Source organism: Hyla sarda, unplaced genomic scaffold, assembly GCF_029499605.1.
Source record: "Hyla sarda isolate aHylSar1 unplaced genomic scaffold, aHylSar1.hap1 scaffold_1447, whole genome shotgun sequence".
In the NCBI taxonomy this organism is placed as follows: domain Eukaryota; kingdom Metazoa; phylum Chordata; class Amphibia; order Anura; family Hylidae; genus Hyla; species Hyla sarda.
The window spans coordinates 9,840-81,928 of NW_026608076.1; the positions used below are offsets into that span (position 1 = coordinate 9,840).

The 72,089-nt window shown below is 47.7% G+C and overlaps 1 pseudogene; it reads left to right on the forward strand.

Annotated features, from left to right (window-relative positions):
* The first annotated feature begins 35,298 nt into the window (after nt 1-35,298).
* LOC130307922 (fragile X messenger ribonucleoprotein 1 homolog) lies at nt 35,299-51,924 on the forward strand (annotated as a pseudogene).
* Nucleotides 51,925-72,089: the final 20,165 nt, after the last annotated feature.

The following is a 72,089-nucleotide window of genomic DNA, read 5'->3' on the forward strand; positions in this document are numbered from 1 at the left end:
GCCTCCTCATAAGACGCCTAGGGATTTAGCAATCCTGTTGGCAGCTTTTGAGCAACTAGCGGTACCTGTGGCACCCAATAAAGTAGAGGGCCCTACACAAGTTATCACTTTTCTTGGAGTTGTGCTCGATTCACAAAAAATGGAGGCAAGATTACCAGCAGACAAGTTACAGAGAGTCAGAGAAGCAATTGTCAAGCTAAAAAACAGTCCTCATATACTCAAAGTCGAGCTACAATCAATTCTAGGTATGTTGAATTTTGCGATGCGCATAATTCCACAAGGTCGCACGTTTATTTCCAGGTTGCTTGAACTTCTTCCCACGGCCCCTGAACAAAACAGCATCATTCAGCTAAATCAGCAAGCGGCAGCCGATTTGAGGATGTGGGAACTGTTTTTTCTTAACTGGAATGGGATTTCCTTCTTCATCCCTGAAATTTCTGATCAATCCCCCATAGTGTTTTCAGATGCGTCCGCCATCTTGGGTTATGCTGCTATTTGGGGTAAGAGGTGGCTGGCGAGTCCGTGGCCTCCCGAAGTAGGCCAGATGCCTGGTTTCCAGCGTAATTCTGCCCTGTTCGAATTATACCCTATAGTAGCAGCAGCCCAGGTTTGGGGTCGTTACTGGGAGAAGTCTACTGTACTCTTTGTATCAGATAATGCAGCTATAGTGGAAGTACTCATGAAGGGTAGGTCCAGAAGCCCCCACATCATGTCCTTCGCTAGGAAACTAGTATGGTTATCATTGTATCATAAATTCAATTTCTCCTGTGTGCACATAAATGGTGTTGAAAACATAGCAGCCGATGCTCTTTCTAGAAGGAACTTTTCGCTTTTTTCACAGGTAATGCCAGAAGCAGAGCCAGAAGGGGCCCAGATCCCGCCGTGGCATTCACTGATCCTAGACTAGTAAAGCATTGGCTGACAGCTAAACAGCTTGTGGTTAATTCTTTGTCTCCTAATACTCAGAAGATTTATGATGCTGCATGGAAAGTGTTTCAGAGATTCTGTCTGGATTTTCCAGAAGGAGATGTGAAATCTGTAGAATTTATTCTAGCTTTTATCGGGTTTTGCCATACTAATTTACATTGCTAAAACAGAGCCACCCAAAGTAGCCGTCAGGCAGCCGATTTCAGGAGAGCTGTTCCGGCAGCTTTCGGATGCATTAGATGGTGCCCCATTCGGTCAGCATGACAGTCACGTCGTAAAGGCGGCTATGTATCTTGGATACTATGGTTTTCTCAGACCAGGAGAGTTCACCAGTAGTAACAGTCGCAGCTTGTTTCTTAAGGTGGGTCAATTAGAACGCAAGTCAGATTATTTTGAGTTGTTGTTGAACAGCACTAAGACTACGTTACCGGGGCATGTAGTAGCCATTCGGTATTTCGCCACGACTCATAAGTGGTGTCCAGTTAAAGTATTGGATTCATTATTGGCCCGAGGTCATTACAGTCAGCCTGATGCTCCTCTATTATTGTTTAAAAATTCCCCATTAACGACTTCAGTGTTCATAAAACATTTACGCATTCTGGTCAGGTCCGTAGGTGGCGATCCGGCTGCGATTTCTGGTCATTCATTTCGTATTGGTGCTGCCACTGCCGCGTCACGCAATGGGGTACCTGCGCACATTATAAAGAAGTTAGGTCGCTGGAAATCTGGCAGTTTCACGCGTTACATTCCTAATCCTCGCAGAGAAATGGCGGAGGCATTCCAGTCTCTAGTGATGTGAACTGTGATTGTTAATAAAGAGATTTGGTTATATTAATGAGTTTTGCCCTCTTTTATACAGGTGTACTCTGCACGCAGCAGTAATGGCACACATCAGACTGCATAGTTAGATACGAAGTGGTTAGGTAGGATAAGAATAGGTAGGGACGTTCTTCTCACGATAAGATCCGACCACAAATATATATATACCGCGTGTGATGTACCCGCCCCCATGTATATATATATATACCGCGTGTGATGTACCCTCCCTCCATGTATATATATATACCGCGTGTGATGTACCCGCACTCCATGTATATATATATATACCGCGTGTGATGTACCCGCCCCCATGTATATATATATATACCGCGTGTGATGTACCCGCCCCCCATGTATATATATATACCGCGTGTGATGTACCCGCCCCCATGTATATATATATATACCGCGTGTGATGTACCCGCCCCCATGTATATATATATATACCGCGTGTGATGTACCCGCCCTCCATGTATATATATATACCACGTGTGATGTACCCGCCCTCCATGTATATATATATATATACCGTGTGTGATGTACCCGCCCTCCATGTATATATATATACCGCGTGTGATGTACCCGCCCTCCATGTATATATATATACCGCGTGTGATGTACCCGCCTCCATGTATATATATATACCGCGTGTGATGTACCCGCCCTCCATGTATATATATATACCGCGTGTGATGTACCCGCCCTCATGTATATATATATATACCGCGTGTGATGTACCCGCCTCCATGTATATATATATACCGCGTGTGATGTACCCGCCCTCCATGTATATATATATACCGCGTGTGATGTACCCGCCCTCATGTATATATATATATACCGCGTGTGATGTACCCGCCCTCCATGTATATATATATATATACCGCGTGTGATGTACCCGCACTCCATGTATATATATATATATACCGCGTGTGATGTACCCGCCTCCATGTATATATATATATACCGCGTGTGATGTACCCGCCCTCCATGTATATATATATATACCGCGTGTGATGTACCTGCCCCCATGTATATATATATACCGCGTGTGATGTACCCGCCCTCCATGTATATATATATATACCGCGTGTGATGTACCAGCCCTCCATGTATATATATATACCGCGTGTGATGTACCCGCACTCCATGTATATATATATATATACCGCGTGTGATGTACCCGCCCTCCATGTATATATATATATATACCGCGTGTGATGTACCCGCCCTCCATATATATATATATACCGCGTGTGATGTACCCGCCCCCATGTATATATATATACCGCGTGTGATGTACCCCCCCCATGTATATATATATACCGCGTGTGATGTACCCGCCCCCATGTATATATATATATATACCGCGTGTGATGTACCCGCCTCCATGTATATATATATATATACCGCGTGTGATGTACCCGCCCTCCATGTATATATATATATACCGCGTGTGATGTACCGGCCCCCATGTATATATATATACCGCGTGTGATGTACCCGCCCTCCATGTATATATATATACCGCGTGTGATGTACCCGCCCCCATGTATATATATATACCGCGTGTGATGTACCCGCCCCCATGTATATATATATATACCGCGTGTGATGTACCCTCCCCCCATGTATATATATATATATACCGCGTGTGATGTACCCTCCCCCCATGTATATATATATATATATACCGCGTGTGATGTACCCGCCCTCTATGTATATATATATACCGCGTGTGATGTACCCGCCCTCCATGTATATATATATATATACCGCGTGTGATGTACCCGCCCTCCATGTATATATATATATATACCGCGTGTGATGTACCCGCACTCCATGTATATATATATATATACCGCGTGTGATGTACCCGCCTCCATGTATATATATATATACCGCGTGTGATGTACCCGCCCTCCATGTATATATATATACCGCGTGTGATGTACCCACCCCCATGTATATATATATATACCGCGTGTGATGTACCGGCCCCCATGTATATATATATACCGCGTGTGATGTACCCGCCCTCCATGTATATATATATACCGCGTGTGATGTACCCGCCCCCATGTATATATATATACCGCGTGTGATGTACCCGCCCCCATGTATATATATATATACCCGCGTGTGATGTACCCTCCCCCCATGTATATATATATATATACCGCGTGTGATGTACCCTCCCCCCATGTATATATATATATATACCGCGTGTGATGTAACCCGCCCTCCATGTATATATATATACCGCGTGTGACGTACCGGCCCCCCATGTATATATATATATATATACCGCGTGTGATGTACCCGCCCTCCATGTATATATATATATACCGCGTGTGATGTACCCGCCCCCCATGTATATATATATATACCGCGTGTGATGTACCCGCCCCCATGTATATATATATACCGCGTGTGATGTACCCGCCCTCCATGTATATATATATATACCGCGTGTGATGTACCCCGCCCTCCATGTATATATATATATACCGCATGTGATGTACCCGCCCCCATGTATATATATATATATACCGCGTGTGATGTACCCGCCTCCATGTGTATATATATATATACCGCGTGTGATGTACCCGCCCTCCATGTATATATATATACCGCGTGTGATGTACCCGCCCTCCATGTATATATATATATATACCACGTGTGATGTACCCGCCCCCATGTATATATATATATACCGCGTGTGATGTACCCCGCCCCCATGTATATATATATATACCGCGTGTGATGTACCCCGCCCTCCATGTATATATATATATACCACGTGTGATGTACCCGCCCTCCATGTATATATATATATACCACGTGTGATGTACCCGCCCTCCATGTATATATATATATACCACGTGTGATGTACCCGCCCTCCATGTATATATATATATACCGCGTGTGATGTACCCGCCCTCCATGTATATATATATACCGCGTGTGATGAACCCGCCCCCATGTATATATATATATACCGCGTGTGATGTACCCGCCCTCCATGTATATATATATACCACGTGTGATGTACCCGCCCCCATGTATATATATATACCGCGTGTGATGTACCCCGCCCCCATGTATATATATATATATACCGCGTGTGATGTACCCGCCCCCATGTATATATATATATATATACCGCGTGTGATGTACCCGCCTCCATGTATATATATATATACCACGTGTGATGTACCCGCCCTCCATGTATATATATATATACCGCGTGTGATGTACCCGCCCTCCATGTATATATATATACCGCGTGTGATGTACCCGCCCTCCATGTATATATATACCGCGTGTGATGTACCCGCCCCCATGTATATATATATATATATATACCGCGTGTGATGTACCCTCCCCCCATGTATATATATATATATACCGCGTGTGATGTACCCTCCCCCCATGTATATATATATATATACCGCGTGTGATGTACCCGCCCTCTATGTATATATATATATATACCGCGTGTGATGTACCCGCCCCCATGTATATATATATATACCGCGTGTGATGTACCCTCCCCCCATGTATATATATATATATACCGCGTGTGATGTACCCGCCCCCCATGTATATATATATACCGCGTGTGATGTACCCGCCCCCATGTATATATATATATACCGCGTGTGATGTACCCGCCCCCATGTATATATATATATACCGCGTGTGATGTACCCGCCCCCATGTATATATATATACCGCGTGTGATGTACCCGCCTCCATGTGTATATATATATATACCGCGTGTGATGTACCCGCCCTCCATGTATATATATATACCGCGTGTGATGAACCCGCCCCCATGTATATATATATATGACCGCGTGTGATGTACCCCGCCCTCCATGTATATATATATACCGCGTGTGATGTACCCGCCCCCCCATGTATATATATATATACCGCGTGTGATGTACCCGCCCCCATGTATATATATATATACCGCGTGTGATGTACCCGCCCTCATGTATATATATACCGCGTGTGATGTACCCGCCCCTCCATGTATATATATATACCGCGTGTGATGTACCCGCCCTCCATGTATATATATATATACCGCGTGTGATGTACCCGCCCTCCATGTATATATATATACCGCGTGTGATGTACCCGCCCTCCATGTATATATATATACCGCGTGTGATGTACCCGCCCTCCATGTATATATATATACCGCGTGTGATGTACCCGCCCCCCATGTATATATATACCCGCGTGTGATGTACCCGCCCTCCATGTATATATATATATACCGTGTGTGATGTACCCGCCCTCCATGTATATATATATATACCGCGTGTGATGTACCCGCCCCCATATATATATATATATACCCGCGTGTGATGTACCCCGCCCTCCATGTATATATATATATATACCGCGTGTGATGTACCCGCACTCCATGTATATATATATATACCGCGTGTGATGTACCCGCCTCCATGTATATATATATATACCGCGTGTGATGTACCCGCCCTCCATGTATATATATATACCACGTGTGATGTACCCGCCCTCCATGTATATATATATATATACCGTGTGTGATGTACCCGCCCTCCATGTATATATATATACCGCGTGTGATGTACCCCGCCCTCCATGTATATATATATACCGCGTGTGATGTACCCGCCTCCATGTATATATATATACCGCGTGTGATGTACCCGCCCTCCATGTATATATATATACCGCGTGTGATGTACCCGCCCTCATGTATATATATATATACCGCGTGTGATGTACCCGCCTCCATGTATATATATATACCGCGTGTGATGTACCCGCCCTCCATGTATATATATATATACCGCGTGTGATGTACCCGCCCTCATGTATATATATATATACCGCGTGTGATGTACCCGCCCTCCATGTATATATATATATATACCGCGTGTGATGTACCCGCACTCCATGTATATATATATATATACCGCGTGTGATGTACCCGCCTCCATGTATATATATATACCGCGTGTGATGTACCCCGCCCTCCATGTATATATATATATACCGCGTGTGATGTACCCGCCCCCATGTATATATATATACCGCGTGTGATGTACCCGCCCCTCCATGTATATATATATATACCTCGTGTGATGTACCAGCCCTCCATGTATATATATATATACCACGTGTGATGTACCCGCCCTCCATGTATATATATATATATACAGCGTGTGATGTACCCGCACTCCATGTATATATATATATATACCGCGTGTGATGTACCCGCCTCCATGTATATATATATACCGCGTGTGATGTACCCCGCCCTCCATGTATATATATATATACCGCGTGTGATGTACCCGCCCCCATGTATATATATATACCGCGTGTGATGTACCCGCCCTCCATGTATATATATATATACCTCGTGTGATGTACCAGCCCTCCATGTATATATATATATACCACGTGTGATGTACCCGCCCCTCCATGTATATATATATATACAGCGTGTGATGTACCCGCCCCCATGTATATATATATATACCGCGTGTGATGTACCGGCCCCCATGTATATATATATACCGCGTGTGATGTACCCGCCCTCCATGTATATATATATACCGCGTGTGATGTACCCGCCCCCATGTATATATATATACCGCGTGTGATGTACCCGCCCCCATGTATATATATATATACCGCGTGTGATGTACCCTCCCCCCATGTATATATATATATATACCGCGTGTGATGTACCCTCCCCCCATGTATATATATATATATATACCGCGTGTGATGTACCGCCCTCTATGTATATATATATACCGCGTGTGATGTACCCGCCCTCCATGTATATATATATATATACCGCGTGTGATGTACCCGCCCTCCATGTATATATATATATATACCGCGTGTGATGTACCCGCCTCCATGTATATATATATATACCGCGTGTGATGTACCCGCCCTCCATGTATATATATATATATACCGCGTGTGATGTACCCGCCCTCCATGTATATATATATATACCGCGTGTGATGTACCCGCCCTCCATGTATATATATATACCGCGTGTGATGTACCCACCCCCATGTATATATATATATACCGCGTGTGATGTACCGGCCCCCATGTATATATATATACCGCGTGTGATGTACCCGCCCTCCATGTATATATATATACCGCGTGTGATGTACCCGCCCCCATGTATATATATATACCGCGTGTGATGTACCCGCCCCCATGTATATATATATATACCGCGTGTGATGTACCCTCCCCCCATGTATATATATATATATACCGCGTGTGATGTACCCTCCCCCCATGTATATATATATATATACCGCGTGTGATGTACCCGCCCTCCATGTATATATATATACCGCGTGTGACGTACCGGCCCCCATGTATATATATATATATACCGCGTGTGATGTACCCGCCCTCCATGTATATATATATATACCGCGTGTGATGTACCCGCCCCCATGTATATATATATATACCGCGTGTGATGTACCCGCCCCCATGTATATATATACACCGCGTGTGATGTACCCGCCCTCCATGTATATATATATACCGCGTGTGATGTACCCGCCCCCATGTATATATATATATACCGCGTGTGATGTACCCCGCCCTCCATGTATATATATATATACCGCATGTGATGTACCCCGCCCCCATGTATATATATATATATACCGCGTGTGATGTACCCGCCTCCATGTGTATATATATATATACCGCGTGTGATGTACCCGCCCTCCATGTATATATATATATATACCGCGTGTGATGAACCCGCCCCCATGTATATATATATATACCGCGTGTGATGTACCCGCCCTCCATGTATATATATATACCACGTGTGATGTACCCCGCCCCCATGTATATATATATACCGCGTGTGATGTACCCGCCCCCATGTATATATATATATATACTGCGTGTGATGTACCCGCCCCCATGTATATATATATATATATACCGCGTGTGATGTACCCGCCTCCATGTATATATATATATACCACGTGTGATGTACCCGCCCTCCATGTATATATATATATACCGCGTGTGATGTACCCGCCCTCCATGTATATATATATACCGCGTGTGATGTACCCGCCCTCCATGTATATATATACCGCGTGTGATGTACCCGCCCCCATGTATATATATATATATATACCGCGTGTGATGTACCCTCCCCCCATGTATATATATATATATACCGCGTGTGATGTACCCTCCCCCCATGTATATATATATATATACCGCGTGTGATGTACCCGCCCTCTATGTATATATATATATATACCGCGTGTGATGTACCCGCCCCCATGTATATATATATATACCGCGTGTGATGTACCCTCCCCCCATGTATATATATATATATACCGCGTGTGATGTACCCTCCCCCCATGTATATATATATATATACCGCGTGTGATGTACCCGCCCCCCATGTATATATATATACCGCGTGTGATGTACCCGCCCCCATGTATATATATATATACCGCGTGTGATGTACCCGCCCCCATGTATATATATATATACCGCGTGTGATGTACCCGCCCCCATGTATATATATATACCGCGTGTGATGTACCCGCCTCCATGTGTATATATATATATACCGCGTGTGATGTACCCGCCCTCCATGTATATATATATACCGCGTGTGATGAACCCGCCCCCATGTATATATATATATACCGCGTGTGATGTACCCGCCCTCCATGTATATATATATATACCGCGTGTGATGTACCCGCCCCCCATGTATATATATATATACCGCGTGTGATGTACCCGCCCCCATGTATATATATATATACCGCGTGTGATGTACCCGCCCTCATGTATATATATACCGCGTGTGATGTACCCGCCCCTCCATGTATATATATATACCGCGTGTGATGTACCCGCCCTCCATGTATATATATATATACCGCGTGTGATGTACCCGCCCTCATGTATATATATACCGCGTGTGATGTACCCGCCCTCCATGTATATATATATACCGCGTGTGATGTACCCGCCCTCCATGTATATATATATACCGCGTGTGATGTACCCGCCCCCCCATGTATATATATACCGCGTGTGATGTACCCCGCCCTCCATGTATATATATATATACCGTGTGTGATGTACCCGCCCTCCATGTATATATATATATACCGCGTGTGATGTACCCGCCCCCCATATATATATATATATACCGCGTGTGATGTACCCGCCCCCATGTATATATATATACCGCGTGTGATGTACCCGCCCCCCCAAGTATATATATATACCGCGTGTGATGTACCCGCCCTCCATGTATATATATATACCGCGTGTGATGTACCCGCCCCCCATGTATATATATATACCGCGTGTGATGTACCGGCCCTCCATGTATATATATATATACCACGTGTGATGTACCCGCCCTCCATGTATATATATATACCGCGTGTGATGTACCCGCCCTCCATGTATATATATATACCGCGTGTGATGTACCCGCCCTCCATGTATATATATATACCGCGTGTGATGTACCCGCCCCCCATGTATATATATATACCGCGTGTGATGTACCCGCCCTTCATGTATATATATATACCGCGTGTGATGTACCCGCCCTCCATGTATATATATATACCGCGTGTGATGTACCCGCCCCCCATGTATATATATATACCGCGTGTGACGTACCCGCCCTTCATGTATATATATATACCGCGTGTGATGTACCCGCCCCCCATGTATATATATATACCACGTGTGATGTACCCGCCCCCCATGTATATATATATACCGCGTGTGACGTACCCGCCCTTCATGTATATATATATACCGCGTGTGATGTACCCGCCCCCCATGTATATATATATACCGCGTGTGATGTACCCGCCTCCATGTGTATATATATATATACCGCGTGTGATGTACCCCGCCCTCCATGTATATATATATATATATACCGCGTGTGATGAACCCGCCCCCATGTATATATATATATACCGCGTGTGATGTACCCGCCCTCCATGTATATATATATACCACGTGTGATGTACCCGCCCCCATGTATATATATATACCGCGTGTGATGTACCCGCCCCCATGTATATATATATATATACCGCGTGTGATGTACCCCGCCCCCATGTATATATATATATATATACCGCGTGTGATGTACCCGCCTCCATGTATATATATATATACCACGTGTGATGTACCCCGCCCTCCATGTATATATATATATACCGCGTGTGATGTACCCGCCCTCCATGTATATATATATACCGCGTGTGATGTACCCGCCCTCCATGTATATATATACCGCGTGTGATGTACCCGCCCCCATGTATATATATATATATATACCGCGTGTGATGTACCCTCCCCCCATGTATATATATATATATACCGCGTGTGATGTACCCTCCCCCCATGTATATATATATATATACCGCGTGTGATGTACCCGCCCTCTATGTATATATATATATATACCGCGTGTGATGTACCCGCCCCCATGTATATATATATATACCGCGTGTGATGTACCCTCCCCCCATGTATATATATATATATACCGCGTGTGATGTACCCTCCCCCCATGTATATATATATATATACCGCGTGTGATGTACCCGCCCCCCATGTATATATATATACCGCGTGTGATGTACCCGCCCCCATGTATATATATATACCGCGTGTGATGTACCCGCCCCCATGTATATATATATATACCGCGTGTGATGTACCCGCCCCCATGTATATATATATACCGCGTGTGATGTACCCGCCCTCCATGTGTATATATATATATACCGCGTGTGATGTACCCGCCCTCCATGTATATATATATACCGCGTGTGATGAACCCGCCCCCATGTATATATATATATACCGCGTGTGATGTACCCGCCCTCCATGTATATATATATACCGCGTGTGATGTACCCCGCCCCCCATGTATATATATATATACCGCGTGTGATGTACCCGCCCCCATGTATATATATATATACCGCGTGTGATGTACCCGCCCTCATGTATATATATACCGCGTGTGATGTACCCCGCCCTCCATGTATATATATATACCGCGTGTGATGTACCCGCCCTCCATGTATATATATATATACCGCGTGTGATGTACCCGCCCTCATGTATATATATACCGCGTGTGATGTACCCGCCCTCCATGTATATATATATACCGCGTGTGATGTACCCGCCCTCCATGTATATATATATACCGCGTGTGATGTACCCGCCCCCCATGTATATATATACCGCGTGTGATGTACCCGCCCTCCATGTATATATATATATACCGTGTGTGATGTACCCGCCCTCCATGTATATATATATATACCGCGTGTGATGTACCCGCCCCCATATATATATATATATACCGCGTGTGATGTACCCGCCCCCATGTATATATATATACCGCGTGTGATGTACCCGCCCCCCAAGTATATATATATACCGCGTGTGATGTACCCGCCCTCCATGTATATATATATACCGCGTGTGATGTACCCGCCCCCCATGTATATATATATACCGCGTGTGATGTACCGGCCCTCCATGTATATATATATATACCACGTGTGATGTACCCGCCCTCCATGTATATATATATACCGCGTGTGATGTACCCGTCCTCCATGTATATATATATACCACGTGTGATGTACCCGCCCTCCATGTATATATATATACCGCGTGTGATGTACCCGCCCCCCATGTATATATATATACCGCGTGTGATGTACCCGCCCTTCATGTATATATATATACCGCGTGTGATGTACCCTCCCCCCATGTATATATATATATATATACCGCGTGTGATGTACCCGCCCTCCATGTATATATATATACCGCGTGTGATGTACCCGCCCTCCATGTATATATATATACCGCGTGTGATGTACCCGCCCCCCATGTATATATATATACCGCGTGTGATGTACCCGCCCTTCATGTATATATATATACCGCGTGTGATGTACCCCGCCCTCCATGTATATATATATACCGCGTGTGATGTACCCGCCCCCCATGTATATATATATACCGCGTGTGACGTACCCGCCCTTCATGTATATATATATACCGCGTGTGATGTACCCGCCCCCCATGTATATATATATACCACGTGTGATGTACCCGCCCCCCATGTATATATATATACCGCGTGTGACGTACCCGCCCTTCATGTATATATATATACCGCGTGTGATGTACCCGCCCCCCATGTATATATATATACCGCGTGTGATGTACCCGCCCCCCATGTATATATATATACCGCGTGTGATGTACCCGCCCTCCATGTATATATATATACCGCGTGTGATGTACCCGCCCCCCATGTATATATATATACCACGTGTGATGTACCCCGCCCTCCATGTATATATATATACCGCGTGTGATGTACCCGCCCTCCATGTATATATATATATATACCACGTGTGATGTACCCGCCCTCCATGTATATATATATATATACCGCGTGTGATGTACCCGCCCCCCATGTATATATATATACCGCGTGTGATGTACCCGCCCTCCATGTATATATATATACCGCGTGTGATGTACCCGCCCCCCATGTATATATAAACCGCGTGTGATGTACCCGCCCTCTATGTATATATATATACCGCGTGTGATGTACCCGCCCTCCATGTATATATATATACCGCGTGTGATGTACCCGCCCCCCATGTATATATAAACCGCGTGTGATGTACCCGCCCTCTATGTATATATATATACCGCGTGTGATGTACCCGCCCTCTATGTATATATGTATACCGCGTGTGATGTACCGCCCCCCATGTATATATATATACCGCGTGTGATGTACCCGCCCTCCATGTATATATATATATACCGTGTGTGATGTACCCGCCCTCCATGTATATATATATACCGCGTGTGATGTACCCGCCCTCCATGTATATATATATACCGCGTGTGACGTACCCGCCCTCCATGTATATATATATATATCGCGTGTGATGTACCCGCCCCATGTATATATATACCGCGTGTGATGTACCCGCCCCCATATGTATATATAAACCGCGTGTGATGTACCCCGCCCTCCATGTATATATATATATATATCGCGTGTGATGTACCCGCCCTCCATGTATATATATATATCGCGTGTGATGTACCCGCCCTCCATGTATTATATATATATACCGCGTGTGATGTACCCGCCCTCCATGTATATACATATATACCGCGTGTGATGTACCCGCCCTCCATGTATATATATATACCGCGTGTGATGTACCCGCCCTCCATGTATATAATATATATACCGCGTGTGATGTACCCACCCCCATGTATATATATATACCGCGTGTGATGTACCCGCCCTCCATGTATATATATATACCGCGTGTGATGTACCCGCCCCCATGTATATATATATACCGCGTGTGATGTACCCGCCCCCCATGTATATATATATACCGCATGTGATGTACCCGCCCTCCATGTATATATATACACCGCGTGTGATGTACCCGCCCCCATGTATATATATATACCGCATGTGATGTACCCGCCCTCCATGTATATATATACACCGCGTGTGATGTACCCGCCCTCCATGTATATATATATACCGCGTGTGATGTACCCGCCCTCCATGTATATATATATATACCGCGTGTGATGTACCCGCCCTACATGTATATATATATATATATCGCGTGTGATGTACCCGCCCCCCATGTATATATATATATCGCGTGTGATGTACCCGCCCTCCATGTATATATATATACCGCGTGTGATGTACCCGCCCTCCATGTATATATATATACCGCGTGTGATGTACCCGCCCTCTATGTATATATATATATATATACCGCGTGTGATGTACCCGCCCTCCATGTATATATATATATACCGTGTGTGATGTACCCGCCCCCATGTATATATATATATACCGTGTGTGATGTACCCGCCCCCCATATATATATATACCGCGTGTGATGTACCCGCCCCCATGTATATATATACACCGCGTGTGATGTACCCGCCCTCCATGTATATATATATATATACCGCGTGTGATGTACCCGCCCCATGTATAGATATATATATACCGCGTGTGATGTACCCGCCCCCATGTATATATATATACCGCGCGTGATGTACCCGCCCTCCATGTATATATATATATATATACCGCGTGTGATGTACCCGCCCTCCATGTATATATATATATACCGCGTGTGATGTACCCGCCCTCATGTATATATATATACCGCGTGTGATGTACCCGCCCTCCATGTAAATATATATATACCGCGTGTGATGTACCCACCCCCCATGTATATATATATACCGCGTGTGATGTACCGCCCCCATGTATATATATATACCGTGTGTGATGTACCCGCCCCCCATGTATATATATATATACCGCGTGTGATGTACCCGCCCCCCATGTTTATATATATATACCGCGTGTGATGTACCCGCCCCCATGTATATATATATATATATATACCGCGTGTGATGTACCCGCCCCCCATGAATATATATATACCGCGTGTGATGTACCCGCCCTCCATGTATATATATATACCGCGTGTGATGTACCCGCCCTCCATGTATATATATATATACCGCGTGTGATGTACCCGCCCTCCATGAATATATATATACCGTGTGTGATGTACCCGCCCTCCATGTATATATATATACCGCGTGTGATGTACCCGCCCTCCATGTATATATATATACACCGCGTGTGATGTACCCGCCCTCCATGTATATATATATACCGCGTGTGATGTACCCGCCCCCATGTATATATATATACCGTGTGTGATGTACCCGCCCTCCATGTATATATATATACCGCGTGTGATGTACCCGCCCTCCATGTATATATATATACCGCGTGTGATGTACCCGCCTCCATGTATATATATATACCGCGTGTGATGTACCCGCCTCCATGTATATATATATATACCGCGTGTGATGTACCCGCCCTCCATGTATATATATACACCGCGTGTGATGTACCCGCCCTCCATGTATATATATATATACCGCGTGTGATGTACCCGCCCTCCATGTATATATATATACCGCGTGTGATGTACCCGCCCCCATGTATATATATATATACCGCGTGTGATGTACCCGCCCTCCATGTATATATATATATACCGCGTGTGATGTACCCGCCCTCCATGTATATATATATACCGCGTGTGATGTACCCGCCCTCCATGTATATATATATATACCGCGTGTGATGTATCCGCCCTCCATGTATATATATACACCGCGTGTGATGTACCCGCCCTCCATGTATATATATATACCGCGTGTGATGTACCCGCCCCCATGTATATATATATACCGTGTGTGATGTACCCGCCCTCCATGTATATATATATATATATATACCGCGTGTGATGTACCCGCCTCCATGTATATATATATATACCGCGTGTGACGTACCCGCCCCCATGTATATATATATACCGTGTGTGATGTACCCGCCCTCCATGTATATATATATATATATACCGCGTGTGATGTACCCGCCCTCCATGTATATATATATATATACCGCGTGTGATGTACCATCCCTCCATGTATATATATATACCGCGTGTGATGTACCCGCCCCCATGTATATATATATATACCGCGTGTGATGTACCCGCCCTCCATGTATATATATATATACCGCGTGTGATGTACCCACCCCCAATGTATATATATATATATATATATACCGCGTGTGATGTACCCGCCCCCCATGTATATATATATACCGCGTGTGATGTACCCACCCTCCATGTATATATATATATACCACGTGTGATGTACCCGCCCTCCATGTATATATATATATACCGCGTGTGATGTACCCGCCCTCCATGTATATATATATACATACCGAGTGTGATGTACCCGCCCTCTATGTATATATATATATACCGTGTGTGATGTACCCGCCCCCATGTATATATATATATACCGCGTATGATGTACCCGCCCTCCATGTATATATATATACCGCGTGTGATGTACCCGCCCTCCATGTTTATATATATACCGCGTGTGATGTACCCGCCCTACATGTATATATATATATACCGCGTGTGATGTACCCGCCCTCCATGTATATATATATATCGTGTGTGATGTACCCGCCCTCCATGTATATATTTATACCGCGTGTGATGTACCCGCCCCCATGTATATATATATACCGCGTGTGACGTACCCGCCCCCCATGTATATATATATATATACCGCGTGTGATGTACCCGCCCCCATGTATATATATATATACCGCGTGTGATGTACCCGCCCCCATGTATATATATATATACCGCGTGTGATGTACCCGCCCTCCATGTATATATATATACCGCGTGTGATGTACCCGCCCTCCATGTATATATATATACCGCGTGTGATGTACCCGCCCTCCATGTATATATATATACCGCGTGTGATGTACCCGCCCCCATGTATATATATATATATATACCGCGTGTGATGTACCCGCCTCCATGTATATATATATATACCGCGTGTGATGTACCCGCCCCCATATATATATATATACCGCGTGTGATGTACCCGCCCCCCATGTATCTATATATACCGCGTGTGATGTACCCGCCCCCATGTATATATATATACCGCGTGTGATGTACCCGCCCTCCATGTATATATATATATACCGCGTGTGATGTACCCGCCCCCATATAGATATATATATATACCGCGTGTGATGTACCCGCCCTCCATGTATATATATATATATACCACGTGTGATGTACCCGCCCCCATGTATATATATATACCGCGTGTGATGTACCCGCCCCCATGTATATATATATACCGCGTGTGATGTACCCGCCCTCCATGTATATATATATATATACCGCGTGTGATGTACCCGCCCTCCATGTATATATATATATATACCACGTGTGATGTACCCGCCCTCCATGTATATATATATATATATATATACCGCGTGTGATGTACCCGCCCTCCATGTATATATATATATACCGCGTGTGATGTACCCGCCCTCCATGTATATATATATATACCGCGTGTGATGTACCCGCCCCCCATGTATATATATATATATATACCGCGTGTGATGTACCCGCCCTCCATGTATATATATATATATATATACCGAGTGTGATGTACCCGCCCTCCATGTATATATATATATACTGCGTGTGATGTACCCGCCCTCCATGTATATATATATATATATATACCGCGTGTGATGTACCCGCCCTCCATGTATATATATATATACCGCGTGTGATGTACCCGCCCTCCATGTATATATATATATACCGCGTGTGATGTACCCGCCCTCCATGTATATTTTTATATACTGCGTGTGATGTACCCGCCCTCCATGTATATATATATATATATATACCGTGTGTGATGTACCCGCCCCCCATGTATATATATATATGTACCGCGTGTGATGTACCCGCCCTCCATGTATATATATATACCGCGTGTGATGTACCCGCCCTCCATGTATATATATATATACCGAGTGTGATGTACCCGCCCCCCATGTATATATATATATATATATACCGCGTGTGATTTACCCGCCCTCCATGTATATATATATATACCGAGTGTGATGTACCCGCCCCCCATGTATATATATATACCGCGTGTGATGTACCCGCCCTCCATGTATATATATATACCGCGTGTGATGTACCCGCCCTCCATGTATATATATATACCACGTGTGATGTACCCGCCCTCCATGTATATATATATATACCGCGTGTGATGTACCCGCCCTCCATGTATATATATATATATATATACCGCGTGTGATATACCCGCCCTCCATGTATATATATATACCGCGTGTGATGTACCCGCCCTCCATGTATATATATATATATACCGCGTGTGATGTACCCGCCCTCCATGTATATATATATATACCGCGTGTGATGTACCAGCCCTCCATATATATATATATATACCACGTGTGATGTACCCGCCCTCCATGTATATATATATATATCGCGTGTGATGTACCCGCCCCCATGTATATATATATATATCGCGTGTGATGTACCCGCCGCCCATGTATATATATATATACCGCGTGTGATGTACCCGCCCTCCATGTATATATATATACCGCGTGTGATGTACCCGCCCTCCATGTATATATATATATATATATACCGCGTGTGATGTACCCGCCCTCCATGTATATATATATACCGCGTGTGATGTACCCGCCCTCCATGTATATATATATATACCGCGTGTGATGTACCCGCCCCCCATGTATATATATATATACCGCGTGTGATGTACCCGCCCTCCATGTATATATATATACCGTGTGTGATGTACCCACCCCCATGTATATATATATATACCGCGTGTGACGTACCCGCCCTCCATGTATATATATATATACCGCGTGTGATGTACCGGCCCTCCAGATGTATATATATATATATATATATATATACCGCGTGTGATGTACCCGCCCTCCATGTATATATATATATACCGCGTGTGATGTACCCGCCCCCCATGTATATATATATATATATACCACGTGTGATGTACCCTCCCCCCATGTATATATATATATATATATATACCGCGTGTGATGTACCCGCCCCCATGTATATATATATATACCGCGTGTGATGTACCCGCCCCATGTATATATATATATATATATATATACCACGTGTGATGTACCCGCCCCCATACATATATATACCGCGTGTGATGTACCCGCCCCCATATATATATATATATATACACCGCGTGTGATGTACCCGCCCCATGTATATATATACTGTGTGTGATGTACCCGCCCCCATATATATATATACCGCGTGTGATGTACCCGCCCCCCATGTATATACATATATATATACCGCGTGTGATGTACCAGCCCTCCATGTATATATATATACCGCGTGTGATGTACCCGCCCCATGTATATATATATATATATATACCGCGTGTGATGTACCCGCCCCCATATATATATATATATATACCACGTGTGATGTACCCGCCCCCATACATATATATACCGCGTGTGATGTACCCGCCCCCATATATATATATATATATATATACACCGCGTGTGATGTACCCGCCCCATGTATATATATACTGTGTGTGATGTACCCACCCCCATATATATATATATATATATACCGCGTGTGATGTACCAGCCATCCATGTATATATATATACCGTGTGTGATGTACCCGCCCCCCATGTATATATATATATATATATACCGCGTGTGATGTACCAGCCCTCCATGTATATATATATATATACCGCGTGTGATGTACCCGCCCCCATGTATATATATATACCGCGTGTGATGTACCCGCCCTCCATGTATATATATACACCGCGTGTGATGTACCCACCCCCATGTATATATATACCGCGTGTGATGTACCCGCCCCCCATGTATATATATATATATATATGTACCGCGTTTGATGTACCCGCCCCCCATGTATATACTGCATGTGACGTACCACTTGTTAGGATTCAGCATGCTGAATGTGGATCCTCTGTGTCAGTGAGGGATTAGCGTGGACCGTACCGGTTGACCGGGTCTAAGCTGCTACTGGTATTCACCAGAGCCCGCCACAAAGCGGGATGGTCTTGCTGCAGCGGTAGCAACCAGGTCGTATCCACCGGTAACGGCTCAACCTCTCTGACTGCTGAGAAGACGTGGGACAGAAGGACTAGGCAGAGGTGAGGTCAGACGTAGCAGAAGGTCAGGGCAGGCGGCAAGGTTCATAGTCAATGGTAACAGCAGAAGGTCTGGAAACACTGGTAAGGCAATCACAGGAAACGCTTTCACTAGGCACAAGGGCAACAAGATCCGGCAATGCTGGGAAGGGGAAGTGAGTTTATAAAGGCGTGGAGCAGGTGGGAGCTAATGACACTGATTGGGCCAGGCACCAATCATTGGTGCACTGGCCCTTTAAATCTTAGAGAGCTGGCGCGCACGCGCCCTAGGGAGCGGAGCCGCGCGCGCCAGGACGTGACAGCTGGGGAACGGGACAGGTAAGTGGATTGGGATGTGATCCGCGAGCGGGCGCGTCCCGCTATGCGAATCACATCCCCGTCGGCAGTATCAGTGCAGCGCTTCCGGTCAGCAGGTCTGACCGGGGCGCTGCAGAGAGGGGAACGCCGCGAGCGCTCCGGGGAGGAGCAGGGACCCGGAGCGCTCGGCGTAACACTACTCCTTCTACTCGTGAGATGTTCCCTGTACAACTGGCTGCATAACAACCCCAAAGCATGATTGATCCACCCCCCATGCTTAACAGTTAGACAGAGGTTATTTTCATTACATTCTGTTCCCCTTCTTCTCCAAACGTACCAGCAAAAAAGTTCAATTTTAACATCATCGGTCCACAGAACTTGTTTCCAAAATGCATCAGACTTGCCTATATGTTCATTTGCAAAGTTCAGACGCTGATTTTTGTGGTGAGAACGTAGAAGAGGTTTTCTTCTGATGACTCTTCCATGAAGACCATATTTGTACAAGTATCTCTTTATAGTGGAATAGTGTACCACAACTCCAGTGTCTGCCAGATCTTTCTGGAGGGATTGTGCAGTCAAACCTGGGTTTGAATTGTTTTTCTCACAATCCTGCGAGCTGTTCTGTCTGATATTTATCTTGGTCTTCCAGATCTTGCTTTAACTTCCACTGTTCCTGATGACTGCCATTTCTTAATTACATTCCGAACAAAGGATATTTATGTGGTAGCCTGAGGTTGTAGGGTATATGGGGTGTAGCTGTGCGGTTACTAAAGGGTGCTTGCTTAACCCTTTCTATTTGTGATGCAAGGGTGGGGGCTATTCTCTGTATGCTTGTCCTACCACCACCCATCCCAAGAGCGATAGGAAGATAGGAAATAATTGATTGTCCACAACCGGAGATTTGCAGAAACTTGTCGGAACATTTACTGAAGATTTTATGCAATAATGAACAGGAACAGTCCATATAACAAAGTCTATTAGAGCTTGACAAGTGGTTGGGACCTCGTGAGTCTATTGAGCTTAGGAAGGTAATTGTTGCGCTGTTCCACTGGATTTAGGGGTTTAGATTCTGTCCAGTAATCACGCTAGCTTTAGCGTGATTGAGATTTTAACTCACGGTTTAGTTTCAGGCTGAGGCCAGCAGGCTTCTGGCCTAGCTTGTCTTTGTAAGTTGAGCAGATCCGTCCTAATAGTCCGGCATCCACGAGAGCAGCAACCCAAGAGAGTGATCATTGGCTACAGCTCCCTTATATGGGCAGGGGCTATACTTAAGCTCACTGGTCCATACAACTGTCAATCTTCTGGTCAAAGAGTTATGGGTAAACATGTGACCCAAGGACCTCCAAAGGTCCTCCAACATACCATAGAGGAATCAACATGAATCGCAGGACTTAATCAAGGTAATTAACATTTATATACATTTTATACATATAACACATCAAATTTAAAGGTAAAGAGGCGACTGGGGACTTACTCAGCAGGCGGACCCCATCCCTTACTAGGAACTCTGACTTTGGGGACCACCACACAAGGTACAGTATACCATACGGTACCGGGACACCACAAACCCCCTTACTGAAGATAAGTCGGCCTCGACGTCTGTCCCCTAAGGTAGAGGGACGTAGTGCAACTTTGTTTTTAACAGTCCTGGGCATAGTCTTTCAAATGTCCATTATTCAGGCTGTAGGAACGTAATAAGAGAGTCTTTGCATATAATGAGAGTCCTTAAAAGCTCTGAAGAAATTTTTTTTTTACTTACTTTGTTACTTAATTTGATGTACATACATGAGTACGGATAAACTCACAAACAGGATTGCATTGTTCATGAATTTAGTAACGGGATGACATTATAAGCATTATATACATACTAAACACTTTTACTTACTGTATTTTCTATTGACTGACTAGAAACATTATATAACATATTATAAATCTCACTTGACATTGTTATTACCATATTTGTTACCTGTATAGTACACTGAAGTTATATTGGCTTCCCTGGGGCTATCTACCAATAACTAGCTACTAGGGTCCATTGGCTACAAGCACTTATCCCTAGAACTCAACAGATAAACCTTACCTAGGTTACCTTTATGAATACGTGTATATACTTAGGCTTACAGGAGCGCCTTCTGGCCAGGAAGAGTATCCTGAACACGGAGAGAACAAAGTTAGTGTACACAACAGTGGCAGGAATTGAAGAATGACATAGGATACAATCCCTTAAAGTTTTGTTTCTTTGTTTACTTAGAATGTGAGATATATTTTTTTTTGAGTTAGTGTACTAAGTTATAGTGAGGTAGTTACACTAAAGTGATTATTTGATGTACTATGTGTACATGAATTATGTGAAGAGTCAGTCTTGGTATCTTAAGGGTAGGTTACCTTTGAGAAGGTGTTAGTGATGGGTGACAGGAATGTTACTCTCAGTGGAGCTGAGAGAGTCTCCTACTTACAACTACTACAACACCTGTTATCTTATGTACACGTGTACAGAGTGAAATCTTCCGTGTACAAGAACCATTTACATTTGGTTCAACCTGAAAATAACATTTATTAGAAGTACAACAGGGTTCAGGTGCATTCACCTGATAATCATGCCATGACTAAAGACCAAGTGTAGGTCCGAAACGCGTCGGCTATGCTGTCTTGTCTGATTATCACCCAATAAAAAAGAAGCTGCTTTTACCTGCAATCCAGTGCTGGACGGTTTCCTTTCTTGTGCACACACTAGATCAGGGGCGCTGCTGACCAGGCCCGTGCACAGGTGCAGAGAGGGGGAGGAGAGCTGTCGTTTTTGGTTCATTCACCTGATAAGTGCAATTTAGGCAAGGGAAATAATATATTACTGTTGGATAATGTACAATTAAATAGACGTGCAAGGATCATCAGTCCACCTGCACTAGGGGTCCTGTTAGGAATCGGCAGGCTGGATGTGGATCCTCTGTGTCAGCGAGGGATTGGCGTGGACCGTGTCGGTGGACCAGTTCGAGGTTGCTACTGGTATTCACCAGAGCCCGCCGCAAAGCGGGATGGTCTTGCTGCGGCGGTAGCAACCAGGTCGTATCCATCGGCAACGGCTCAACCTCGCTGACTGCTGAGAAGGCGTGGGACAGAAGAACTAGACAGAGGCAAGGTCAGACGTAGCAGAAGGTCGGGGCAGGTGGCAAGGTTCGTAGTCAATGGAGATAGCAAGAGGTCAGGAACACTGGTAAGGCAAACACTGTAACGCTTTCTCTGGCACAAGGCGACAAGATCCGGCAAGGAAGGGAAGGGGAAGTGAGGTTATATAGACAGGTGCACAGGTGGAAGCTAATCAGACTGATTGGGCCAGGCACCAATCATTGGTGCACTGGCCCTTTAAATCTTAGAGAGCTGGCACGCGCGCGCCCTAAGGAGCGGAGCCGCACGCGCCAGGATGTGACAGCCGGGGACCGGGACAGGTGAGTGACTTGGGATGCGATTCGCGAACGGACGCGTCCTGCTATGCGAATCGCATCCCCGCCAGCAGTGTCAGTGCAGCGCTCCCGGTCAGCGGGTCTGACCGGGGCGCTGCAGAGAGAGGAACGCCGCGAGCGCTCCGGGGAGGAGCAGGGACCCGGAGCACTCGGCGTAACAGGTCCATATAACACGGCTACCACATTTAGCCGGGCACACACTTACGAATCTCCTACTGGCTAGGAGTCTCTTGACCCAAGGGTCAGGCACAAGTTTGGTGGTTACAGGAACAACTTGAACTGTCTTAGCAAAGTTCTGCTAGGTGCCTCCTTAAGCAATTCCAACAGTCTGTAAAGACAAAACTAAGACAAAATCAGGATCACAGTAGGATCAAGCAGGAAGGTTAACCCTTCAGAAGAAGCTCTTTCGAAGTCGTCCAGCTCCTCTTGCAGAACCCCTGCCCCTCTTGACTTCAGAATTGGGCAGGGGATTGACGTTGGTGTCCCACACCACATTTGAGAAGGTAGAGTGGGTCACTGTAGGGTTGACATTGACCCTATAATTAATGGCCGATGCTGAAGATGCCATTGATAAAAGGGTTGGTGCCGGTTGGTCCGGCCAAACCTCCTCAGTAGGAGTAGGCCGCAGCACTGTCGTTGGTACCCTCAGTTTAGGCCTCACCTTCTTGGCAGGAGTAGGCCTGGGCACTCCCGTTGGTTCCCGCAGTTTAGGCCAAACCTCCTCAGTAGGATTAGGCCTGTGTACATCACTGAAGATAGAAGCATCCGGCTGCTGCTGTAGAATTTCCTTCTCTGTAGGCTCATCAGTAGAAGCAGGCCATTTCGGCCTTAGCTGAAAGGGGTCCTCCTCCCAATCTTCAGAAGGGAAGTACTGAAATGGAAGCTGGGTTGGAGCTGCTGGTCTGGTGACTGCAGCTGCCCACTCTCCTCGCAGGCCCTGCACAGGTGTATATTCTACTATCTCACCCACCTCTAGGGAATGGAACTTCTTGTCAATGTAAGGCCTCTGTACAGCTCGCCAGTTTATGAGGATGGTATAGCCGGTGTGGCAATCAATGAGGGTACCATAACCTCTGACCTTGTTGAACTTGGCCACTGTTGCTCTGCGATGTTCCAATGGCTTCTCCCCTTCTTGGGGATAGTCCCACATACGGATAGAGTGCTTCCAATTTTTTGGTGTTTCGCGCGTAGCGAATCCTTTCTTCATAAGGCAAATGAACATGCTTGGGGGCATAAAGTTCTCTGTGTAGGGCCTTTAATTTCTCCATCAATTTGGCCATTTCGGCATCTCGACGGGCCCTTTCCCTCTGCACTGTAGGGATCGGTGGGAGTGGCTTCCCAGGCAGGGGTTGAAGAACATCATGCATAAATTGAATCAATTCTGGTTCATCCCCGAATGTCCATTTAGGCAAACGTGGCGAGCGCGGTCGTGCACTCAGCAAATTTAAATCGCACAGGGGTACTTCTGGTTCTGGGCTGGAGGAGGAAGAAAAGGCAGCTTCTGGTGGGGTACTTACAGAAGACTCCTCCGTCGGGATCTCAGCCCACAAACCCCATGTCCGGTGGGGAGGGGACAATCTCACCGGTGAAGATGCTCCAGGTGTCTCAGCAAATTCTCCTGGAGGGGTGTCCGGCCAGTCATCGTCATCGTCGGGCAGCGGGGAAAGATTGCAGGCCCCCTCCACATCCAACGACAAGGTCTTGGAATAATTGATCTGCGACCGCCACAACTTTCCTCTGTTTCGGCGCCATCTTGGAACTCTCACCGCGTGGAACGCTGCTGTCTGCCATGTCTGTACACTCCATCTCTTCCTCGTGCAGACTGAAGAGTTCGCTGTGCAGGGCTCCTTTTATAATGGGCTTCTCCAAAATGGCCGCCGGCCGGAAGGACATCATCAGTGCAGCCCCGACTTCCGGTCCCCCGGGAAACAACAGGAGTGAATCTAAGTTCCCTTTTGGCTGCGACACATTTACTTGGTAGCCACGCCCAGGGGTGGGTCGTGGCGCAGCGTGGGCTTTTTTCACGCGCTTCTCCGGCAGCGAGTTAACTCTTGCAGCGCTGACCGGACAAGAGGATGGTAGCATGTATTCACCTCTTACTTTACACGTGGTATATACAAGGGGGCGGGTACGTCAAACGCGGTATATATATACACAGGTAGAGGACGGCAGAGCACACAGGTAGAGGGCAACAGAGCACACAGGTAGAGGGTGGCAGAGCACACAGGTAGAGGGTGGCCCAATGCACAGGTAGAGGGTGGCAGAGTACACAGGTAGAGAGCGGCAGTGTACACAGCTAGAGAGCGGCAGAGTACACAGGTAGAGGACGGAACATTACACAGGTAGAGGGCGGAACAGTACACAGGTAGAGGGTTGAACAGTACACAGGTAGAGGGCGGCACAGTACACAGGGAGAGGGCGGAACAGGACACAGGTAGAGGGCGGCACATTACACTGGGAGAGGGCGGCACAGTACACAGGTAGAGGGCGGAACAGCACACAGGTAGAGGGCGGAACAGTACACAGGTAGAGGGCGGCACAGTACACAGGGAGAGGGCAGAACAGGACACAGGTAGAGGGCGGCAGACCACACAGGTAGAGGGCGGCAGAGCAAACAGGTAGAGGGCGGCACAGTACACAGGGAGAGGGCAGAACAGGACACAGGTAGAGGGCGGCAGAGCAAATAGGTGGGGACAGCACAGCACACAGGTAGAGGGTGGTAGAATACACAGGTAGAGGGTGGACAGTACACAGGTAGAGGGCGGGACAGTACACAGGTAGAGGGTGGCAGAGTGTACAGGTAGAGGGCAAAACAGTACACATGTAGAGGGCAGCACAGTACACAGTAAGAGGGTGGAACAGTACCCAGGTAGAGGGCGGAACAGTACACAGATAGAGGGGGGCACAGTACACAGGGAGAGGGCGGAACAGGACAGAGGTAGAGGGTGGCAGACCACACAGTTAGAGGGCGGCAGAGCAAATAGGTAGGGGACAGCACAGCACACAAGTAGAGGGCGGAACAGTACTCAGGTAGAGGGCGGCAGAATAAACAGGTAGAGGGCTGGACAGTACACAGGTAGAGGGCTGGACAGTACACAGGTAGAGGGTGGAATAGTACACAGGTAGAGGGCAGCACAGTACACAGTAAGAGGGCGGCAGAGCACACAGGTAGAGGGCGGAACAGTACACAGGTAGGGGGCGGCAGAGCACACAGATAAAGGGTGGAACGGTACACAGGTAGAGGGCGGAACAGTACAAAGGTAAAGGGCAGAACAGTACACAGTAAGAGGGCAGCAGAGTACACAGGTAGAGGGCGGAACAGTACACAGGTAGAGGGCAGCAAAGTACACAGCTTGAGGGCGGCAGAGCACACAGATAAAGGGTGGAACGGTACACAGGTAGAGGGCGGAACAGTACATAGGTAGAGGGCGGAACAGTACACAGGTAGAGGGCGGCAGAATACACAGGTAGAGGGTGGATAGTACACAGGTAGAGGGCGGGACAGTACACAGGTAGAGGGCGGCAGAGTGTACAGGTAGAGGGCGGAACAGTACACAGGTAGAGGGCAGCACAGTACACAGTTAGAGGGCAGCACAGCACACAGTTAGAAGGCAGCAGAGTACACAGATAAAGCGTGGAACGGTACACAGGTAGAGGGCGGAACAGTACACAGGTAGAAGGTGGCAGAATACACAGGTAGAGGGCGGCACAGTACACCGTAAGAGGGAGGCAGAGTACACAGGTAGAGGGCGGCAGAGCACACAGAAAAAGGGTGGAAGGGTACAGAAGTAGAGGGCGGAACAGTACACAGGTAGAGGGCAGAACACTACACAGTAGTACACCTTCCTTTGTTAAAGACACGACGGACGTCCTGGGGAGGATTGATGGGATCTCTGTGGACACGGATATGATCCTGGTGACAGCCGATGTTGAGGGATTATACACATGTATAGCCCATGAACATGGACTTAGGGCAGTTGAGTTCTATTTGGGAGCCAGTAGTTTGGGAGCCGACCTCTGCCACTTGATTTTGATTTTGTTGAGATTTATTCTCACTCATAATTTTTTTACATTTAAAGATTCTTTTTATTTACAGAAACACGGCACTGCGATGGGGGCAGCCTGTGCCCCGTCGTACGCAAACCTCTTTCTTGGGTATTGGGAGGTTTTGCAGTGCGGCGGGGCCGTCGACCTGGTGCAGTGCCAGTTACGTTATATTGACGATGTTTTGTTTTTGTGGCAGGGGTCGGCAACCGAACTAGAGAGGTTCATTGAGGAACTCAACTGCAATGACATGAGCATAAAACTTACATACAGGTATAGTCCTAATAAGATAGATTTTTTGGATATTCAGATTCAAAGAGAACTAAATGGTCTGGTGTCAACAGATGTGTATAGAAAATCAACTTCAACAAATTCCCTATTATTGGCAACATCGGCACACCAAAAATCAACAATCAAAGCGGTACCAGTAGGACAGTTCTTAAGAATGAAGAGGATCTGTTCCCCTAATGAGAAGTTTGAAAAACAAAGTCGAGATCTAACACAACGTTTTTTGGAAAGAGGATATAGCAAAAGGTCAGTAAAACAAGCATATCACAGAGCAAAATATACATCTAGAACAGATTTACTGAGGAGTAAAAAGAGGGAAGGAAGACGGGAACAAAATATTACGAGATTCATTACCCCATTTAACTGCCAGTGGGACCGCATGCGATCAGCTATCCAGGAACACTGGAATGTATTGCAAGTAGATCCAATAGTTTCTAAATTTATTACAGACCGAGTCCCAATGACAGCTAAAAGGGGGAAGAATCTAAAAGATTCCCTTGTACGAAGCCACTATGTGGCTAAGATTAAAAATCCATTTGGAGTAGGACCACCTAGGACAGGATTTTTCCCTTGTGGAGAGTGCAGAGGATGTGAAAACATGGAGAGAGCCAGGGAATTTACATCTGCAGATGGTATTAAAAGATTCAATATATAACAGTATATTACATGCAGTAGCACACATGTGGTATATTACGCCACGTGTGGTTGCCAAAAAATCTATGTGGGTTTAACCTCACGAGAATTAAAAATCATGACAAGAGAACATGTAAGTGATATTCTATTGGCTAAGGACATTCATGATAACCATCTACTCAAAACATTACCCCATCATTTTAAACAGGTACATGGGTGCGATCCAAGATCATTACGCATTAGAGGGATTGAGTGGCAAGTGGCATCAGGGGAGGCAATGTGAAGCAAATTTTGGCCCAGAAGGAGACTAAGTGGATTGTCACTTTAGGTACGATGGCTCCAACTGGGCTAAATGAACAATTGAGCTTTGTATCGTTTTTGTGATTGCATCCACAATAATTTTAATTTGTTTTCTTTTTTTTCATGTTTTTAATTAGTTTTAGGTTATATTCATATGCACCTTAATACATCCATAATACCTTGGAGGATATTGATGCTGACATCGTGACAAGGAATATAAAAACTGGGATGTGCAATATTTAGCTGGAGGGGGACGCAAATCTATGTTAGAAATTTTTGTCATTATTATAATCATAAAAATCAAGAACAACATATTTCATATGCAATATATTTATTAATTAAAGTACAACACTGTAATCGTGTAGCAACTGGTGTGGGCCAGTATTGTTTTACAAACACAAAATTAGATAGTATACTTAGGATCGAGCATGAGTAAGGCGTGACTAGTATGTCCCTATCTATTAGCCCTGCCTGGCGATACTGTAAGTCCCCTGTCCTAGTGACCTGGGCCTACACCGGAACCTCCTATTGGCCCTAGGCTGTAAAGGGGATATTGAAACAATATTGCGGCGTCGCCAAGAAACAGTTGAACGAGGCTATTAGCCCGACAGATCCAATATACAGTATTTGATCTTAAATATCACGCTTTAAGGTGTTTAGAGGTGTAACATACATGTGGTAAAAATAATACAATATCAGGACCCGAGGAAGGTAGCCAGGGGTATGTAGTAGTATTCACGTTTAAAAATTCACAATTGTATGTGTTGTATAGATAGAGATATACATATGCATTACACAGAGATTGCATTAACCCAACGCATTTCGCTCATCCGTGTGAGTACAGATAGCTCCTCAGGGATTCTCGTGGAGAATACTTGCAGAAATAAGGTCATGGGAGACCGTACATATAGTAGCAATGCATCATCACATGTAGATTGAAGAAGCGTACATTAGATATACTTGTATGGTAATATGATGAAAGTGACACACTGATCTGGACAGCTGCGTATGAATATCAGTCTTAGGTCCGGGTGCTTGGTGACTCCTCCTAGTAGGATGCTGAAAAAGAATCTCCACTCAGACGTAGATGAAGTCGAGTAGGTATAGATACTGGTCCCTCGGCGTCCGGGTAGTGAGGCTGTCCGTGCTAATAGATAGGGACATACTAGTCACGCCTTACTCATGCTCGATCCTAAGTATACTATCTAATTTTGTGTTTGTAAAACAATACTGGCCCACACCAGTTGCTACACGATTACAGTGTTGTACTTTAATTAATAAATATATTGCATATGAAATATGTTGTTCTTGATTTTTGTGATGTTACATTAACATATTTCCTCTTACCCCAGACAAGTAACGTCTATACAAGTTACGTCTATGCGCCTCATTATTATAATCATGAAGGGGTCTAACTTTCTATTGTCTTTTTTATACACATTCACTTCGCACTGCGCACTTTTTTCACTATTAATTTTGCACCTGTGGTATGAATTTTCATTATTTGTATTTTATTTATTTTTTATATAAAAACTTTTTTCAGTGCGGGATAAAGATGTATATTTAATAATCTGTATCAATATATTGGTCATAATTTACAATGTAATCACTATGGGTAATTTCATGTATTATAACATAATAAAAGGTTCACGGTTTTAAAATTACATAGTTTATAGATAATAACACTTGAATACATACACTTGCATATGTAAAAAAATTACAATGAAGAGAGACAATAGATAAATATAGTTAAGGTAAAAAGATTATTCAGATCTAATGTTTATTTAAGTGATAGAAATACATAGCATTGTATAGTCACTTCACATATGTGGTGGATGAAGGAAGAGCTGTTTCTCATGATGTCCGTGGATTCAGTGCAATTGTCCAAAGGAGGGTGAGGGCAGGACATGCGCACTGACTCCATGAAGCTGAATGAGGACGGCAGGACTCCCGATCTTCCCCACACGCATGCGTGAAAAAAACGGAAGTGGAATTTGCGTTCCACATGCGTTCCGGAAGCACAATTCAATCTATTCCCCTTTCTGCGATGAGCGCAGATGCCAGAGGACCGGAAGCCGGATTGGCGTTCCGGAAGTAAAGCGAGGTAGGGTGTATTTAAGGAGTGTGACAGTGTGGCAAGGAAAGGGTGCATTTCCCACACTGATCCTGCAGAAATCTCCACCTGTGGACTAATCAATGAGGCAGCAGAAAGGGGAAGGGTCCTTAAAAGCAAGAGAAACAGAATAATCTGGGCTCTCCCCTAGACAGAAGTGGCTGTTAGAGGGGGGAGACACCGTGTCCAGTGCCAGGTGGGCACAGCAAGGGCTGCTGAGGACACAAGCGTGGACTCCCGGAGTGAGAGACGCGGCACCTGTAACATATAGCAGGTGGCTGTACGAATGGGACTTTATGTTCAAATGTGAACTGTGTCTTATAAGGCTGCAGGACTTATTGTGTTTAAACTGACAGGGAAAAGCCCATCAGTTATTAGTCAGGGCATGCTACATGTGTAGTGAGTGGCTAGACGGCCTAGGAGTTATTTCTATATTTAGTTTATCCTGCATCCCGTTTAATAAACCTGGCGAGGAGCCAGAATTGCAGAAAGGACTCATTGTTTGACGGTTTATTGTGGAAAAACGTGTCCTTTGGCTACGGCCAGTGGTCAAGTTGCAGTGGAGTTGTTGCCGGGAGCAACCAACTGTGCATGTTACAAGTGGAGCAGGACTGAGCCTGTGGTGAAGGCATTGCTAGGGGCAACGGATCGCAACACGTTGGAATTGTTGCTAGGGGCAACGATCCTGCCGACAAGTGACTGTTGGTACAGCAGGAGTGTCTGACAAGTGTGTCAAAGCAGCAGTGAGCTGTGCAAGATTTTGTGCAAAGATGGGTCGACGTCGCAAGGCCGTTGCTAGGAGCAACCGACAAGGACGGCAACCGGATATCGCCAAGAGGCATGGAGTGGTGAGCACCTTAAAGAGATCAGCGGCAGCTCAGCAAGAAGATGTCTTCACACCTGATAAGTCTCTGGCCAGGAGGTCAGAAAAGATGGACGTGAGGACTCGTGAGATGATAGTAGGTGGTATCCCGCTGTTTGTGGAACTGGATTGTCGCCAGGCTGTATCCAGAGTCATGCCGGACATACTACCCTTTTTGAAGACCCGACCAGAGACTGGTAAGACTGTTCTGATTGACTTTGAAACTTGTTATGGGACAGTAAGCCATGTTATGGAGGTGTGTGCAGATATTAATGTGGAGTTTATACTGGGCAGAGACTTCCGATATTTTTGGCCTTTGTGGAATGGGGAGAATGTGCCAGAGAAATCGCACACAAAGGTTCCTGAGGTAAAGGTTGGCGTTGTCTCGCTAGATGACTGTGTGAACTCTGTCCAAGATGTCTCCAACCTGTGTCTAAGTGCAAAATCATGTGAGGGTGGAGCGCCCCTCATGAAGGCTGATGAAACTGTTCACACTCTGCAGGTTGGACTAAAAAAGTCTAGTGAACAGAAAAGGTTGAATGCAGGACTGGGAGAAAATATTACAAAAGGCAATTTGCATGAGTTACGTCCTATAGATATGAACTGTCCTGTCAATTCTGAACATGTGCAATGTGATATTGTATTGTGTGAAACATGCATGCCTATGTCTTCTGAAGTAATGTGTACTGCTACCAACTCAGACAGGACAAAAGAAAACTTGTGTGAGTTGGTTGTAGATGGTAAAAAGGTGGCGGCTATTCTAGACCCAAGAATGGCAATAAGTCTGGTAAAGACCAGTAGCAGAAAGCCAGATCCTGACATAATGTCTATACAGGCTGATTTTTGGGGTTATAAAACTGTTGATGTCTGTTTTTCTACTCCCTATGGTACAGTGAGTCACAAGGTTGCAATAGCGCCCTCCTTGGAGAATGATGTAGTACTGGGGGCAAATTTTCAATTTTTCCAGCAATTATGGGAAGACTGTCAGGTGACTAGAGCAGGTACACCTGATAGGCCCACAACACTTGACTTGCATCACACACTAGTTGAGAGTCACTCAGCAGAGGCTGAGGACGGGGAGTATCAGCAGTCACTAGACACATGTCAGGTAGGGGTCTGCCAGATTGCTGGGAGAGCTGAAGAACAGACTGTGAGTCATGTCCAAGAGGATCCGGAGACTCATGTGAAGAGTGTGCCTCTGACTGAAACAGAGTCTTCAGTAAAACCAGAAACGGAGCAGGTTCTGGAACATAGGTTCCATCCTCAAGTTAAAGATGAGCCAAAAGGGGGGCTGAAATTGCATGGTCATCTAGAAGGGAAGATGGTGGCCGAAAAGGAAGCTACAGTGATGGCTGTGGATAAAGCAAAAGTGCAGAAGAAAGTACATGTGGAGCCGGGTGCTGCGCTTACTGTCACTAACAGAGTCCTGAGTGAAGGAAATGTGACATCTGAACCAGAGATGGATCCTGACTGGGAAGGTAGAACCGTTAAACAAGATGTTGTTGCAGACCCCAAGGCCCTTGATGTCTCTGCTGGACAGCAGAGAGATAATGTTGAAGTGAAAGAGAAGTCTGCGAGTGAGCAAAGAGACAGCGAGAAACTGTCCAGGAACTACCCTAAGGCCCATGGGACCAAGTCCCTTGCAAACGGGAAGACAACTCCTAAAGGAGGAGAAGAGCTGGATCAAGTTGGCTCAAAGGAAGTGACAGGCCAAGAACAGGTGATGGTCAGAAGACAAGAAAATGTCTCAAGTTCCTGCAGCGAGAGTGAAGAGACCACTGTAAGTAAGAGATCTCAGAAAAACCGAGCTGGACTTTGTAAGAAAAGAGAGCAGATCCAGAATCTTGAAGAAACCTTACAGATGGTTTCTTCAAAATTGGCACAAAAAGAAGAAGAGGTGTATTACCTGATGGAGGACAAAGAAAAATCGCTTGTAGACTTGAAGAAAGAAGCGAAGCTTCAGATGCAGAAAGATATGGAGATCCACCAAAGTGAGCTTGTGGCTCTGCAGGATGAGCTGTTCCGCTCCCAGGGTCATGTGACCAGCAAGGAGAGCGAATTGGAGAGTCTGGTCCAGCAGTTGTCACTCAAGGAGGAAGAAGTGAATGTTCTGTCTGAGGCATATCGGGCTCTACAAAGTGATCACCAGGCTAGGTTGGTAGCCATGGAAGAGCTCGAGAAGGAGAAAGTGGTAATGGCTCATAAGGTGCAGAGCCTGGAGGCGCAGAATGAAATCGACATTAAGTCTCATGCAGCTACCTTGGATTCGCTGGGAAGGCAGATCTCCAAACAAGAGGCTCAGCTAAAAGTCTATCAGCAGAAAGTGTCCGAGATGGAGCTACAGAATAAAGACAATGAGCAGATGAGACAACAACTGCTGTCCCTGGAAGATACTGTCAATAACTTGACAGAATTGCTAGAAAGAGAGAAGGTGAACTCCTCTAAACTCAAGAGTGAGCAGCAGAAAAACTTAAAGCTGGAAGGGGACCTGAAGGTCCTAAAAGAAGGCAGTGACCAGGCTGCAGCAGAACTGCACAAAGAGAACAGTTGTATGAAGAACACAGAATGAAAACCGAGAGTCTGCAGAAGAAGCTGCTGGAGATGGAGATGCCTCCTCTAAAAGTGTCTGAGCGAAGGCCTCAAGAAACAAAGCAGCTGAAGCAAGTCTCACAAGAAGCTCCGGAGTCTGGATGCAGAGTCCGTGATCAGAAAAATAAAGGCGGTACAGACTTGGATGGTCGGGGCCAGAGAAGCTCACACTACAGTCCAGCCTTTGGTGAGAAAAGGCAGAGGCCTGAAAGGACTACCTTGTTTGCAGCCAGTGTCCAGGGCGTTGCCTTGAGCAACATGAAGAAGGTAGGAGGCTCCAAGGAAGTCTTTGGAACACCAGTTGTGAAGAACAGTTTCTATAAAGTGAAGCTGAAAGTTCCTGAAGACTTACAGCAGATGTGCGTAAAGGAATCGGCTCATAAAGACTTTTCAAAGGCAGTGGAAGCCTTTTCGGTGTCTTATGACTCAGAGAATGCCCAGCTGGTCATCTTGTCTGACAATGAAGTTACCATTAAGAGGGTGAACATGTTGGGTAACATCCATTTCCGAAGTCTTCGGACAAAATTGTCTGTGATATCGAGAATCAAAGAAGCCAGAAAGAATCTGGAAAGCTTATGTCTGTCAGTGTCTAGATTCCATGTGCAGTTTGATGTACGAAAAGACTTGATGCGCTCAGTAATCGGCACTCGTGGCACAAATATACAACAAGCAAGGAGAATCCCTGGGGTGACTGATGTTATTCTTGATAAAGATACATGTACGTGTCATGTGTATGGTGAGAACCAAGATGCTGTGAAGAAGGCAAGAAGTTACTGGAGTTGGCTGAGGTGGTAATGTGGGTTCCCCGAAACTTGGTGGGAAAAGTCATTGGGAAGAAAGGAAGGCACATTCAGAAGGTTGTCGACCAGTCAGCGGTTGTCAGAGTGAGAGTTGAGAGTAATAATAAGAGCTCCCAAGACGAGGGAATGGTCCCCTTTGTATTCCTGGGCACAAAGGACAGTGTTACTAAAGCAACCATTCTACTGGACTACCACCTCAAAATGTTGAAGAAAGTGGACCAACTTCAGCTAACTAGACCAAAGAGAAGGACAGGTGCATGGTCGTGTGTGCACTATCTTTTGAAGACAAGTGCTCATCCCCGGTGGTCTGAGCAGAGGGGGGGGATATGTGACAGTGTGGCAAGGAAAGGGTGCATTTCCCACACTGATCCTGCAGAAATCTCCACCTGTGGACTAATCAATGAGGCAGCAGAAAGGGGAAGGGTCCTTAAAAGCAAGAGAAACAGAATAATCTGGGCTCTCCCCTAGACAGAAGTGACTGTTAGAGGGGGGAGACACCGTGTCCAGTGCCAGGTGGGCACAGCAAGGGCTGCTGAGGACACAAGCGTGGACTCCCGGAGTGAGAGACGCGGAACCTGTAACATATAGCAGGTGGCTGTACGAATGGGACTTTATGTTCAAATGTGAACTGTGTCTTATAAGGCTGCAGGACTTATTGTGTTTAAACTGACAGGGAAAAGCCCATCAGTTATTAGTCAGGGCATGCTACATGTGTAGTGAGTGGCTAGACGGCCTAGGAGTTATTTTTATATTTTGTTTATCCTGCATCCCGTTTAATAAACCTGGCGAGGAGCCAGAATTGCAGAAAGGACTCATTGTTTGACGGTTTATTGTGGAAAAACGTGTCCTTTGGCTACGGCAAAGGACGATCCCAGAGTGAAACCCTTTACAGGAGATAGAAAACAAGAGAGAGCAGGCCCCCTGAAGAAGGAGCGAAACAGCAGCTGTAGGGGTTTGGGACGCGCTGTGACACACTGTCACGATTCGGCTGGCAGGAGGTGGATCCTCTGTGCCAGAGAGGGATTGGCGTGGACCGTGCTAGTGGACCGGTTCTAAGCTGCTACTGGTTTTCACCAGAGCCCGCCGCAAAGCGGGATGGTCTTGCAGCGGCGGTAGCAACCAGGTCGTATCCACTAGCAATGGCTCAACCTCTCTGACTGCTGAAGATAGGCGCGGTACAAGGGAGTAGACAAGAGCAAGGTCGGACGTAGCAGAAGGTCGGGGCAGGCAGCAAGGATCGTAGTCAGGGGCAACGGCAGGAGGTCTGGAACACAGGCTAGGAACACACTGGGAAACGCTTTCACTGGCACGATGGCTACAAGATCCGGCGAGGGAGTGCAGGGGAAGTGAGGTATACATAGGGAGTGCACAGGTGAACACACTAATTAGAACAACTGCGCCAATCAGTGGCGCAGTGGCCCTTTAAATCGCAGAGACCCGGCGCGTGCGCGCCCTAGGGAGCGGGGCCGCGCGCGCCGGGACAGGACCGACGGAGAGCGAGTCAGGTACGGGAGCCGGGGTGCGCATCGCGAGCGGGCGCCACCCGCATCGCGAATCGCATCCCGGCTGGAGGCGGTATCGCAGCGTACCCGGTCAGTGGATCTGACCGGGGCGCTGCAGTAGCGAGGATGTGGCGAGCGCTCCGGGGAGGAGCGGGGACCCGGAGCGCTCGGCGTAACAGTACCCCCCCCCCCTTGGGTCTCCCCCTCTTCTTGGAGCCTGAGAACCTGAGGACCAGACTTTTGTCTAGGATGTTGTCCTCAGGTTCCCAGGATCTCTCTTCAGGACCACAGCCCTCCCAATCGACCAAAACATTTTTTTTCCCTCTGACCGTCTTGGAGGCCAGTATCTCCTTTACGGAGAAGATGTCAGAGGAACCGGAAACAGGAGTGGGAGAAACAAGTTTGGGAGAGAAACGGTTGATGATGAGTGGTTTAAGAAGAGAGACATGAAAGGCATTAGGAATACGAAGAGAAGGAGGAAGAAGAAGTTTGTAAGAGACAGGATTAATTTGGCACAAGATTGTGAAAGGACCAAGATAGCGTGGTCCCAGTTTGTAGCTGGGGACACGGAAGCGGACATATTTAGCGGAGAGCCATACCTTGTCTCCGGGAGAAAAAATGGGGGGAGCTCTTCTTTTCTTATCGGCAAACTTTTTCATGCGAGATGAAGCCTGTAAAAGAGAATTTTGGGTCTCTTTCCATATGGTGGAAAGATCACGAGTCACTTCATCCACAGCGGGCAAACCAGAGGGCAAGGGAGTAGGGAGGGGGGGAAGAGGGTGACGGCCGTACACCACGAAAAATGGGGATTTAGAAGAAGATTCAGAGACTCTGAAGTTGTACGAGAATTCGGCCCATGGTAGAAGATCTGCCCAGTCATCCTGGCGGGAGGAAACAAAATGCCGTAAATAGTCACCCAGGACCTGGTTAATTCTTTCTACTTGCCCATTGGATTGAGGATGATAAGCAGAAGAGAAGTTTAATTTAATCTTGAGTTGTTTACAGAGAGCCCTCCAGAATTTTGACACGAATTGGACGCCTCTATCCGAGGCGATCTGCGTGGGCAAACCGTGAAGACGAAAAATGTGTACAAAAAATTGTTTTGCCAACTGAGGCGCTGAAGGAAGACCAGGAAGAGGAATAAAATGTGCCATCTTGGAAAATCGATCAACGACCACCCAAACAACAGTGTTGCCACGGGATGGGGGTAAGTCTGTAATAAAGTCCATACCAATCAGAGACCAAGGCTGTTCGGGGACAGGCAGAGGATGATGGAGACCAGCAGGCTTCTGGCGAGGAGTCTTATCCCGGGCACAGACAGTACAGGCCCGCACAAAATCAACAACATCCGTCTCCAGAGTCGGCCACCAATAGAAGCGAGAGATGAGTTGCAAAGACTTTTTGATGCCCGCATGGCCAGCGAGGTGGGAGGAGTGACCCCATTTGAGAATCCCGAGACGTTGGCGTGGAGAAACAAAGGTCTTCCCTGGAGGAGTTTGCCTGATGGAGGCTGGAGAAGTGGAGATCAGACAGTCAGGAGGAATGATGTGTTGCGGAGAGACCTCTACTTCCGAAGCATCCGAGGAACGAGAGAGAGCATCGGCCCTAATGTTCTTGTCGGCAGGGCGAAAATGAATTTCAAAGTTAAAACGGGCAAAGAACAAAGACCACCTGGCCTGGCGAGGATTCAGCCGTTGGGCAGACTGGAGATAGGAGAGATTCTTGTGGTCGGTGTAAATGATAACTGGAAATTTTGATCCCTCCAGCAGATGCCTCCATTCCTCAAGTGCCAATTTAATGGCCAGTAGTTCTTGATCCCCGATGGAGTAGTTCCTCTCCGCCGGAGAGAAGGTCCTAGAAAAAAAACCACAAGTAACAGCATGCCCGGAAGAATTTTTTTGTAGAAGGACCGCTCCAGCTCCCACTGAGGAGGCATCAACCTCCAATAGGAAGGGTTTAGATGGGTCAGGTCTGGAGAGCACGGGAGCAGAAGAAAAGGCAGACTTGAGCCGTTTAAATGCGTCTTCCGCTTGAGGAGACCAGGACTTAGGATTGGCATTCTTCTTGGTTAAAGCCACGATAGGAGCCACAATAGTGGAAAAATGAGGAATAAATTGTCTGTAATAATTGGCGAACCCCAAAAAACGTTGGATAGCACGGAGTCCGGAGGGGCGTGGCCAATCTAAGACGGCAGAGAGTTTATCTGGGTCCATTTGTAGTCCCTGGCCAGAGACCAAGTATCCTAGGAAAGGAAGAGATTGACATTCAAACAGACATTTCTCCATTTTGGCATAAAGTTGATTGTCTCGAAGTCTCTGAAGAACCATGCGGACATGCTGGCGATGTTCTTCTAAGTTGGCAGAAAAAATCAGAATATCGTCCAGATACACAACAACACAGGAATATAAGAGATCACGAAAAATTTCATTAACAAAGTCTTGGAAGACGGCAGGGGCGTTGCACAGGCCAAAGGGCATGACCAGATACTCAAAGTGTCCATCTCTGGTGTTAAATGCAGTTTTCCATTCGTCCCCCTCCCTGATGCGGATGAGATTATATGCACCTCTTAAGTCCAGTTTGGTAAAGATGTGGGCACCTTGAAGGCGATCAAAGAGTTCAGAGATAAGAGGTAGGGGGTAGCGGTTCTTTACCGTGATTTTATTAAGTCCGCGGTAATCAATGCAAGGACGTAGGGAGCCATCTTTTTTGGACACAAAGAAAAATCCAGCTCCGGCAGGAGAGGAGGATTTGCGGATAAACCCCTTTTTTAAATTTTCCTGGATGTATTCAGACATAGCAAGAGTCTATAGGGCGGACAGAGGATAAATTCTGCCCCGGGGTGGAGTAGTGCCCGGGAGGAGGTCAATAGGACAGTCAAAAGGCCTGTGAGGGGGTAAAGTCTCAGCTTGCTTTTTGCAAAATACGTCAGCATAGTCCATATAAGCCTTAGGGAGACCGGTTACAGGGGGAACCACAGGGTCACGGCAGGGAGTACTGGGAACCGGTTTAAGACAGTCCTTGAAACAAGAAGTACCCCAGCTCTTGATCTCTCCTGTGGACCAATCAAGGGTTGGGGAATGGCGTTGAAGCCACGGTAGTCCAAGGAGAATTTCGGAAGTGCAATTGGAGAGGACCAAAAACTCAATTTTTTCGTGATGAGGTCCGATGCACATTAGGAGGGGTTCCGTGCGGTAACGCACGGCACAGTCCAATCTTTCATTGTTAACACAATTGATGTAGAGGGGTCTGGCGAGACTGGTCACTGGGATGTTGAACCTGTTGATGAGAGAGGCCAAAATAAAATTTCCTGCAGATCCGGAATCCAAGAAGGCCTTAGTAGAGAAGGAGAAGGTAGAGGCAGATATCCGCACAGGCACAGTAAGGCGTGGAGAAGCAGAGTTGACATCAAGAACTGTCTCACCTTTGTGCGGAGTCAGCGTACGTCTTTCCAGGCGGGGAGGACGGATAGGACAATCCTTCAGGAAGTGTTCGGTACCGGCACAGTACAGGCAAAGATTCTCCATGCGGCGTCGTGTCCTCTCTTGAGGTGTCAAGCGAGACCGGTCAACTTGCATAGCCTCCACGGCGGGAGGCACAGGAACGGATTGCAGAGGACCAGAGGAGAGAGGAGCCGGGGAGAAAAAACGCCTCGTGCGAACAAAGTCCATATCCTGGCGGAGCTCCTGACGCCTTTCGGAAAAACGCATGTCAATGCGAGTGGCAAGATGAATGAGTTCATGCAGGTTAGCAGGAATTTCTCGTGCGGCCAGAACATCTTTAATGTTGCTGGATAGGCCTTTTTTAAAGGTCGCGCAGAGGGCCTCATTATTCCAGGATAATTCGGAAGCAACAGTACGGAATTGGATGGCGTACTCGCCAACGGAAGAATTACCCTGGACCAGGTTCAGCAGGGCAGTCTCAGCAGAAGAGGCTCGGGCAGGTTCCTCAAAGACACTTCGAATTTCCGAGAAGAAGGAGTGTACAGAGGCAGTGACGGGGTCATTGCGGTCCCAGAGCGGTGTGGCCCATGACAGAGCTTTCCCAGACAGAAGGCTGACTACGAAAGCCACCTTAGACCTTTCAGTAGGAAACTGGTCCGACATCATCTCCAAGTGCAGGGAACATTGTGAAAGAAAGCCACGGCAAAAGTTAGAGTCCCCATCAAATTTATCCGGCAAGGAAAGTCGTAGGCCGGAAGCGGCCACTCGCTGCGGAGGAGGTGCAGGAGCTGGCGGAGGAGATGATTGCTGAAGCTGAGGTAGTAGCTGCTGTAGCATCACGGTCAGTTGAGACAGCTGGTGGCCTTGTTGCGCTATCTGTTGCGACTGCTGGGCGACCACAGTGGTGAGGTCGGCGACAACTGGCAGTGGAACTTCAGCGGGATCCATGGCCGGATCTACTGTCACGATTCGGCTGGCAGGAGGTGGATCCTCTGTGCCAGAGAGGGATTGGCGTGGACCGTGCTAGTGGACCGGTTCTAAGCTGCTACTGGTTTTCACCAGAGCCCGCCGCAAAGCGGGATGGTCTTGCAGCGGCGGTAGCAACCAGGTCGTATCCACTAGCAACGGCTCAACCTCTCTGACTGCTGAAGATAGGCGCGGTACAAGGGAGTAGACAAGAGCAAGGTCGGACGTAGCAGAAGGTCGGGGCAGGCAGCAAGGATCCTAGTCAGGGGCAACGGCAGGAGGTCTGGAACACAGGCTAGGAACACACTGGGAAACGCTTTCACTGGCACGATGGCAACAAGATCCGGCGAGGGAGTGCAGGGGAAGTGAGGTATACATAGGGAGTGCACAGGTGAACACACTAATTAGAACAACTGCGCCAATCAGTGGCGCAGTGGCCCTTTAAATCGCAGAGACCCGGCGCGCGCGCGCCCTAGGGAGCGGGGCCGCGCGCGCCGGGACAGGACCGACGGAGAGCGAGTCAGGTACGGGAGCCGGGGTGCGCATCGCGAGCGGGCGCCACCCGCATCGCGAATCGCATCCCGGCTGGAGGCGGTATCGCAGCGCACCCGGTCAGTGGATCTGACCGGGGCGCTGCAGTAGCGAGGATGTGGCGAGCGCTCCGGGGAGGAGCGGGGACCCGGAGCGCTCGGCGTAACACACACATAATGGGTGAGTGTACATAAGACTTCATATCATGTGATCTAGATGCTACAATGTAGGAAGGTTATTACCTTTGGGCATGGGGGGAAATATAGTGAGACAGGTTACTGCATTTGACTATATGATCCCCAATATAAATGGTCCATAGGTAGTGTGCAATTATAGGTTTTATTCTGAAGGACACATGTTGTATACCATTTAGGGTACTTGTTTGATATGTACCACCCATCATTCAGTGTTGTTTCCTGCTGATTTATACATTGGTGTACTTTTGCCTGATGTACCTCATATATTTTTTATTGAATAATGTTTAACCTCTTCAGGACATAGGGCGTATGGATACGCCCTGCATCCCGAGTCCTTAAGGACTGTGGGAATTCCGGCCCCCACCGCTAGCCGGTTGGGGACCGGAGCCGGATGCCTGCTTAAATCGTTCAGCAGGCATCCCGGCATATCGCCCAGGGGGGTCATTATGCCCCCCCATGTTGGCGATCGCCGCAGATCGCTGGACAATTCAGTCCAGCGATCTCCAGTGACCCGATGACCCGGAATTACTGGCTGTTCGGGGCCGTCTCTGACGGCCCGAACAGCCAGAGTCTGCAGGGGTGAGGTGGCACTGGTGCCACCTCACGATCGCCCTGATTCGTCGGCCGGATTACCGGCCGACCAATCAGGGCGCCTGCTGCGGGTGTCACTCCCGCACCCGCTCCGCCCCTCTTCCGGAGGACGTGAGCGGGTGCGGGACGTGCACCCCGGGTGCTGGGGACCCCGATCCCCGGCGTTAATGTTGGGATCGGGGCCCCAGGAGCAGCGGCGGCGGCGGGACTGACCTCATGCGTCTGGATCGTTGGAGGTGAGTGACAGCCTCCTGCTGTTGCTTAGCAACAGCTCCCAGCATGCAAAAAGGGCATGCTGGGAGCTGTAGTTATGCAACAGCAGGAGGCAGACCACCACAACTCCCAGCATTCCCTTATGGGCATGCTGGGACTTATGGTTTTGCAACAGCTGGAGGCACATTCTTTCTATGGAAAAGTGTACCTTCAGCTGTTGTATAACTACAACTCCCAGCTTGCACAAACAGCTAAAGTGCATGCTGGGAGTTGTAGTGGTGCATCTGCTGGTTGCATAACTACAACTCCCAGCATGCCCGTTGGCTGTCGGTGACTGCTGAGAGTTGTAGTTTTGCAACAGCTGAAGGCACACTGGTTGTGAAACAGAGTTTTTTTTTTACCTAACTCAGTGTTTCACGACCGGTGTGCCTCCAGCTGTTGCAAACTACAACTCTCAGCAGTCACCGTACACCATGCACCGTACATGCTGGGAGTTGTAGTTTTGCAACAGCTGGAGGCACACTGGTTGTGAAACACTGAGTTAGGTCACAAACTCAGTGATACATAACCAGTGTGCCTACAGTTGTTGCAAAACTACAACTCTCAGCAGTCACCGACAGCCAACAGGCATGCTGGGAGTTGTAGTTATGCAACAGCTGGATGTCCCCCCCAATGTGAACGTACAGGGTACACTCACATGGGCGGAGGATTACAGTAAGTATCTGGCTGCAAGTTTGAGCTGCCGCAAACTTTCTGCTGCAGCTCAAACTGCCAACGAGAAACTACTGTGAACCCCCGCCCGTGTGACTGTACCCTAAAAACACTACACTACACTAACACAAAAAATAAAATAAAAAGTAAAAAACACTACATATACACATACCCCTATACAGCCCCCCTCCCCTCCCCAATAAAAAGGAAAAATGTCTGGTACGCCACTGTTTCCAGAACGGAGCCTCCAGCTGTTGCAAAACAACTCCCAGTATTGTCGGACAGCCGTTGACTGTCCAGGCATGCTGGGAGTTTTGCAACAGCTGAAGGCACCCTGTTTGGGAATCACTGGCGTAGAACACCCCTATGTCCACCCCTATGCAAGTCCCTAATTTAGGCCTCAAATGCGCATGGCGCTCTCACTTTGGAGCCCTGTCGTATTTCAAGGCAACAGTTTAGGGCCACATATGGGGTATCGCCGTACTCGGGAGAAATTGTGTTACAAATTTTGGGGGGTATTTTCTGCTTTTACTTTTTTTTAAAAATGTAAAATTTTTGGGAAAACAAGCATTTTAGGTACAAAAAAAAATTTTTTTTTTACATATGCAAAAGTCGTGAAACACCTGTGGGGTATAAAGGTTCACTTAACCCCTTGTTACGTTCCCCGAGGGGTCTAGTTTCCAAAATGGTATGCTATGTGGTTTTTTTTTTGCTGTCCTGGCACCATAGGGGCTTCCCAAATGCGGCATGCCCCCAGAGCAAAATTTGCTTTCAAAAAGCCAAATGTGACTCCTTCTCTTCCGAGACCTGTAGTGCGCCAGCAGAGCACTTTTCACCCCCATATGGGGTGTTTTCTGAATCGGGAGAAATTGGGCTTAAAATTTTTAGGGGTATTTTCTGCTATTACCCTTTTAAAAAATTACAAATTTTTGGGAAAACAAGCATTTTAGGTAAAAAATTTTTATTTTTTTTTACATTTGCAAAAGTCGTGAAACACCTGTGGGGTATTAAGGTTCACTTTATCCCATGTTACATTCCCCGAGGGGTCTAGTTTCCAAAATGGTATGCAAGTGTTTTTTTTTTTTGCTGTTCTGGCACCATAAGGGCTTCCTAAAGGTAACATGCCCCCCAAAAACCATTTCATAAAAACGTACTCTCCAAAATCCCCTTGTCGCTCCTTCCCTTCTGAGCCCTCTACTGCGCCCGCCGAACACTTTACATAGACATATGAGGTATGTGCTTACTCGAGAGAAATTGGGCTACAAATACAAGTAAAAATTTTGTCCTTTTACCCCTTGTAAAAATTCAAAAATTGGGTCTACAAGAACATGTAAGTGTAAAAAATGAAGATTGTGAATTTTCTCCTTCACTTTGCTGCTATTCGTGTGAAACACCTAAAGGGTTAAAATGCTGACTGAATGTCATTTTTAATACTTTGGGGGTGTAGTTTTTATAATGGGGTCATTTATGGGGTATTTCTAATATGAAGACCCTTCAAATCCACTTCAAAACTGAACTGGTCCCTGAAAAATACTGAGTTTGAAAATTTTGTGAAAAATCGGAAAATTGCTGCTGACCGTTGAAGCCCTCTGGTGTCTTCCAAAAGTAAAAACTCATCAATTTTATGATGCAAACATAAAGTAGACATATTGTATATGTGAACCAAAAAAAATGTATTCGTAATATCCATTTTCCTTACAAGCAGAGAGCTTCAAAGTTAGAAAAATGCAACATTTTAAAATTTTTCATCAAATTTACGGATTTTTCACCAAGAAAGGATGCAAATATCGACAAAAATTTACCACTATGTTAAAGTAGAATATGTCACGAAAAAACAATCTCGGAATCAGAATGATAACTAAAAGCATCCAAGAGTTATTAATGTTTAAAGTGACAGTGGTCAGATGTGCAAAAAACGCTCCGGTCCTTAAGGCCAAAATGGGCTCCGTCCTGAAGGGGTTAATAAAGATTTGTAATTTTATAATATTTGGAGTTTGTAGCTCTATTTTTTCTTTGTTAAAAAATGGTTGCCCATAGAGCCCTTCACGGTACAGGAGGTTTATAGAATGGTCTAGACCGGCTATAGATGCAATGAGGTTGTATATGCACAATAATGGTCTGATGGGACCTTGGGTAATGCAGTAAAAGGGTGGCAGAGTACACAGGTAGAGAGTGGAATAGGACACAGGTAGAGGGCGGCACAGTACACAGGGAGAGAGCGGAACAGTACACAGGTAGAGGGCGGCAGACCACATAGGGAGAGAGCGGAACAGGACACAGGTAGAGGGTGGCAGACCACATAGGGAGAGAGCGGAACAGTACACAGGTAGAGGGCGGCAGACCACATAGGGAGAGAGCGGAACAGTACACAGGTAGAGGGCGGCAGACCACATAGGGAGAGAGCGGAACAGGACACAGGTAGAGGGCAGCACAGTACACAGGGAGAGAGCAGAACAGTACACAGGTAGAGGGCGGCACAGTACACAGGGAGAGAGCGGAACAGTACACAGGTAGAGGGCGGCACAGTACACAGGGAGAGAGCGGAACAGTACACAGGTAGAGGGCAGCAAAGTACACAGGGAGAGAGCGGAACAGTACACAGGTAGAGGGCGGCACAGTACACAGGGAGAGAGCGGAACAGGACACAGGTAGAGGGCGGCACAGTACACAGGGAGAGAGCGGAACAGGACACAGGTAGAGGGCGGCAGACCACACAGGGAGAGAGCGGAACAGGACACAGGTAGAGGGCGGAAGACCACATAGTTCGAGAGCGGCAGAGCAAATAGGTAGGGGACAGCACAGCACACAGGTAGAGGGTGGCACAGTACACAGGTAGAGGGCGGAACAGTACACAGGTAGAGGGCGGCAGAGTGTACAGGTAAAGGGCGGAACAGTACACAGGTAGAGGGCAGCACAGTACACAATAAGAGGTTGGCAGAGTACACAGGTAGAGGGCGGCAGAGCAAACAGATAAAGGGTGGAAGGGTACAGAAGTAGAGGGTGGAACAGTACACAGGTAGAGGGCAGCAGAGTACACAGGTAGAGGGTGAAAAAGTACACAGGTAGAGGGCAGCAGAGTACACAGGTAGGGGGTGGCAGAGTACAGAGGTAGAGGGCGGAGCAGTACACAGGTAGAGGACGGAATAGTACACAGGTAGATGGCGGAACAGTACACAGGTAGAGGGCGGCAGAGCACACAGGTAGAGGGAAGCAGAGCACACAGGTAGAAGGCGGCAGAGTACACAGGTAGAGGGCAGCAGAGTACACAGGTAGAGGGTGGCCCAATACACAGGTAGAGGGTGGCAGAGTACACAGGTAGAGAAGGGCAGTGTAGACAGGTAGAGAGCAGCAGAGTACACAGGTAGAGAGCAGAAACATACACAGGTAGAGGGATGCAGAGCACACAAGTAGAGGGCGGAACAGTACAGAGGTAGAGGGCGGCAGAGTACACAGGTAGAGGGCGGAACATTACACAGGTAGAGGGTGGCAGACCCCACAGGTAGAGGGCGGCAGAGCAAACAGGTAGAGGGTGGAACAGTACACTGGTAGAGGGCGGCACAGTACACAGGAAGAGGGCGGCACAGTACACAGGGAGAGGGTGGACAGTACACAGGTAGAGGGTGGAACAGGACACAGAGGGCGGTAGAATACACAGGTAGAGGGCGGAACAGTACACAGGTAGAGGGTGGACAGTACACAGGTAGAGGGTGGACAGTACACAGGTAGAGGGCGGAACAGTACACAGGTAGAGGGCGGTAGAATACACAGGTAGAGGGCAGCACAGTACACAGTAAGAGGGCGGCAGAGTACACAGGTAGAGGCGTAGAGGGCGGCAGAGCACACAGATAAAGGGTGGAAGGGTACAGAAGTAGAGGGTGGAACAGTACACAGGTAGAGGGCAGAACAGTACACAGTAAGAGGGTGGCAGAGTACACAGGTAGAGGGCGGAGCAGTACACAGATAGAGGGCGGCACAGTACACAGGGAGAGGGCGGAACAGGACAGAGGTAGAGGGCGGCAGAATACACAGGTAGAGAGTGGACAGTACACAGGTAGAGGGTGGACAGTACACAGGTAGAGGGCTGGACAGTACACAGGTAGAGGGTGGCAGAGTATACAGGTAGAGGGCGGAATAGTACACAGGTAGAGGGCGGCAGAGTACACAGGTAGAGGGCAGAACAGTACACAGGGAGAGGGCGGCAGAGTACACAGGGAGAGGGCGGCAGAGCACACAGGTAGAGGGCGGCAGAGCACACAGTTAGAGGGCGGAACAGTACACAGGTAGAGGGCGGCAGAGTACACAGGTAGAGGGCGGCAGAGTACACAGGGAGAGGGCGGAACAGTACACTGTGAGAGGGCAGCACAGTAAACAGGTAGAGGGCGGCAGAGCACACAGGTAGAGGGTGGGACAGTACACAGGTAGAGGGCAGCAGAGTGTACAGTTAGAGGGCGGCAGAGTACACAGGTAGAGGGCGGCAGAGTGTACAGGTAGAGGGCGGCAGAGCACACAGGTAGAGGGCGGCAGAGTGTACAGGTAGAGGGTGGAACAGTTAACAGGTAGATGGCAGCACAGTACACAGTAAGAGGGCGGCAGAGTACACAGATAAAGGGTGGAACGGTACACAGGTAGAGGGCGGGACAGTACACAGGTAGAGGGCGGCAGAGTGTACAGGTAGAGGGAGGCAGAGTACACAGGTAGAGGGCGGCAGAGCACACAGATAAAGGGTGGAAGGGTACAGAAGTAGAGGGCGGAACAGTACACAGGTAGAGGGCAGAACAGTACACAGGTAGAGGGTGGAACAGCACACAGGTAGAGGGCAGCACAGTACACAGTGAGAGAGCGGAACAGAACACAGGTAGAGGGCGGCAGACCACATAGTTAGAGGGCGGCAGAGCAAATAGGAAGGGGACAGCACAGCACACAGGTAGAGGGCGGCACAGTACACAGGTAGAGGGCGGAAGAGTACAAAGGTAGAGGGCGGCAGAATACAAAGTTAGAGGGTGGACAGTACACAGGTAGAGGGCGGAACAGTACACAGGTAGAGGGCGGAACAGTACACAGGTAGAGGGTGGCACAGTACACAGGTAGAGGGTGGCACAGTACACAGGTAGAGGGCGGCAGATTACACAGGTAGAGGGCGGAACAATACACAGGTAAAGGGCGACAGAATACACAGGTAGAGTGCGGAACAATACACAGGTAGAGGGCAGCACAGTACACAGGTAGCGGGCGGCACAGTACACAGGTAGAGGGCAGAACAGTACACAGGTAGAGGACATAACAGTACATAGGTACAGGGCGGCAGAGTACACAGGTAGAGGGCAGCAGAGTGCAGAGGTAGAGGGTGGCACAGTACAGAGTTAGAGGGTGGAACAGTAAAGAGGTAGAGTGCGGAACAGTAAAGAGGTAGAGTGCGGAACAGTACACAGGTAAAGGGTGGCACAGTACACAAGTAGAGGGCAGAACAGTACACAGGTAGAGGGCGGCAGAGTACACAGGTAGGGGGCAGCACAGCACATAGGTAGAGGGCGGCAGAGCACACAGGTAGAGGGTGGCACAGTACACAGGTAGAGGACAGAACAGTACACAAGTAGAGGGCGGAACAGTACACAGGTAGAGGGCGGAAAAGTACACAGGTAGAGGGCGGAACAGTACACAGGTAGAAGGCGGAACAGTACACAGGTAGAGGGCGGCAGACCACACAGTTAGAGGGTGGCACAGTACACAGGTAGAGGGTGGCACAGTACACAAGTAGAGGGCGGCAGAGTACACAGGTAGGGGGCAGCACAGCACACAGGTAGAGGGCGGCAGAGCACACAGGTAGAGGGCAGAACAGTACACAGCTAGAGGGCGGCAGAGCACACAGGTAGAGGGCAGAACAGTACACAGGTAGAGGGCGGCAGAGCACACAGGTAGAGGGCAGAACAGTACACAGGTAGAGGGCAGAACAGTACACAAGTAGAGGGTGGCACCGTACACAGGTAGAGGGTGGCACAAAACACAGGTAGAGGGCGGCAGAATACACAGGTAGAGGGCGGCAGAATACAAAGTTAGAGGGTGGCACAGTACACAGGTAGAGGGTGGCACAGTACACAGGTAGAGGGTGGCACAGTACACAGGTAGAGGGTGGCACAGTACACAGGTAGAGGGCAGAACAGTGCACAGGTAGAGGGCGGCAGACTACACAAGTAGAGGGCAGAACAGTACACAGGTAGAGGGTGGCAGAGTACACAGGTAGGGGGCAGCACAGCACACAGGTAGAGGGCAGCAGAGCACACAGGTAGAGGGCAGAACAGTACACAGGTAGAGGGCAGAACAGTACACAAGTAGAGGGCGGAACAGTACACAGGTAGAGGGCGGAACAGTACACAGGTAGAGGGCAGCAGAGCACACAGATAGAGGGTGGCACAGTACACAGGTAGAGGGCGGCAGAGTACACAGGTAGAGGGCGGCAGAGTACACAGGTAGAGGTTGGCAGAGTACACAGGTAGAGGGTGAAAAAGTACACAGGTAGAGGGCAGCACAGTTCACAGGTAGGGGACGGCAGAGTACAGAGGTAGAGGGCGGAGCAGTACACCGGTAGAGGGTGGAATAGTGCACAGGTAGATGGCGGAACAGTACCTAGGTAGAGGGCGGCAGAGTACACAGGTAGAGGGCGGAACAGTACACAGGTAGAGCGTGGCAGAGCACACAGGTAGAGGGCAGCAGAGCACACATGTAGAGGGCGGCAGAGCACACAGGTAGAGGGTGGAAGGGTACAGAAGTAGAAGGCGGAACAGTACACAGGTAGAGGGTGGCCCAATACACAGGTAGAGGGCGGAACAGTACACAGGTAGAGGGTGGCACAGTACACAGGGAGAGGGCGGAACAGGACACAGGTAGTGGGTCTGCCCCTTGAATGACTACACTCCATTTACAATGTACTTCTATTGAGAAAGTCCCACAGAATGTCATGCATCTTTCATCCACAAGATGTCACTGTTGTTGTGAGAATAAGAAACAGTTGTTGTTGCTTTAAGAGAAGAGATCTTTCTAGACAGGAGGAGGAGCAGGAAGTTCCTGGGACTGGGTGGTGTTCGGCTCTCTATGGCTGTGCAGAGCTGAGGAAAGAGACTGTACAAAGTGGCCTTGAAAGGGCAGATAGATGGAGTAATCCAGGGACTGCCAAAGGAGACAGAGCTGAACTGTGATGCTACAGACTGCAGCTGAGAACCAGAGAGGAGAACATCCCAGAACAAGCAAGTTACAGAGCAAGGGACCAGACTGCAGTGACCTCCAAGTGACAGAACAAGATAAGCAACCTGCAAAGAAACCCGGACCAGTGCATAAGAGACTGCAGCTGTAGACAGCAAGGGAGAGACCCAGAGACCTGACTGCATCCACCATCACAGAGACTGAGACAAAGCAGCTGTTACCTACAGAACTGTGAGTGTGCACCGGTGCTGACCTGTGATAGGGCATAGAGCAGGTTCTCTTAGACAGAACGTTGCAGCAACATGTCCCGGTTAGCGGGAATCAGATAGGATTATATAGCAGAGTAGCCTGTATTTCTGTGTGTGCGTTGGCGGGAGCGCCATTTTATGTATCACGTTGCAGTTAACTTTGCTGTAAATCTATGTAATCTGTTATTTCTGTTAACATCATTCTCCGGTCATTATACTCAGTTGGTTAATAAAACCGTTTTTTGCTTCAGCCTCATTGTCTGCTGTACCATACTTGAATCCTGCACTGCGGTCCCTACTCCTCTGACCGCTACAAGTGGCGCTGCGAGCAGGGTACGGTTACAGAGATGGAGGTGGCTGAAGGAAATGTGCATGATGCTAATGTGAGTATCTCAGGCAATGGTGGAACCCCTGCAAGGGCCCTCCCTATGGGCATGCTGTTTAACTTGCTGCCAAAATTTGATGGCAAGAATATGTCACTGTCAGACTTGGTGACAAGATTACAGAGCGCTGCAAGAATTTACAATGTCAGCCCAGAGCTACAGGTAGAAATTGCTTTGGCTGCCCTGGAGGGTGAGGCCCGAAAGAATGTGTTTCTACAATCAGAAGCCACACGCTTCTGGAAGAAATATACGGTGAAACAGCTAGTGCGGGCCACCTCCGGGCAAAATTCTTCTACCGGGTTCAGCAAGATAATGAAGGGGTCTCACAATATGCGATGGCTCTTCAAGAAGTATTGGCCGAGGTACAGAAAAAGGAGGCAGACGGAGTATCTGGCATGGGATCTGCAGACCGGATATTGCTGGAACAGTTTATTCTGGGACTCTTCCGCTCTCCCCTGAGACAGGTCCTGCGGGAGCGAGTTAGGGTGGACCCTACTCTGATCTTTAGGCAAATATTGGCGGAGGCTGTGGCACACAGTAAAGAAGAAAGTTATACCTCTGGAGTGATACGGACCCAGACCGCCACACCCTTTGGGGTTGTGGGGAAGGAAGAGGTCCTAGTTAAAGTGGTACAAGACCTGCAAGGCTCCCTGAGTGCTATGCACGAAAAATTTACACTGATGGAAAGGCGGATGGAGTCGAGCTATTCCCCTGGGGCTGCCTATCTGGCCCAACAACCGCCCTATCAGATTGCCCCACTGGTTCCTACACCACAGCATCCTTACCCGAGTTCACCGTCAAATCAAGTACCTCAATATCTTCCAACAAGGCCAGCCAGGGCACCTCCCGCACGCAGGCGGGGAGACTACCGGTCAGGGACACAGTGCTGGCGGTGCGGAGCAGAAGGACACTTCGCCAGAGAGTGTCAGAGTGATCCATCTGGACGCTCAGAGGCAGCGTTAAACTACCGCCCCCCGCACTAGTGGGGCGCACTGCGGGGGAGGTGGAGAGTCAAGACACCCAGCACAGCTCTGAACACCTGGTCGCAGGGTGCCCCGTCATACAAGCTGAATTTGAAGGAAGTCAACTGCTTAGTAGATACCGGATCACAGGTGACGACCATGCCTGAGTCATACTTTAATCGTTACTTCCAAGCACTGGCTAAGCCAGAACGAGAGACATTGGTCCGAGTTACAGCAGCGAACCATCAGCAAATCTCGGTCACGGGAGTCGTGTGGATGAATGTACGGCTGTGTGGACAGGAAGTGGGAAGAAAAGGCATTCTGCTGGTCCCCGAGACGTTCAAGGAGGATGTACCGGTGATAATGGGCATGAATATTTTACGAGATTTGGACCAGATCATGTTCACTAAACGGGGACCAGGCTATTGGAAACAAGCCACCCCACACAAACCCACGCAAAAAGCTTTCCAACGGTTGATCCGGTTCTGTGGGACACAGAAGAGTGTCCCAGTACACCAGTCCGTGGGAACCATCTGAGTGCCGGGGAAGGCTACCCTCACTCTTCCCCTTGGTCAGGAGACTATACTGGCACTGCCTGTGGGAACCTTCCGCAACCTTGAAGGTATGGAGGTGATCATCGAACCAGGGGGTCTAGGAGAACTAGGTCAGGATGCCCTAGTAGCCCGGACACTGGCAGTGGTTCAGAATGGACAAGTACCCATCAAAGCTGTGAATGTGGGACATCTGAAAGCTGCTTTGGTACCTGGAGTGGAACTGGCCCGTGTGTACTTACATTGGGGAGAAGTGCTGAGTCGGGAAGAAGTGACTCTAGCTCCGATAGGCAATGCTGCGTGGACACTGGCAGTTACTGCTAGACCCGAAGAGGCGCCGACCCCCGAATGGAATGGGAGAACCATTGTGGACCAAATGGAGATAGATGTAAAGAATCTCGGCCCGGACCATTTGTGGGCGGTTGAAGCCATGCTGTGGGAGAATCAGGCTGCGTTTGCCTGCCATGGCGATTACTTTGGGTGCACAGATGCTATCACACATGAGATACCGACCAGAGACGCTGCCCCAATCCGGGAGAGATATCAACAGATTCTGCCCAAGTTGTATCAGGAAGTGAAGACATTATTGAAACAGATGATAGATTCAGGAGTGGTACGGGGTAGTCAAAGTCCTTGGGCAGCTCCAGTGGTGCTTCTCAAGAAGAAGGACGGCACTATAAGATTTTGCGTGGATTACTGGCGGTTGAATGCATGCACCACACGAGACTCATACCCTCTGCCTCGCATCGAGGAGTCCCTGACAGCCCTAGGACGGGCTAAATACTTCTCCACCCTGGATCTAGCAAGCGGGTACTGGCAAGTACCAGTGGCCGAGAAGGACGGGGCCAAGACTGCATTCATACTCCCCATGGGTCTATTCGAATTTAACAGAATGCCATTCGGGCTATCCAATGGGAGACCTGAATTTTGAAGCAACCCTGATATACTTGGATGATATTGTATATTCAGCTACTTTTCAAGAACACCTAGACCGACTAGGACAGGTACTCAAGCGGTTGCGATGCCATGGCCTGAAGATAAAGCCAAAGAAGTGTCATCTCTTCAAGAGGAAGATAGAGTACCTAGGCCATACGGTGTCCCAAGATGGGGTGCTGCCATCACAAGACAAAGTGGCTGCAATACGACAATGGCCAGAGCCCAGAATACTTCGGGAGTTGAAGGCTTTCCTCGGTCTGACCGGATATTACCGGCGATTCATCAAAGACTACGCCAAGATAGCGGGCCCTCTGAATGTGCTGCAGAGAGGAACAGCTGGGAGGCCCAAGGGTCAAAGTGTCCCCCGGGGACAGAAGCAGGAAGAGGCCTTCCAGGCCCTGAAAGAAGCCCTAACATCGGCCCCCATCTTGGCTTATGCTGACTTTGACAAACCATTCCTCTTATCGACTGATGGCAGCCTCTATGGACTTGGGGCAGTACTGTCACAGGTGCAAGAAGGACGTGAAAGAGTTATCGCTTATGCCAGTCGGTCATTGTGGGATACTGAACGAAACCCTCATAACTATAGTTCTTTCCGGCTGGAGCTCCTTGCCGTGGTGTGGGCCATGACAGAAACATTTGCTGGCTACCTGACAGGGGCTAAGATTAGAGATGAGTGAACTTTTCAAAAATTTGATACGGCCGATTTTTCCTGAAAAGTTTGCTTCGATCCGAATTTGTTCGCGGTGAATCGATATTAAAAAAGGCTATTTCTAGCCTACATACAGCCTCTATAGGGGTATAGAACACTTTGCTGTGTCCTAAAACGCATATGGAGTGTGCTGGGGTAGTGAAATAATACTGTTATTCAGAATAGCATGCAGATTACCGGCATCGCTCTTAGAATCACTGCCGCACAGCAGCACAGTGACAGAGCCTGGTGGTGGCATCAGTGTCAGGAGACCATATAGTGACTGAATGACATAGCGTGGACATGTTGGCAGCAAGAGGAGACCATTTAGTGGCTGAATGGCACAGCGTGGAGTTGGCTGATGCACTACTACACTACACACCAGGACTTCACAATCTCCCCCAAAAAAACAACACAATAGATGACATTGGTAGCACCCGCTATCCAAAAATTTGAAATTAACAGACCCAGGCCCCACCTCTGCGGCATCAGTAACCCATATATTGCCTGAAGGACACAGCCTGGAGTTGGCTGATGCACCAGTACACACCAGGGCTTCACAATCCCCCCTCCAAAAACAACACAATGAGACATTTTTGTCAAAGATTTCTCATTGGTAGCACCCGCTATCCAAAAATTTGAAATTTCCAGAACCAGGCCCCACCCCTGTGGCATCAGTAACCCATATATTGCCTGCATGACACAGCCTGGAGTTGGCTGATGCAAGAGTACACACCAGGGCTTCACAATCCCCCACCAAAAAACAACACAATATATGAAATATTTGACAAAGATTTCTCATAGGTAGCACCCGCTATCCAACAGTTCACAAGACTCTATAATGCAGGACGGTGGACCACCCAAAGACATTCTTCTCAAAAATAATAAACCACACAATGTTTGAAATTTTTTTACAAAAACTAATTCAATATGTGTGTAAGCGCATCTGTCTCCAAAAGATCAGATCACCAAAGGACTTTTTTCGCCCAAAATGATGAAGCAGGGTTAATCCCTGTCCGTATTTTTATTTTATTTTTTCATTAAAAAATCACACACAACAAGCGTTCCGTTGTGTAACAATTAGCATTCTGGAAAATTCTATTTTATTACTGATAACCCCTTAAGGACCGGAGGTTTTTCCGTTTTTGCATTTTCGTTTTTTGCTCCTTGCCTTTAAAAAATCATAACTCTTTCAAATTTACACCTAAAAATCCATATGATGGCTTATTTTTTGCGCCACCAATTCTACTTTGTAATGACGTCAGTCATTTTGCCCAAAAATCTATGGTGAAGCGGGAAAAAAAATCATTGTGCGACAAAATTGAAAAAAAAACGCTGTTTTGTAACTTTTGGGGGCTTCCGTTTCTACGTAGTACATTTTTCGGTAAAAATGACACCTGATATGTATTCTGTAGGTCCATACGATTAAAATGCTACCCTACTTATATAGGTTTGATTTTGTCGGACTTTTGGAAAAAATCATAACTACATGCAGGAAAATTAATACGTTTAAAATTGTCATCTTCTGACCCCTATAACTTTTTTATTTTTCCGTGTATGGGGCGGTATGAGGGCTCATTTTTTGCGCCGTGATCTGAAGTTTTTAACGGTACCATTTTTGCATTGATAGGACTTATTGATCACTTTTTATTCATTTTTAAATGATATAAAAAGTGACCAAAAATGCACTATTTTGGACTTTGGAATTTTTTTGCGCGCACGCCATTGACCGAGCGGTTTAATTAATGATATATTTTTATAATTCGGACATTTCCGCACGTGGTGATACCACATATGTTTATTTTTATTTTTATTTACACTGTCTTTTTTTTTTTATTGGAAAAGGGGGGTGATTCAAACTTTTAATAGGGGAGGAGTTAAATGATCTTTATTCACTTTTTTTTTTCACTTTTTTTTTGCAGTGTTATAGGTCCCATAGGGACCTATAACTCTGCACACACTGATCTTCTATGTTGATCACTGGTTTCTCATTAGAAACCAGTGATCAACGATTCTGCCACATGACTGCTCATGCCTGGATCTCAGGCACTGAGCAGTCATTCGGCGATCGGACAGCGAGGAGGCAGGAAGGGGCCCTCCCGCTGTCCTGTCAGCTGTTCGGGATGCCGCGATTAGCCGCGGCTATCCCGAACAGCCCGACTGAGCTAGCCGGGAACTTTCACTTTCACTTTTAGCCGCGCGGCTCAGCTTTGAGCGCGCGGCTAAAGGGTTAATAGCGCGCGGCGCCGCGATCGGCGCTGCGCGCTATTAGAGGCGGGTCCCGGCTTCACTATGACGCCGGGCCCGCCATGATATGACGCGGGGTTACTGTGTAACCCCGCGTTATATCAGAAGAGCAGGACCAATGACGTACCGGTACGTCATTGGTCCTTAAGGGGATAAAATTATCAGTAAATTAAAAAAAAAAACACTACCCAAGAGTGTTTAATTACCCCATACATTGCACCAGGAGCAGTCAGGAGTAGGCCTCAGCGCTACCCAAGAGTGTTTAATTACCCCATACATTACACCAGGAGCAGTCATGAGTAGGCCTCAGCAGTACCCAAGAGGCTTTAATAACCCCCTACCTTTGCACGATCAATTGCGAGATCGAGCAATACCAGGTGTGAAATGCCCCCTGATTTCCGGGGCCGCAGGCGCACTCCACTGAACGGATTAGCGTGTCTCTATCTTTCATCGACAGGTGCTGGTAACCCGCTAACTCCCGGAAAGGTAAGCTGCCGCGAAGCAGGTGGTCTCCCCCGGGCACGTTTGGCTCCAGAATTTCCACTACTGCCACACCACGCTGACTGCCAACCGTGCTACCGCCTTGCTGACTCAAGGGCAACCTGCAACTCTCTTCTTCCGATGATGAACCCCCGTTCTCCTGAGATCGAGCAATAACAGGTGTGTTATGCCCTCAGATGTCCGGGGCCGCAGGCACGCTCCTCTGAACGGATTAGGGTGTGTCCATCTTTTTTGGTAGCACCCGCAATCCAAAAATGTTTAATTCCCAGACCCAGGCCCCTCCTCTGCGGCATCAGGAACCCATAGATTGCCTGAAAGACACAGCCTGGAGTTGGCTGATGCACGAGTACACACCCGGGCTTCACAATCCACCCCAAAAACCGCCAAATTGTATTGAAATTGTCTGACAAAATACCTGTTTTTTAAAAACAAGCGCATATACAGCAGTTCAGAAGACTCTATAATGCAGGATGGTGGACCACCAAAAGACATTCTTCTCAAAAATAATAAACCACACAATATGTTCAAGTTTAAAAAAAATTTTTTATTCCAAGACCAAGGCCCCACCTCTGCTGCATCAGTAACCCATATGTTGCCTGAAAGACACAGACTGGAGTTGACTGATGCACGAGTACACACTATACACCCGTCACCCGGGCTTCACAATCCACCCCAAAAAACCGCAAAATTTTATTGAAATTGTCTGACAAAATACCTTTTTAAAAAAAAAAAAAAAACAAGCGCATATACAGCAGTTCAGAAGACTCTATAATGCAGGATGGTGGACCACCCAAAGACATTCTTCTCAAAAGTAATAAACCACACAATGTTTGAAATTTGGTTAAAAGAATTATTACATGTGTGGAAGCGCATCTGTCTCCAAAAAATCAGATGGCAAAACGATTCTATTTGCCAAAAATGATTAAGCAGAGTTAATCCCTCTCCATCTATTTATTTATTTTTTTCATTAAAAAATCACACGCAACAAGCGTTCCATTGTGTAACGGTTAGCATTCTGCAAAATTCTATTTTATTACTGATAAAATTACCGGTAAATTTAACAATAACACTACCCAAGAGTGTTTAATTACCCCATACATTACACCAGGAGCAGTCAGGAGTAGGCCTCAGCACTACCCAAGAGTGTTTAATTACCCCATACATTACACCAGGAGCAGTCAGGAGTAGGCCTCAGCAGTACCCAAGAGTGATTAATTACCCCATACATTACACCAGGAGCAGTCAGGAGTAGGCCTCAGCACTACCCAAGAGTGTTTAATTACCCCATACATTGCACCAGGAGCAGTCAGGAGTAGGCCTCAGCACTACCCAAGAGTGTTTAATTACCCCATACATTACACCAGGAGCAGTCAGGAGTAGGCCTCAGCACTACCCAAGAGTGTTTAATTACCTCATACATTACACCAGGAGCAGTCAGGAGTAGGCCTCAGCACTACCCAAGAGTGTATAATTACCCCATACATTGCACCAGGAGCAGTCAGGAGTAGGCCTCAGCAGTACCCAAGAGTGTATAATTACCCCATACATTACACCAGGAGCAGTCAGGAGTAGGCCTCAGCACTACCCAAGAGTGTTTAATTACCCCATACATTACACCAGGAGCAGTCAGGAGTAGGCCTCAGCACTACCCAAGAGTGTATAATTACCCCATACATTACACCAGGAGCAGTCAGGAGTAGGCCTCAGCACTACCCAAGAGTGTATAATAACCCCATACATTACACCAGGAGCAGTCAGGAGTAGGCCTCAGCACTACCCAAGAGTGTTTAATTACCCCATACATTGCACCAGGAGCAGTCAGGAGTAGGCCTCAGCACTACCCAAGAGTGTTTAATTACCCCATACATTACACCAGGAGCAGTCAGGAGTAGGCCTCAGCAGTACCCAAGAGTGTTTAATTACCCCATACATTACACCAGGAGCAGTCAGGAGTAGGCCTCAGCACTACCCAAGAGTGTTTAATTACCCCATACATTACACCAGGAGCAGTCAGGAGTAGGCCTCAGCACTACCCAAGAGTGTTTAATTACCCCATACATTACACCAGGAGCAGTCAGGAGTAGGCCTCAGCACTACCCAAGAGTGTTTAATTACCCCATACATTACACCAGGAGCAGTCAGGAGTAGGCCTCAGCACTACCCAAGAGTGTTTAATTACCCCATACATTACACCAGGAGCAGTCAGGTGTAGGCCTCAGCACTACCCAAGAATGTTTAATTACCCCATACATTACACCAGGAGCAGTCAGGAGTAGGCCTCAGCAGTACCCAAGAGTGTATAATTACCCCATACATTGCACCAGGAGCAGTCAGGAGTAGGCCTCAGCAGTACCCAAGAGTGTTTAATTACCCCATACATTGCACCAGGAGCAGTCAGGAGTAGGCCTCAGCAGTACCCAAGAGTGTTTAATTACCCCATACATTACACCAGGAGCAGTCAGGAGTAGGCCTCAGCAGTACCCAAGAGTGTTTAATTACCCCATACATTGCACCAGGAGCAGTCAGGAGTAGGCCTCAGCAGTACCCAAGAGTGTTTAATTACCCCATACATTACACCAGGAGCAGTCAGGAGTAGGCCTCAGCACTACCCAAGAATGTTTAATTACCCCATACATTACACCAGGAGCAGTCAGGAGTAGGCCTCAGCAGTACCCAAGAGTGTATAATTACCCCATACATTGCACCAGGAGCAGTCAGGAGTAGGCCTCAGCACTACCCAAGAGTGTATAATTACCCCATACATTACACCAGGAGCAGTCAGGAGTAGGCCTCAGCAGTACCCAAGAGTGTTTAATTACCCCATACATTACACCAGGAGCAGTATGGAGTAGGCCTCAGCACTACCCAAGAGTGTTTAATTACCCCATACATTACACCAGGAGCAGTATGGAGTAGGCCTCAGCAGTACCCAAGAGTGTATAATTACCCCATACATTACACCAGGAGCAGTATGGAGTAGGCCTCAGCACTACCCAAGAGTGTATAATTACCCCATACATTACACCAGGAGCAGTCAGGAGTAGGTCTCAGCAGTACCCAAGAGTGTATAATTACCCCATACATTACACCAGGAGCAGTCAGGAGTAGGCCTCAGCACTACCCAAGAGTGTTTAATTACCCCATACATTACACCGGGAGCAGTCAGGAGTAGGCCTCAGCACTACCCAAGAGTGTTTAATTACCCCATACATTACACCAGGAGCAGTCAGGAGTAGGCCTCAGCACTACCCAAGAGTGTTTAATTACCCCATACATTGCACCAGGAGCAGTCAGGAGTAGGCCTCAGCACTACCCAAGAGTGTTTAATTATCCCATACATTACACCAGGAGCAGTCAGGAGTAGGCCTCAGCAGTACCCAAGAGTGTTTAATTACCCCATACATTACACCAGGAGCAGTCAGGAGTAGGCCTCAGCACTACCCAAGAGTGTTTAATTACCCCATACATTGCACCAGGAGCAGTCAGGAGTAGGCCTCAGCAGTACCCAAGAGGCTTTAATAACCCCTTACCTTGACCGATCAATTGCGAGATCGAGCAATAACAGGTGTGTTATGGCCTCAGATGTCCTGGGCCGCACTAGCGCTCCACTGAACGTATTAGCGTGTCTCTATCTTTCAAGGACAGGTGCGTGTTGCACGCTGAAAACAGTTTGTGATAGGGATCTGGGATTGCAATTATTTAACCTTAAAACGAGGAATTACCAGTAAGTGAGGGTCATAAGCTGGCGTTGATTAAGTCCCTGCCCTTTGTACACACCGCCCGTATAAGCGATTGGATTAGTTAGTGAGTTGGTTAGTGAGGTCCTCGGATCGGCCCAGGCGGGGTAGGAGAAGGCCCTGGCAGAGCGCCGAGAATTTAACGATCATTGTTGAAATTTGCATTAAGCATGTATTTAGCTACTGCTAAACATCCAAAAATTTAAGGCCCAAGGCCAGAGGCACCAGGGAGGCAAGTAGTTCCTGAAAGACACAGAATGAGTCTGGAGCATGCATTTGCAGTACCCAAGAGGTTTTCATAACCCATTACATTTAAAGATCAATGTTTACATTTGCATTAAGCATGTATTTAGCTACTGCTAAACTTCAAAAAATTATAGGCCCAAGGCCTGAGGCAACAGGGAGGCAAGTAGTTTGTGAAAGACACAGAATCAGTCTGGAGCGGTCATTCGCAGTACCCAAGAGGGTTTCGTAACCCCTTACATTTAAAGATCAATATTGACATTTGCATTAAGCATGTATTTAGCTACTGCTAAACTTCAAAAAATTATAGGCCCAAGGCCAGAAGCATCAGTTTTCCCCAGATTAGGAGCATAGTTGTCCCCCAGATTAGGCAGCATAGATGTCCCCCAGATTAGGAGCATAGTTGTCCCCCAGAGTAGGCAGCATAGATGTCCCCCAGATTAGGAGCATACTTGTCCCCCAGATTAGGCAGCATAGATGTCCCCCAGATTAGGAGCATAGTTGTCCCCCAGATTAGGCAGAATAGTTGTCCCCCAATCAGCGCGGGCCGGTCAGAGCCAATCAAAGGGCCGTATGTGGCAAGCGGGCAGTACAATGCCCAGGTCTGCCCCAGAGGGTTTCATAACCAACCACAATAGAGAAAATTTTGTTGTAGGAGCATGGTCAATCTACTAAGACTATCTGTCATTGGTGGCTGGAAATCCTGGCTGATCCATCCCTGATTCATCTTGACAAACGTCAGTCTCTCCACATTTTTAGTGGACAGACGAGTTCGCCTTGGGGTGACTATGGCCCCGGCCGCACTAAACACCCGCTCTGATGGCACACTACTGGCCGGGCAGGCAGCTTTTCCAGGGCAAACTCCGCTAGTCGCGGCCATAAATCGAGTTTGGCTGCCCAGAAGTCCAGCGGATCTTCAACGGTTGTTGGCAGGGTCATGTCGAGGTAAGCCATCACCTGCTGGTTCAGGTCCTGCTCCATGTCCACCTGCTGCTGATGAGTAGCTTCACTATGCGGCTGAAGGAAGCTACTCATCAGCGACTGTAGACTCAGGCTGCTGCTGATTGAGCCGGTACTGCTCCTGCCACCCCTCCCCTCTCCAGCAGCCGTGGCAGTGGAAGGTGAGGGCAGAGGGCCCCCCCCCGAGTCAGACCTGCGAGTGGATGGACCATGTGGCCGATTGGCATCGGCCAACCGACTACGTAGAAGCTCCCTGAAGTAGGTCAGTTTGTCCTCCCTCTCAGTGGGTGTAAAAAAGGCCCCCATTCTGGGCCGGTAGCGAGGGTCTAATAAGGAGGAGATCCAGAAGTCATCGCGCTGACGAATTTTGACAATTCGGGGGTCACTACGCAAGCAACTCAGCATGCATCGTGCCATTTGTGACTCACTGGGACTACCTGCCTCCATCTCCACTGCATACTGCCACGGTGTGTCTGGGTCCTCTGTCTCGCCTCCCTTGTAATAACCCTCCAGCTCCTCTGGCTGCTCCTGCTCCTCCTCTCCTGTCCAAAGACCAGAAACACCGGCCATCTCATCCACCGTAAACTGTGCTCCGCTCTGCCCCTCATCATCCTCCTCCAGTTCATCCCCCACAGGACTCATGTAGCCTTCTGATGTAGGCGCAACATGTTTTCAATCATTTTTTTGAGTAAATGTAGGAGTGGAATTACGTCGTTCATGGCGTAATTCGAGCGACTAACAAAAAATGTGGCTTCCTCAAAGGGCCTCAGCAAACGGCAGGTGTCACGTATGAGCTGCCACTCGTTCACATTGAAGTTACACAGGGGAGTACTCCTATCTCATTGTATCATCAAAAAATCCGTGATGGCTTTTCTTTGTTCGTATAGTCTGTCCAACATATGGAGGGTGGAATTCCAATGTGTGGCAACGTCACAAATGAGACTATGTTGTGGGATACTGTTCTGACGCTGCAGCTCAAGCAAAGTGTGCTTGGCGGTGTACGAGTGGCTGAAGTGCATGCACAGTTTCCTTGCCATTGTCAGGACGTCTTTCAAATGGGGTGAAGACTTGATGAACTTCTTGACAACCAGATTCAACACGTGTGCCATGCAGGGCGAATGGTTCACACTTCCTTGTTGCAGCGCGGACACAATGTTCTTCCCATTGTCGGTCACCATGGTTCCCATTTCCTGATTTCGTGGAGTAAGCCATACTCGGATTTCTTCCCTAATGAACTTCAGCAGTTCCTCCCCTGTGTGACTCCGTTCGCCAAGGCAAACCATGTGAAGGACGGCTTGACACCGCTGTGCCCTACACACGTGGTACGATGAAGGAAGGGCCACCGAGATTTGGATGTGCAGTGGAGGCCGAGGACACGGGGGAGAAGGCGCACACTGTAAAAGGACTAACTGTCTGGGAGCGAGAGCGTGGAGGAGGAAGCGGTGTGACCTGTCCAAGTTGCTGCTGTGGCTGTGCATGAACAACATTTACCCAGTGGGCCGTAAAAGACATGTATTGTCCCTGCCCGTAGTTAAGGCTCCACACGTCGACGCTGCCGTGCACTTTTGAACACACCGACAGGCTCAAGGACTGGCTCACCTTCTCTTGTACAAACTTATGCAGGGCTGGTACTGCCTTCTTCGCAAAGAAATGACGGCTTGGGACTCTCCACCTCGGCTCGGCACAAGCCATCAATTCCCTGAAAGCTGCAGAGTCCACCAGTTGGAAAGGGAGGGACTGCAACACCAGCACATTCAACTTCTGCGCCGTTGGAAGAGTGGGCGCATACTGTTGTCTCTTGGACATGGCTTCGCCGATCGATTGTTGGCGGAATGGCTGACTACGAGCGGAGGAAGCAGGAGCGCAAGAAGGATGGTTTGACACAATGGTCCCTTCGGCTGAGGTGGTGGAGCCTTGGCTGGATGACGGAGGGAGCGGATGGCCACTGGGTGATGCGGCAGGCTGGACCACTACCTCGGAGCCATGGTTATCCCAGGCCGCTTTATGGTGGCGAATCATGTGTTGACGCAGGGCCGTGGTGCCGAGATTGGGACCCTGGCCACGTTTCACTTTCTGCCCACAGATTTTGCATGTGACTACGCTAAGGTCCTCTGGATTCTTTATGAAGAACAACCACACCGCAGAGTAGCTGATTTTCCCACCCGTAGTTCGCACTATTTCACTGCTATTGGTGCCGTCTCCAGGAACCCCTGTTCCACTACCTCCCTGAATGGTAGCTTGCCGCGAAGCAGGTGGTCTCCCCCTGGCACGTTTGGCTCCTGAATTTCCACTACTGCCACCACCACGCTGATTGCCAACCATGCTACCGCCTTGCTGCCTCATAGACAAAGAGCAAATCTCTTCTCCTGATGATGATGAAGCCCCGGCTTCTGCACCCGGCTCCCAATTGCGATCGGCTTCATCATCATCAAAAGATGTGTGCACGTCACTGATGTCCTCCTCGTGTTCCACAACAGTGTCTGCCTCAGGTCCCTGAACAATTGAAACACCGCCTCCCACGTCACTCTCCGCATCACTACTTGGCCGCCTTGTCTCCTCACATTCTTGGATGCCCATTAGATCCTGACTGTCCTCTATTACATCGTCCTCGCTAAATAGTGGAGCTGAACCCAAAGCATGAGATACTTCTTTGGGAGAGGGAACAGCATAGGACAAAGGCAATGGGATTACAGGGACTGCTCCAGGGCCATGCCAATTGAGGGTTGTGTCTGAGGAACCCACCGACTCTTGACTGGGGTTGTCAGATGTCGCTTGTGATGATGGGGATGAGTGTGCAAACCAATTGACGAGGAGAGATGGGTCGACGACACGACCGCTGGGTGTTAACGGGAGCTCAGGCCTATCGCTGCGACTCCTGCTGCCACTCGCCCCAAGTCTGCTGCCAACTCTGCCTGAGGTATGTAGGCCTCTGCCCCTTCTCTGTGCACGTCCTGGCACTTCCCTGCCTGACATACTTAGTGCGTTTATGAGGGTATAGAACAGCAGCAGGCGATTACTTACGGCTGTCCTTTCAAGTATATAGGCCCTAGACAGAATAACAGTTACTAAATAGTACACTCCTTTGTTGTATGTATGCATGCCCTTTGCACTGATGAGCGCACTGTTAAGCATATTTATACGCAGAAAAAAACTATTTTTTTGTTGTATACACCAGCCAGTGTATACTAATGTGTGGAATAGCACTGAATTTAGCACCGAGACAGAAATACAGGTACTAAATAGTACGCTACTTGGTTGTATGTAGGCCCTTTGCGATGATGAGCGCACTGTTAAGCGTATTTGTACGCAGGAAAAACTTTTTTTTTTCTTTAATACACCGGCAGGTGTATAACGTATGGTATAACACTTAATTGAGCACAGAGACAGAAAAAAGGTGGTATATGGTACACTATTTGCTTGAATTTAGGCCCTTTGCAATTTTAAGGCCACTGAAAAAGCATATTTTTATGCAGGAAACCCTTTTTTTTTCTTTAATACACCGGCAGGTATATAACGTGTGGTATAACACTTAATTTAGCACAGAGACAGAAAAAAAGGTAGTATATGGTACGCTATTTGCTTGTATTTAGGCCCTTTGCAATGATAAGGCCACTGTTAAGCGTATTTTTACTCAGGAAAAAAATTTATTTTCTTAAATACACCGGCAGGTGTATAACATGTGGTATAACACTGAATTTAGCACAGAGACAGAAAAAAAGGTAGTATATGGTACGCTCTTTGCTTGTATGTAGGCCCTTTGCAATGATAATGCCACTGAAAAAGCGTATTTGTACTCAGGAAAAACTTTTTTTTCTTTAATACATCGGCAGGTGTATAACGTGTGGTATAACACTTAATTTAGCAGAGAGACAGAAAAAAAGGTGGTTTATGGTACGCTATTTGCTTGTATTTAGGCCCTTTGCAATGATAAGGCCACTGAAAAAGCGTATTTGTACTCAGGAAAAAAAAAATTCTTTAACACACCGGCAGGTGTATAACGTGTGGTATAACACTTAATTTAGCACAGAGACAGAGTAACAGGTGAAAAATGGTAAAAAGGTACTAAAGTCCACACTAATATGACTTATCTCTGAACAGCAGCAGGACCCAACAGTGCAGCACTGCCAAAAAAAAATCCAGGGATTAACCCCTAAATTGCCCTCTGTCACACAATTCTGAGCAGCAGAAGATTTGTGGAGAAAAAAACCCTCAATAGAACTGAAAAATGAGGAGATAAGATGGTGGATAAAGTTGAGGCAGCTTGGAGATGTGTATGAGGCAGCTGACAGCTATCTGCCCCTCTCTGCTGCAATGCTCAATAACGTGAATAGGAGGTTTAGCAATCAATGATCCTTCTCAGAGTAACAGCACAGCACTCTGCACTCCTGCCTTTCCCTAATGCTGATGTGACTAGCAGTTGCAGTGTAACGCTGTGGTATGAGCTATTCACACACACACAGTCCTGTCCTCTCCATCTGACTGCATAGATGAAATGAAGAGAGGCAAGATGGCCGCCGATTATATAGGGGCTGTGACATCACAGGGGTCAGTGAACACTGATAGGCTGCATCTCACATGTGGTTCAGGGTCAGCCCGCCTACCTTCATTCCCGCCGCTGTTTCCCGCCCTCCCATAATCCCCTGCCCCATGTACTCCCATGTGGATCCGCCATCTTAGCTCTACAATAGCCTGGAATGCTGAAAAATGGAGTTTAATGAAGCGATTTGTGCGATAGAATCACGGCAATATTCGTTGCAAATCTAATTTTTCATGAAATTCGTAACAAATTCGGGTTCGTCAACATCGATTCGCTCATCTCCATCAGTAACGTCACTCTCTAGTGTAGGCCACCAATACAGACGGGAGATTAGCTGAGTGGACTTTTTAATGCCAGCATGACCAACCAGGTGAGAAGAATGCCCCCATTTAACTTGTCCGGTAGAGACAGGCGGAAGCTGGGAGCAGACACTCGCTGCGGAGGAGATGCAGGAGCTGGCGGAGGAGATGGTTGCTGTAGTTGGGGCAGAAGCTGTTGCAGCATAACGGTCAGTTGAGTCAGCTGCTGTCCTTGTTGCGCGATCTGTTGTGATTGCTGGGCGACCACGGTGGTTAGGTCAGCGACACTAGGCAGCGGGACCTCAGCTGGGCCTCAGCGGGATCCATGGCCGGATCTACTGTCAGGATCCGGACTGGTATGCAGAGAGGACACAGGAGGTGGATCCTCTGTGTCAGTGAGGTGATGGCGTGGGCCGTACCAGGGGAACGGAATCTAAGGGGTTACTGGTTTTCACCAGAGCCCGCCGCAAAGCGGGATGGACTTGCAGCGGCAGATAACCCCCAGGTCGTTCCACCCGATAGCGACTCAACCCCACTGACAGCTGAGACAGGCGCAGTACACAGGGACAAGGCAGGAGCAAGGTCGGACATAGCAGAAGGTCAGGGCAGGCAGCAAAGGGTCGTAGTCAGGGGCAACGGCAAGGGTCTGGATACACAGGCTTGGGATACACAAAACGCTTTCTCAGGGCACTAGGGCAACAAGATCCGGCAGGGACAGGAAGGGGAAGTGGATTTTTATATGAAGGGGAGTGATTGACAACTGATTGGGCCAGGCACCAATTAGTGGTGCACTGGCCCTTTAAATTTCAGAGAGTTGGCACGTGAGCGCCCTAGAGAGCGGGGCCGAGAGCACCAGGACGTGACAGCCGGGGAACGGGACAGGTGAGTGGATTGGGACAGGTGAGTGGCGTCCCGCTACGTGAATCGCATCCCTGCCAGCAGTGACAGTGCAGTGCTCCCGGTCAGTGGGTCTGACCGGGACGCTGCAGACAGGAGAACGCCGCGAGCACTCTGGGGAGGAGCAGGGACAGACAGGATACAGAGGGGGATAATATGGGGCCGGGTACAGAGGAGAATAATATGTGGGCAGGATACAGAGGGGGATAATATGGGGGCAGGTACAGAGGAGAATAATATGGGGGCAGGATACAGAGGGGGATAATATGGGGGCAGGATACAGAGGAGGATAATATGGGGGCAGGATACAGAGGAGGATAATATGGGGGCAGGAAACAGAGGAGGATAATATGGGGGCAGGATACAGAGGAGGATAATATGGGGCAGGATACAGAGGGAGATATTATGGGGGCAGGATACAGAGGAGGATAATATGGGGCAGGATACAGAGGAGGATAATATGGGGGCAGGATACAGAGGAGGATAATATGGGGCAGGATACAGAGGGGGATAATATGGGGCAGGATACAGAGGAGGATAATATGGGGCAGGATACAGAGGAGGATAATATGGGGCAGGATACAGAGGAGGATAATATGGGGCAGGATACAGAGGGAGATAATATGGGGGCAGGATACAGAGGAGGATAATATGGGGCAGGATACAGAGGAGGATAATATGGGGGCAGGTTGCAGAGGAGGATAATATGGGGGCAGGATGCAGAGGGGGATAATATGGGGGCAGGATACAGAGGGGGATAATATGGGGGCAGGATACAGAGGGGGATAATATGGGGGCAGGTACAGAGGAGAATAATATGGGGGCAGGATACAGAGGGGGATAATATGGGGGCAGGATACAGAGGAGGATAATATGGGGGCAGGAAACAGAGGAGGATAATATGGGGGCAGGATACAGAGGAGGATAATATGGGGCAGGATACAGAGGGAGATATTATGGGGGCAGGATACAGAGGAGGATAATATGGGGCAGGATACAGAGGAGGATAATATGGGGGCAGGATACAGAGGAGGATAATATGGGGCAGGATACAGAGGGGGATAATATGGGGCAGGATACAGAGGAGGATAATATGGGGCAGGATACAGAGGAGGATAATATGGGGCAGGATACAGAGGAGGATAATATGGGGCAGGATACAGAGGGAGATAATATGGGGGCAGGATACAGAGGAGGATAATATGGGGCAGGATACAGAGGAGGATAATATGGGGGCAGGTTGCAGAGGAGGATAATATGGGGGCAGGATGCAGAGGGGGATAATATGGGGGCAGGATACAGAGGGGGATAATATGGGGGCAGGATACAGAGGGGGATAATATGGGGGCAGGATACAGAGGAGGATAATATGGGGGCAGGATACAGAGGAGGATAATATGTGGGCAGGATACAGAGGGGGATAATATGGGGCAGGATACAGAGGAGGATATTATGGGGGCAGGATACAGAGAAGGATAATATGGGGGCAGGATACAGAGGAGGATAATATGGGGGCAGGATACAGAGGGAGATATTATGGGGCAGGATACAGAGGAGGATAATATGGGGGCAGGATACAGAGGAGGATAATATGGGGGCAGGATACAGAGGGGGATAATATGGGGCAGGATACAGAGGGGGATAATATGGGGCAGGATACAGAGGAGGATAATATGGGGGCAGGATACAGAGGAGGATAATATGGGGGCAGGATACAGAGGAGGATAATATGGGGGCAGGATACAGAGGAGGATAATATGTGGCAGGATACAGAGGAGGATAATATGGGGGCAGGATACAGAGGAGGATAATATGGGGCAGGATACAGAGGGGGATAATATGGGGGCAGGATACAGAGGAGGATAATATGGGGCAGGATAAAGAGGAGGATAATATGGGGCAGGATACAGAGGGAGATAATATGGGGCAGGATACAGAGGAGGATAATATGGGGGAGGATACAGAGGAGGATAATATGGGGGCAGGATACAGAGGAGGATAATATGGGGGCAGGATACAGAGGAGGATAATATGGGGGCAGGATACAGAGGGAGATAATATGGGGCAGGATGCAGAGGGGGATAATATGGGGCAGGATACAGAGGAGGATAATATGGGGCAGGATGCAGAGGGGGATAATATGGGGCAGGATACAGAGGAGGATAATATGGGGCAGGATACAGAGGAGGATAATATGGGGGAGGATACAGAGGAGGATAATATGGGGGCAGGATACAGAGGAGGATAATATGGGGCAGGATACAGAGGAGGATAATATGGGGCAGGATACAGAGGAGGATAATATGGGGCAGGATACAGAGGAGGATAATATGGGGGAGGATACAGAGGAGGATAATATGGGGGCAGGATACAGAGGAGGATAATATGGGGGCAGGATACAGAGAAGGATAATATGGGGGCAGGATACAGAGGGAGATAATATGGGGCAGGATGCAGAGGGGGATAATATGGGGCAGGATACAGAGGGGGATAATATGGGGGCAGGATACAGAGGAGGATAATATGGGGCAGGATACAGAGGAGGATAATATGGGCAGGATACAGAGGAGGATAATATGGGGCAGGATACAGAGGAGGATAATATGGGGCAGGATACAGAGGAGGATAATATGGGGGAGGATACAGAGGAGGATAATATGGGGCAGGATACAGAGGAGGATAATATGGGGCAGGATGCAGAGGGGGATAATATGGGGGCAGGATACAGAGGAGGATAATATGGGGCAGGATGCAGAGGGGGATAATATGGGGCAGGATACAGAGGGAGATAATATGGGGCAGGATACAGAGGGAGATAATATGGGCAGGATACAGAGGAGGATAATATGGGGCAGGATGCAGAGGGAGATAATATGGGGCAGGATGCAGAGGGGGATAATATGGGGCAGGATGCAGAGGGAGATAATATGGGGCAGGATACAGAGGGGGATAATATGGGGCAGGATACAGAGGGAGATAATATGGGGCAGGATACAGAGGGGGATAATATGGGGGCAGGATACAGAGGGGGATAATATGGGCAGGATACAGAGGAGGATAATATGGGGCAGGATACAGAGGGGGATAATATGGGGCAGGATACAGAGGGGGATAATATGGGGGCAGGATACAGAGGAGGATAATATGGGGCAGGATACAGAGGAGGATAATATGGGGCAGGATACAGAGGAGGATAATATGGGGCAGGATACAGAGGAGGATAATATGGGGGCAGGATACAGAGGGGGATAATATGGGGCAGGATACAGAGGGGGATAATATGGGGCAGGATACAGAGGGGGATAATATGGGGCAGGATACAGAGGGGGATAATATGGGGCAGGATACAGAGGGGGATAATATGGGGGCAGGATACAGAGGGGGATAATATGGGGCAGGATACAGTGGAGGATAATATGGGGCAGGATACAGAGGAGGATAATATGGGGCAGGATACAGAGGGGGATAATATGGGGCAGGATACAGAGGGGGATAATATGGGGCAGGATACAGAGGGGGATAATATGG